Source organism: Apium graveolens, chromosome 5, assembly GCF_009905375.1.
Source record: "Apium graveolens cultivar Ventura chromosome 5, ASM990537v1, whole genome shotgun sequence".
Lineage (NCBI taxonomy): Eukaryota > Viridiplantae > Streptophyta > Magnoliopsida > Apiales > Apiaceae > Apium > Apium graveolens.
This window is the reverse complement of record NC_133651.1, coordinates 52262459-52334547: the sequence shown is the minus strand read 5'-3', so window position 1 is coordinate 52334547 and position 72089 is coordinate 52262459. Positions and strand designations below refer to the sequence as shown.

The 72089-nt window shown below is 35.1% G+C and overlaps 2 protein-coding genes across 2 annotated transcripts; both read right to left on the bottom strand.

Moving 5' to 3' along the window:
- Positions 1–54806: 54806 nt before the first annotated feature.
- LOC141660058 (uncharacterized) lies at positions 54807–55562 on the bottom strand. Its single transcript, XM_074467018.1, has one exon. It carries the CDS (start codon positions 55560–55562, stop codon positions 54807–54809), a length of 756 nt encoding a protein of 251 aa, XP_074323119.1.
- Positions 55563–55564: 2 nt separating this feature from the next.
- LOC141660057 (uncharacterized) lies at positions 55565–56164 on the bottom strand. The gene has a single exon (XM_074467017.1). It carries the CDS (start codon positions 56162–56164, stop codon positions 55565–55567), a length of 600 nt encoding a protein of 199 aa, XP_074323118.1.
- Positions 56165–72089: the final 15925 nt, after the last annotated feature.

Genomic DNA, 72089 nt, shown 5'->3' with positions numbered 1-72089 from the left:
AATTTATTCAACTCCAAGCTTCCTCATAATTCTTCTGAGGCATGATCTTCTTGATCTTCTTCCAGATAGAATTCTTAGGCTTGATATTGTTTATAGAAAAAGACTCCAGTATGCTCTTTGACATTTCTTTAAATGTTACAATACAAAATGCAAACTAAAATAACAATATAACTTACTTAGGGTTGTCAATTTGACTTAGTCTTGTTATTGTACAGGCATGTCTTGCACAACAATCTCCCAAAGTTTGTGAGAAGATTGCTTAACACAAATGCATGCTTGTTAACAAGACTAACCCCAAGCTATAATGGAAAATAAAATTAATACATAAAAATTGACACAATTAAAACTTTTATACATTAGGAGATTTACAGAGTTCAAATAGTTACAAGCATCAGGTAAAGACTATTTTTGCTTCAACTTCTTTTCTAATGAGATCCTTTAAGTAATCAAGAATTTCAAGTTCTTCTATAATAGGTGTCCCACTTAAAGCTTCTGCAAGTTTGATTCCATCTTCCTTCGGATAACCACTATCTAGTAAATCAATCCTAAATCTTGAAAATTTTCCAGCTTTAATATTTAAAAACTTTCCATCCTTGGAGATTATGCTTATTTCATTTTCCTTAAGTTCTTCTGATCTTTTTATGAACATCTCAATCTCTTCATCATATTTCCTTACCCTCTCCTCATATTCAGCTTCATTTCTTTTTCTTCTTTCCTCCCTTATAATCAACCACTCAGCCAAAACTGACCTCCATGCTCTTGTAGCAGTATCTTTATCTTTTAGCAAGCTTATCACTCTCTTGATTTCTGTGGGAGAGAGAGAGTCCATTAAAGCACAACCAAGAAATGTGAAGGACCCATCTTCATAGTAAATTCTAACTTCCCTTAGAGATACAACCCAGACTCTAACTATTTTCTCAGCTAGTTGTTGAAAATAATCTTCATCTGAGATGCACCAATTTAAAGATAGAAAGTCACTTTGCTTGAAACAGTTCCAGATGGCCCTTTTAGTAACTTGTACTTTTTCAGCATCCTTAGCCTTCTTAGGTTTCCTCCCAACAGTTTTGTAGTGAATTTTGAGTGAAGGTTTGTCTAAAGGTAAGTTTGTGATTTTCTTGAGAGATGTTTGGTTTGAGGTGATTGGTGTTTTTAGGAAAGTGTTTGTAGTTTTTTTGTATAGAAATTTTGGCTTAGAGGTTAGAGTTGGTTTGATGATTGAGGTTGTTGGTTTTGAAGGTTGAGCTAGAGTTGTTTGGATTTTTAGGGTTTGTTGTGGTTCTAATCCATCATGTCTTTGTTTGCTCCTCCTTTCTCCTCTCTTTTTATTTTCACCATCCTTCTTTTTATCCTCCTTCTTCTCCTCTTGACTTTTGTCCATGCTGCCAGTTGCTTTAGAAGCTTGACTTGGATTTGAGCCAGAAGGCTTTTGTTTGTCACCCTTCTGCTCATCATCATCCTTGTCTTTTCTTATATTATATTGAGTATTTGGAAGCATGGTGTAAGGATTTAAGAGATACCTGTCCAAAATCTTTATCATCTCAACATCCTTTTGTACTTTAAATTAGACTGCAAGGTCATGATCACCCTCATGTTTGATCTGACACAATGTTTAGGAACAAGAAGATGTCTAGCTTGTTTGGTTGTTGGACATACATAAACTATTCCTTGATTTGGATATAGACAGGCTTCTGAAAAAGCTGCTATCTGTGCCTTTTTGAGCTCTTGAAGAAGTTGAGTGTCTTCTGGAATAACTGGATTCACTCTGTCAATCATTACATCCAGTTCAGATGCTCTTAAAGTTTAAAGATTTGTGAGAGTCACTTGAAGACACCTGTCCACACCACCATCATTGATGTTCATGGCAATCATTTTCTCCAAAAAGTCATCAATTTTCGCCACCACTACCCTTATGAAGTTGATGTTCTTGGCCAAAGCTTTCTTGCAGGTTACATAGTTGTTTTGAGGAGACACTCTTAGTGCTGCAAGAAGGTCATTGAATTCCTGATCATGATTGGGTCCTTCTACAGCCCTCTGAAGTCTTTCCTTTCCAACATCAATTTGAGCACTTGAGCTTTGACCAACCTGAATAGGATCTTTAAATTTTGCCTTAGCATCTCTAGATTGTTGAATCCTAGCCTCAATCTCCCCCTTAGTCTTGGTGACAGGCATGAGGAGGGGAGTTGGTAACTCTGTCCTTATTTGTTCAGGTAAAGAGGGCAGTGGTATGTTGAGCTTCCCCAAGATTGCCCCCAAAGATCCAAAATTCTGTATTTGAAGATGCTTGTGAGAGTCCACCAGGGTCTGGATATCTGATTGTTGACTCTTGACTAGAGAAGTCAAGGCTTGGACTTGTGCATTGAGAGAAGCATTAGAGGTCTGCAAGTCTGAGACTTCTTGTTGAAGAGATTGGATTTAAAGATTTGTAGAGGTTGAGTTAGGCTGATGAGAGTTTCTAGATGATGAGGAGCCAAAAGTTGCTTCCACAGCCTGTTTGATACCATCCATAAGCAAAGTAAAAGGCTCAAATCTGCTCTGGTAAAGCTGTTCCAATTTGACCTTTGAGTCACTTGCATTGGTGATTTGCTTTTGGACTACTTCATGAAGAGCAATGAAGGATTGTTTTAGATTTTTGACCTCTTTTTCGATGGTAGTCAGATCCATCCTAGACATTTGATCAGCAAAATGCTTGAACTTGGAGGTGATATGAACTTGAGATGGTATGATCTCATCCATTTTCTCCTTTACCAGCTTCTTTATTTTGTCTTCATGACCAGTCAACTTGAGTTCTAGAGCTTTACCAAATAGGTGAAAAGCCTTGAGTAGAGCTTTGTAGACCTCAGTGACTGCATCATAGACATCCCGTAGAGTCAAGACCTTGGCATTGCTTCCAAGAATAGTGACATATTCATCCCTAAACCTAGCCAAGACTTTATCCATCTCCAATACAAAGTCTTGAGATAGACATGCATCTACATTCCCATCTTTTTCTGCATCATTCACAATCTTCTCCTTCTATTTTCAACATCTTCATTGTAAGTTAGCATAATAGCTTGGTAGTCTTGACTGCTCATGTCTGAAGTGAGTAGATGCTGTGAGATGTTTGCTAACCCAGAAATCTGCTCAACAAGAAGATCATCCACAGATGTAGGTTGAGAGTCAGATGCTTGCAACCATTGAGAGAGAAGGTGTTGTTGTTGAGGTTGTGAGGTTGAAGGTTGATCAGAACCACCTGTGACAGAAGTCACAGTTTTACTCACAGATTGCTCTATGGTTATGACAAGTTATTGTTCCTCACATGTAGTGGGAACCTTCAATTGAATTGAAGGGGAGTTACTGGGTTACTGTCATGTGCACCAGTCTCAAACCCTTGTGCTTCTTGCAAAGCACTGTCATATGAATATGATAAACTTGTCTCTCCTATAGCAGGGTCATTGACAATTATACTCCTAGCATCAACTGCTAATGCAATTTCTGCTAGGGTTTTGAGGGGAGTTGTTCCTACATGATGAACCTCCAATTGAATTGGAGAGGATTTAGATATATCCCCCTCAGGAGTACTACCCTCAAACCTAACAGTCCGTGAAGACTGATTTGCACATGAAGGTGTATTTGTGACATCCATGGGGTCTTCCGTAAAAACTGATAAACCCCCCATGGTTTTGATGGTGTCATCAAGGTCTACCCCAGCTAGTAGCCTCTCACCATCTGATTGTAGTGTCTGGGTGGTGAGCAAGGTTTTCTGAACCAAGTCACTTGATTCAGCTTGCACTTGAGAAATGGATTCAAGTGCTGTAGGAGAGGAAAAAATTTTTGAGTTTAAGATTTGTTGCTCAGAATTGAGTGTTGGCAGCTCCCCCTGAATGGATGAGGGAGCTTCAATAGATGTGCTCTCAGAATGTTTGCCATCCTTATTTCTCCTACCATATACTTGAATTTCTTTAGGTGTTGGCTGTGCAGACTCTATACAGGGTGCATTGGGGTGAATGCTCTTTTCAATAGACACATCCTGTTGAGAATGTATCTAGAGTCTGTTTAGTCCCCATTTGCAACTGCATCCTTTTGGGAGAATACAGAGGTGGTTTGAGTGGTCAGCTCAGATTTTTAACTCTTCTTTGTTTTCTTGACCAAGGGTGACTCAGCTTGTGTTTGATACTCACCACTCTCATCTAGAACATTCAAGGTTATCTCCTTTCTCTTCTTTTTACTCACTTAACCCTTTTGAGAGGATGAAGTGGTGGGTTTCCTAGATGCTATTGGTTGTAAAGGAATAGGCTCAACATGGGTAGGTTACTGTAGGTGTGCCTATATTTGTGCTTCCACAGGCTCAGGAACCATTGTTGCACTAGGTTGACTTGCACTGGTTCTCATGTCTGGCATAGAATAAGGGTAGGTCTTAAATCTTTTAATCTTGAAATGTGTTAACTTAAGACCCACTGGAACCTTATTCTTAGTAAGAAGTGATCCAAATAGAATTTTGGATACTTGCTTACAGTTGCCAATTAGTGACCTATTTACTCCTTCAAGCATATATATGTCATTAACTTTATGGTTTAAAGCTGACATAATAAATCTAGGTAGAAAAATTTCCTTACCTCTTGACTCCAATGACATTGTTAGCCTGGTGTTCAATTCCTCCGTATGTAGTGTCCTACATTGATCTGTTTGTTGTGGGCCATTGAGTAGACCATACTCTGGACAACACTTGATATGTTGTCAAACCCTGATTTCCTGCATGTGAAGGCCCTTATCACTGAGTCAAAAAGAAAGGACCATTCCCTCCTTAGATGCATTTTGTTCATGCTGGCCAGGTTAATCTTCTCAGAATAATTGAGGAAGTCCATGAATTCATACAGCTCATCCTGAGTTGGAGCCTCCACCAGCTTGTCAGTAGGAATGTCCAATGCCAGATTGACATCATTTTCAGAGATCTCCACCTGTTATCCCTTGATTGTGCAGTTTATCACAATTGTTGCAGCTTGGTTCTCATGCACAATTGTCCTTGTTGTAGTTGTGTTCCAAAAGTCCCTTAACACATCCAAGTACAACACATGATTAGCAGTGAGAGCCCTTACAAAGTAGGTCTTAGATAGAAACTTGACAAAACATTGGAAGATTTCAGGTGCTTGGTTTGCATCTAAAAATGCAAGAAAGTTAGTCTCCTTGGGGATGAAGGGAACAATATTGCTGGCTGCCATTGTTATGAGTATGAAGTTTAGTAGGTAAGAAAAATTAGTGAGAAATGAGTGAAAACAAGAGAGAAATTGGTTTTGGATTGAAAAGCTAGGTCACTTGAGTTCTTGAAAGATGTAAGTATGTATATGTATCGAGATGTCGGGGTATTTATAGTAAAAAGAAATGACTTATTGAGAAGTCAAAAATGGATGTTTGGGTTATACTTATCGAGAAGTCAATTTGAAAATGAATTACATATCAAGAAGTCATTTTAAATTACTCTTTTAGAGAACTATAAAATAACTTATCGAGATGTCAAATAAATACCCAGTGTCCAGAAATGGACTGAATAAATTCCAATTTTTATTTGAATAAATCAAAATAAAATCAGAATAATTTTTCCAAAATTATTTGACTAAAATAATTTATTAAATTAAATTATTTTAGTTCTGAGTTATTTATAAGTCTAAAGCATATACTTGTAGAGAACTATGTGAATTAACATTACTAGAGAACTTTACAATGACTTATCGATAAGTCATAATAAAGCTTATCGAGAAGTCACTCGAGAAGTCAGTAAATTGATTTATCGAGAACTCACTCGAGAAGTCTTAAAATGACTTGTCGATAAGTCAGTTAGACTTATCGAGAACTCAGTTTTCTATATACTTTTGATCAATTTGATCCTGCCTTATGTTAATTTTACATACTAAAGATGTAAATTTATAGCTAGACAGTTTTTTAGAGTTCGAAAAATTTCAAGCTGAATTTTTTTTTTGTTTTTGAAAAATAAATATGCAGAGATTCTGAAATATTTATAATTCATATTTCAGTTAATTTCCAATTAAATCAAATTAATTTTGATTTACTAGAAATTAATCTGCTGTAACATATTAGCTAAGTTCTTGCCTTAGGATGAAGAATTAAGCATTCCAATTTCACCTACAAGTCTAGTGAAAGTTGCTTCATCCAAAGGTTTAGTAAAAATGTCAACTAATTATTTTTCCGTTGGAACAAAAATGAGCTCAATAGTACCATTTGTAGCATGTTCTCTAATAAAATGGTACCTTACATCAATGTGCTTTGTTCTAGAACGATTAACTGGATTAACCACTATAGATATAGCACTAGTATTGTCACACATAATTGGAATTTTGTGTAACACTAGGCCATAGTCCGTTAGCTGATTTCTAATCCAAGACACTTGAGCACAATAACTTCCTGCAGCTATGCATTCGGCCTCTTTTGTAAAAGTTAACACATATTGTTATTTCTTGCTATACCAGGATACAAGTCTTTGTCCAAGAAACTGACAACTTATACTAGTGCTCTTTCTGTCAACCCTGCATCCTGAAATCTACATTTGTGTAACCAACAGCTTCAAAACCAGTTCCCTTAAGATACCATAATCCCAAGTTTGAAGTCCCCTTCAAGTATCATCAAATCCTCTTTACAGCCATCAAATGTGATTCTTTTGGATTGGCTTAAAATCTTGCACAAAAACATGTAGCAAACATGATGTCTTGTCTATTTGCAGTTAAGTAAAGCAAAGATCCGATCATCCCTCTATAGCTTGAAATATATACACTTTTGCCCTTTTTATCTTCATCCAACTTTGTTGATGTAGACATATGTGTAGATGCAAGTGAACAATCAACCATACCAAACTTCTTCAATAAATCTTTGACATACTTAGTTTGGCTGATGAAGATTCAATCACTTATTTGACTTACTTGAAGTCCAATAAAGTAACTTAATTCCCCCATCATACTCATTTCATATTCACCCTGCATAAGCCTGGAGAATCTTTGGTAAAGGTTTTCATTTGTAGAACCAAAGATGATATCATCCACATAAATTTGAACTAGGATCATATCATCACCATGTTTCTTGTAGAAGAGAGTTTTGTCTATAGTCCCTCTAGTAAAACCATGCTTAAGTAGGAATTCTGACAATGTATCATACCAAGCTCTAGGTGCCTGCTTTAGTCCATATAGAGCCTTGAGTAGCTTGTACACAAAATCTGGAAATTCTAGATCTTCAAAGTCATGTGGCTGTTGCACATAAACCTCTTCTTCTAGCTTACCATTTAGGAATGCACTTTTGACATCCATTTGATACAGTTTAAAATTTGAATGTGCAGCAAATGCTAGAAAATCCTTATTGCTTCAAGTCTTGTAACTAGAGCAAAAGTTTCATGATAATCAATTCCTTCTTCCTGTGAGTAGCCTTTAGCAACCAACCTTGCATTGTTTCATCCATCTTGTTCCTGAACACCAATTTTGTTCCAATTATACTTCTGTTGTTTTGTGCAGGAACTAACTCCTAAACTTTGTTCCTTTTAAACTGATTCAACTCTTCCTGCATGGCAGATATCCAATTAGGACCCATTAGAGCTTCTTCAGTTTTCTTAGGCTCTACTTGAGACAGAAAGCATGCATGTAGGCACTCATTAACAGTTGCACTTCTAGTTCTCACACCAGCAGTAGGATCACTAATAATTGCTTCTCTAGTGTGACTTCTATCCCACTTCCTTGTGTGAGTTAGTTGACTTGTGCCTTCATCATTTTTTCATCATTGATATGATTTGTAGATCTTTCTTCTCTTTCCCCCCTGAGTTTGTGCCAAATTCAGGTGTTTGAGATGAGCTTCCATTCCCATGATTTTCCTGTTCAGTAGTCTCTTCATTCATCATCTGTTATGCAGTAGCTTCAACTTCTTCATCAGAATCATTGTTAATGTTGAGGTTTTCAAATGCAAGGGCTTCAGCTTCATGATCATCAAGGCATTCCAAGCATGTACACTTGTCATCGTCAAAAGTCACATCTGTGCTTTCCATAATCTTCTTTTTATCAATCACATAGACCTTCTAGGCAGTTCTCTCCAATGAATATCCCAAAAAAATTGCTTCAAAAACCTTTGAGTCAAATTTTTCCACATATTCATAGTTGTCTTTTAAAATGTAACACTTGCTTCCAAACACATGAAGATGCTTTACAGGTAGGCTTTCTCTTAGACATGATTAAGTAAGGTGATTTGCCATGGGCCTTGTTAATAAGATATCTGTTTTGAGTATAGCTTGTAGTGTTAACAACTTCCTCCCAGAAACTTGTTGGCAACTTGGCATCTTGCAACATTGTTCTAGCAGCTTCAACTAATGTTCTGTTCTTTCTTTCAACTACTCCATTTTGTTGAGGTGTTCTAACAGCTGAGAATTCTTGAACAATGCCTTTGCTTTTGCAGAATTCACTCAATGTTGCGTTTAAGAATTCTATTCCATTATCACTTCTCAATCTCTTTATACAATTATGATCTTCAGCCTATTTTTCTATCTTCTTGATGTACTCAATTATGATGTGTGGAGTCTCATCTTTAGAGTGCATAAACTCTACCCAAGTGTATCTTGAGAAATCATCCACCATCACAAGTGCATATTTGTTCCTTGAAATTGATAAGACAATTACTGGCCCAAACAAGTCCATGTGAATAAATTGCAATGGTGCACTTATAGAATTCACAGTTTTTGACTTGTGACTTGATCTTTTCATTTTTCCTTTCTGACAGGCTTCACAAATTTCAACTTGAGTAAACTCCAGATTAGGCATGTCTCTTACTAACTCCTTTTTGACCAAGGTGTTAATTGCCTTGAAATTCAAGTGAGACAACCTTTTATGCCATAGCTTACTTTGTTCTTCTGATGCCTTGGTGTAAAAAGCAACAAATACCATCCTTATTTGTTGATTCCAAATCTGCAATAAACAAGCTTTCTTTTCTTTCTCCTTTCAGAGCAACTTTATTATTTTCTTGCTGATGAAAATACATTCTTCTTTGTCAAATAGAACTTTAAAACCTTTGTCTGCAAATTGACTGATACTGAGAAGATTTACTTCAAGACCAGCTACCAATGCTACATCATCAATGACAACATTTCCAGAAATAATCTTGCCATATCCCATTGTGAATCCTTTGTTGTTGTCTCCAAAGGTCACCAAGGGGCCAGCCTTCTCCTCAAACTGTAATAGAAGGGCCTTATCTCCTTTTATATATCTGGAGCATCCACTGTCTATGATCCATATGACCTTCTTCAATTTTCCCCGCACACAATGAGTTTTAAGTGTGCTTAGCAACCCAACCAGTGTTGGGCACTTTCTTCTTGTTAACTGATTTAGCAGAAGTAGAATGAGTTGTTTCAGATAAAATAGAATTCATTGAATGTTGTGCATTTAACCTATCTGTTGTAGACCCAATTTTTGTTTCTCTGAGGTCTACTCTTAGCTTGTGATAACTTTTCATCACTTTCAAGTTGCAAGGGATGCAGTCAAACTTGTCACAGAATGAGTAGGGATCATTTGCATTTGCTTTATTATATTTGCAAACTCCTTCAACTTGCTTGCTAACAACCATTTTACAAAGGTGAGTTAGGTGATTCACAAAGCCACTTTTCTCACATTTTTTTCTTGGAGCATCTGCAACATAAGCAAAATTTTCAACCTGTAACGCCCCCAAATCCGGGGTCAAGGGATTTGGTCGTCACTATAAAACCTCAATCCAAAATAACCTGTAATTCCTTATACCACACATTATCAGTGAGCTACACTCCGCATTATTGTTCCTTCCACCTACCTTTTGACCAATTCTTCGCTTTTGTTTATCCCAATTTTCCCATTTCTATTTTTCTTCTTCTTTCTTGCATCTTCAGTTTTGGTCTCTTTGACAGGTGTCTTGGAACCTTGGTTGTCCATGAGATTCTCTTCAGCTTTGAAAGATTGAGTTTCTTCTCATTGTCTTCATCATCAATTTCTTGCTTGATAATCAACTCTTCTTCACTGATGTTAACTTCACATGCCTTGAACATAGGTGAAACAACCTTTTTCAGCATTGCTGGAATATTTTCATTTTCTGTTGCTTTTCCTTTGTCACCTATATTTTTCTTTTTGTTGTTCAAGGCATCATAATCAATACCAATAGCAATATTTGCACATGATTTATTTTTTCATGGTATTGTCCAACCAACTCAGGTGCATTTTTGAAGGACTTCAACTTCACTTCATTTTTTTCCAGTTTCTTTCTTAACACTGATTCAATTTCACTTGCACACTTGAGCTTATTCTTCAGATATGCATTCTCTTGTCTTACAGCTTCAAGCTCTACCAACAACAATTCAGCTTCTTGTTTCTCATTCTCAAGATTCTCATTGATCTTTGTAAGTCTGCTAACTTCTTCATTAACAGCAACCATACTTGTATGAAAGAGAAACATTTTTGTGCTCATCTTCTCTACAGTTTCCTTATATTGACTCACATTTAAATCAATGGTAGTGAGAGTTGGTACCTGTGATTTTGATGAGGATAATTCTCCTTTCTCCAAGGCCATTAGAGCATAATTTCCAACTTCCTCATCTTCATCATTATTAGAGTCATCCCAACTTTTTCCCTCTGCAATATAAGTTTTGCTTTGTTGTTTCTTCAGAAGAGCTTCATACTTTGCTTCCAGTTCAAGATAAGCTTTGTCTTTCTTTGCTTTCTTATGTTTCCTGCATTTTGTAGCAAAATGACCTAGTTCATCACAGTTGTAGCACCTTAACTTTGATCTGTCAACGGATCCAATTTTGTAACCATTTTTGCTATCAGATGTGTACTTCCCTGTTTCCTTTCCAGCTGTTGTCTTTGTTGAATAATTGTCCTTTACCCTTGAAGAATCTTGGCTTCTTTACTCTAATGTTAGAGAAATTTCTTTCCAGATATGCCATTGACTGATCAAGCTCATCAAGTTCATCTAGGGTGTAGAGCTCATCTTCTTCCAATTCCAGAATGAATTGTTGCTGTGAATCATTTGTTCTTTGCTCACTTGTTGAGGCAACTGGAGTCTGGGATCTTGGCTCATCATTAGAGGTCTGGCTTTCATTGATAATTAGAGCACTTGAACCATCTACAACATGCCCTTGACCAGCTCTTAATGATTTTCTTTGAATCGTTTCTAATTCATATGTTTTTAAGATTCCATACAGAACTTCCAAAGTTATTCTGCTCAAGTCTCTCCCTTCTCTGATTGCTGAAATTTTATGTTCCAAATGATCAGGAAGTGTAAGCAAAAATTTCAGGTTCACTTCTTCAGCTTCATAATATTTGTCATGGAGCTGCAAGTCATTTATCAGCTTATTAAACATTTCAAACACATCAATGATACTTTCTTTTGGCTTAGCCATGAAATCCTCACAATGTGAAATCAATATCCTTCTTTGATTAGATCTAACTTCCTCAGTTCCTTCATATAGTATTTCAATCTTTTCCCAGATATGCTTAGCAGTGTCACAGTTTATAATGTTGTTGTACATTACATTGTCAAGTGACTCTATCAATATCAGCTGTAAGCCACAATTCAGGGAAACTTTCTCTTTCTCAGGCTCAGTGTACTCAGAAGGGTCTTTAGGAGCATAATGTGCTGGGATGACCATGTCTTCATCTGTAGATTCCTCAACTCTAGCCATAGGAGTGAAAGGCCCATTTTTGAGAATCTGAATGTATAGTGAATTGGCCATCCTGACAAACAACAACATATAATTTTTCCATAGAGTGTAGTTAGCTTTGTCAAAAGTAGGGATTTTGATGCTACTGATTTTCTGTGTATTCATTCTTCCAAGATCTTGAATCTGTTTGCTTTCAGATTTTGCTCTTATACCCCTTGTTAGGTAATGAATTACACACCGGGGGGGGGGGGGGTGAATGTGTTTTTATGTTTTTTTGCTTTTCTTGAAATATTTATGGTTGTGAACAAAGTAAATTGAATCTTGTAGTAAGATGTGTTAAGACTGAAATTAAACATGTAATAATGAATAACACAGATCTTTCAAAACTCACTTAATTTTATATTAAAATTAAGAATGTTTTGCTACAAAATTTTTAGGCTCTTTCTTGATAAAGAGCTTAACTTCAATCTTGAGATAATACAAGAATGTTCCTTATCTTATTGTTACAACTAACAAAGGACCAGTGTTAACTTAATATGATAGTTAACTACAGGTTTACACATTGTATAATAAGAGATACTATTCACTTTAGTAAACTATCACTTATCATTCCATATTAGGAAAAGTATATCTTCCATTTCTGGATTAGCATATCTTTGCATACTGTGTTAACTTTGATCTTCCTTTGTCAGTTAATCTTCACCCTTGATCTTGCACACTCTTCAAGCTGATTTTTGTAGACTTGTCAATCCAACTGGTTAGATTGTTTGTTGATTGTTAATTTGGATATTTAACTGGTCTAAAATTTGTACTTTGAGATTTTACCTCGAGATCTCCAGTTAGGCATATAGAGATCTTGACATCTCGATAAGTATATTGACTTATCGAGATCTCTAATACTCCATAGTTGATTTGACTTGTAGAGGTCTCTGAGTTCTCTATAAGAGAATTTAGCTTGTCGAGATCTCTCATCTTCATATCTTCACTTTGGCTTATCGATATCTCTGAGTTCTCTAGTGACTTATTGATTTGTCAATAACTCAGAGTTCTCTAGTGAAATTTGACTTGTTGATAACTCAGAGTTCTCTAGTAAATTTTGACTTATCGATATCTCTTAGTTCTCTAGTGAATTTTGACTTGTCGATAAAGTGAAATTTGACTTGTCAATAACTCAAAGTTCTTTAGTGAATTTTGACTTGTCGATAACTCTGAGTTCTCTAGTGAAGAAATGACTTGTCGATATCTCCAATCTTCATGTCTTTAATTTGGCTTGTCATATCTCTGAGTTCTCTAGTAGCTTTCCTGAGTTCTCTATAAGTCATTCTGGAGTTCTCGAATGACTTCCCTATAACACTAAATCTGTGACTTGTAGAGATCTTGATTTAAAATATTTTCTCAAAACAAATTTATTCAACTCCAAGCTTCCTCATAATTCTTCTGAGGCATGATCTTCTTGATCTTCTTCCAGATAGAATTCTTAGGCTTGATACTGTTTACAGAAAAAGACTCCAGTCTGCTCCTTGACATTTTTACAGACTTTAAATGTTACAATACAAAATTTAAACTAAGATAACAGTACAACTTACTTAGGGTTGTCAATTTGACTTAGTCTTGTTATTGTACAGGCATGTCTTGCACAACACTGGAGAAAGGAAGAAAGAAAGGAGGATCCATTGCATTGGTTTCTGAGCAAGAAAAGGATAAGGAGATAAAGGTTGAAGCTGTTGAATCTGCACCAAACCCTAGAGTCTGTGAAAGCAAGGGAAAAGGGCTAGTAGCTAAACATGAAGAACATCTCAATCAAGATGATATGGATGACATAGACGAGCATCTGGATTTTCTATCCAGGAGGTTTGCCTCAAATTTAAGAAGAATTTTGGAGCATCCATGTCAAACAGAAACATGGTTGACAAGTCTAAATTCAAGTGTTTCAAGTGTGGCTTGGCAGGTCATTTTGCTAGTGATGCAGAAAGTCTGTTTCTGGCAAAAAGAAGCAGAAATTACTAGGCTACTCAAGCAGAAATATTTTGAGTTGCTCAAACAAAAGGAAAGGGCTTTCATCACATAGGAAAATAACTGGGCTGCAGATGGACTAGAAGAGGATGATGATGCAAACTATGATAATCTAGCACTTATGGCCAAATCAGATGAAATAGAAGTAAGTTCATCAAGTAATCAGGTAATCACCACTAATATAACACATTTATCTAAAGCTGAGTGTAATGATGCTATAAATGACATGTCTATTGAGTTATATCATCTGTGTGTCACACTCAAATCTCTCACTAAAGAAAACACTAAAATTAAAGAGAGCAATTTATTTTTAAGTGAAAGAAACAATGTGTTAGAGACTCAATTTGTTAAGTTTGAAAAATTGAAGATAGAGTGCAATATTGCCAAAAATGAACTAACGGAATCCTTAAAGAAAGAGGAGATTTTAAGAAAGCAACTTGAACGAGAACATAAGGTAATTAAGGCATGGAAATCATCTAGAGATGTCCATGCTCAAATTACTAAAGTTCAAGGTATAGAATCCTTCTGTGATAAAGCCTGGAAAAAGAGCAAGGAGAAACTTGATTCCAATTTGGTTGAAGGACTTTCAACGGATGATGAACGTTATTCGTCGAATGATCAAAAGAATCATCCGTTGAAAGACAAGGAACCACATCCGTTGAGTGAAAGTAAGCCAGTTAGCAAAGTTAAACTAGCTAAATTAAATGAGAAATATGATCAGTTTATAAAAACTTTGTTCCAAGAGAAGTCAAGTGAAAAAGGACAAGAGAGTCAATGTAGGGCATCTGTCAATCAAGAAATTGAATGAAAGATTGGAGAAAATTTAGGTTAAAACAAAATCTAAAAGGAAAAATAATAGGAATGGGAAAGTAGGGATTAACAGACATACCAACTACACACCTGATAAATATGCACCTAGAAAAATCTGTGTGAAGTTTGGTAGTGTTAATCACTTGTCTATTAATTGAAAACTTGCTATGCCTGCTCCCAGGTCTGCACCTCCCTCATTTCCTAGTATGCCTATATTGCCTGTGAATGTTAGGCATGCACATAATTTGAATGCACAGTTTGCTAATATGCCATTTGTACAAAATCCTTACTATGCTGCATTTAGTATGCCACAAATGCCATTTAATATGCCATATTGGAATAACATGTTTGTACCGAATATGCCTTTCCATGTTAACCAGTATGTGCATGATAATTCTGCAATGATGAATGGTTTTAAGGGTTCTACTCAATTGACTAAGGATGAATTTCAAATGCCTAAGTCAAACGAGGACAAGCCTAAGAAACCTAATAAAAGGATAAGAAAATAGGACCCAAGGAAACTTGGGTACCAAAATCAACTTGATTAAATTTTTTTGTGTGCAGGGAAATAAAAAGAATCTTTGGTATTTGGATAGTGGGTGCTCAAGGCACATGACGGGAGATTTTACCCTGCTAACTGAGTTCAAGGAGAGAGCTGGCCCAAGTATCACTTTTGGAGATGACAACAAGGGTTATACTGTGGGATATGGCTTGATTTCAAAGGATAATATCATCATTGAGGAATGTTAGGTCCCAATATGTTTGTAGAAGGGGGGGTTGAATGCAAACAATACCGTTTAGTCGAATAAAATGCGGAATAAAATTATGAAACAAAATTCAAGTTAAATAAAACTTTTATTAAACTTGAAAGGTGTTACAACTACGGTATCGGTTACAAGGGATTAATCTCAAATCAATTATTACAAATCTAGAATAAATTCGACATGAACTTATTCTATTTTTGTAATTAAAAGATCAACTGCTAAATGCGATTTGAGATTAAGTTCTAGGGATTTTAATCCGCTAGATTGATACACAAGAACAAGATAAGTATTTCTAGTTGATTGGATTTAACTTTACAATCTAGAAATTGATCTTGAAATTGCAGATGAGATGAAATATTTTTCTGCTCCTTTTTCTTTTGTTCTTGAGTTTTTGTTCTGTTTTTTTTTGATTGATTGATTGTGAGATAATAGACTTCTGCTCCTTTTTATCAAACAGCCGAATGTAAACATGTACTGGCATGACAATCTCTTTGGCCAGCAAGACTTTCGGTATGACAAAATTTACAACTAGCAAGACAATTAAAATGAGCTAGCAAGACTTTCGGTATGACTATTGATTGTCATACCGATTGTCATATTAGTTTAAATAAATTGTCTTGCTGAATTAATAACAGATTTTAATCTAAACAGAAATTCTAATAAGACAATTAAATGTATTGGCATGACTTTCGGTATGACTATCAATTGTCATACCGATTGTCATACTAGTTCAAATGAATTATCTTGCTGAATTTAAGCAGATTTTAAACCAATTAAAATCTTGTAAATCCTTAATATTAATTCTAAATTAATTAATCAATTTAATTCAATTAATCAATAAATTAATCTTTGCAGATATAATTTATTTTCTTAATTAAATTATATGACTTAATTAATTAATAGAGAATTAATACTAACCCTGAGCAGCATCCATTCTTCTGACAATCTTCTGAAAGTCACTGAGACTTATGAATCAATTCCGCCACTTCAATGCTGACACTCGATGTACTGTCTGGTTCATGAGTGACTAACTTCCGTGACGTTTCTTCATGTCTTGACTTTGATATTCTGATTGAATCCTTGTAATAAATGATACCCTGACGAGATCTCTGTCACTTGATTAAATCCACGATCTTGATTTATATCACTGAGGCATGATCAAATTCTTGAACTTCTTCCAGTGAATCTTCAAGTCTGCAGATGAACAATGTTTCTTTATTCTTTGACAGATGTTACTTTGTGAGATCTCTCTGATGATAGATCCACTATTTACTTATTACATTCTTATTTGAGTTGAGTTAAATACTCGAATAAACGAGTAGGCTATGACATATGCCTTTCAATCTCCCCATATTTGCTTGTTAGACAATAACAACAAATACCTAGAGGATAACTCAACTAACAAATAAGAAAAAGATATAAACAGTAATGTAAAGTAAATAGCAGAAAAGTTCTGGATTATATTTAACATTTTCCAGATTCCAAATGAAATTTACAAGTGAATACAAGATAGATGTTCCTCTAGCCTGAACATATAACTACATTAGACTATCTTGATTCATAAAGCTCTAATCATATTACATTGAGTTTTGAGCTAATTGACTTCAGTTGTCTTCTCTTCTGACTTCACCTTCTTCTAAATCTTGAAGCAATTCCTTGTCAAAGACACGATCCTTTTCTGAAGTGAAGCTTGCTGGTCTGACTGGTTGAACTCCAACTGACTTCAACTTATTCTTGAGTTGATTGTACCTTTTAACATTCTTTTCACAATAAGCTTGAATCAAGTCAGCAGCTTGAGTCTTCAACATGGATGAATATCCAGCAGTTCTCAAATGATGTTCCATCCAGACCAGATGCTTAGCTGAGTAGTCTTTAAGAGATTGTACATCTAGCTGACAGATTTGAAGACAATCAGACTTAAAGAATCTCACCTGATGAGGATTGTTAACCACTTGAGGACTAGCCCTGCTGGCAAACTCTTTAAGCCTTTCTCGAAGAACTTCATTCAATTCTGAGCTTCTTTTGACTTTGTTTAAAAGAACCCAAATCTCTGACAAAGAACGATTCTCAAATAGATGAAGTGACACCTTGAATGATCCTTCACTCTGACAATATACAAAAATGCTCATCTCATTTAGGGATCTATCAAAAGCAGCTGTGATCCTTGAGACTTCAGTCTTGATAGCATTCATGTACATGTCATTGTTAGGATTTGAGATTTCCAGCTTGTCAAGAAGATGTAAGAACTGCCTATCATTGTTAGTGCTCAGCTGAGGCATATCAAGTACTCTCCTAGCTTTATCCCATTTTTCACCAATCTTTAGTCTGACATCTCTTCTCCTTTCTTGAGCCTTAATGTCATGAAGACGTTGCTTTTGAAGAGTTTCTGTTCTTTGAATGTCTTTTCTCATGTCAATGATCTGAGAGACCTTCTTGAGTTCAGCTTCTTTTCTTTTCATCTCTGACTGCTCCTTCTGAAATTCTTTCTCAAACATAGGATCCACTTGAGCTTCTTCTTCCCATTCTCCAAAATCACTTTCCTCTTCAGCTTCAAATAACCCATCTTTATCTTCCTGAACTGGTTCAGTGGGAATGTCAAAAATATCAAAGTCATCCTGTTCTCCACTGTAGTAGACATCATCAGCCTTTCCTTTGTTTCCAGCAGAGGTATCTTTTTCTTTCCCTTTGGCACTACTCCCTTTCTTCTCCCCCTTAGTTGAGGGATCCTCTTCTGATCTTCCTTTGGAACCTCCATCACCTCCAGAGCCTGATCCTCCACCAGACGGTCCTTCAAAATAAGCTCTTTGTTCTTCATTAGGGCAATGAGAATTCTTGATCATGTAATATAGGTGCTTCATCCCTTCATTGAGATGTTCCATGCCCGTCTCTATCTTTAGAAATCTTGAGGAGTCCAGTGAATGGTTCATCTCAACGAGGTCTTCAAGAGAAGTCATTCTTGTATGTAGAGAGCAGAAGTTGGATATGTCATCAGCTGATAAAGTTGGAGTGTCCTGAATAGAATTGAGCTTTGGTATTACAGTGGTCTTTAGATCTGAGATGTCATTCCTTATGATTGCAAGCTGATTGTTGACAGAGGTGGAAGAAGAAGACCGTTCAACCACTTGTGCTTTGAATGCTTGAGCTTCAGCTTGGCTTTTAGCAAGTTCTTCTTTTAGGGCAGCAATCTGAGCTAACAGGTTTACAGTATCAGTGTCTGTGTGTGCTCTCACCTGAATTTCACTCGTGTTTGGCTCCCTCACCTCACGTGCATGTGTTTCTCTCAATATAATTGCTCGTGAGGAGTCTTCATGTTGCTGTTCTTCTGTACCTGCATTAAAAATCACCCTAGCCTCTTCAAGAGAGGTCAGTGGTGGTGCAATGGGAATTCGCGAGTCCCGATCCTCAGTCAATACTATCAAATCTTTTGGAATAGATGTCTGAATTGCTTCAGGGATAGATTGACCGAGTTGCCCTCCACTTTCTCCAGATAAATCTGCGAGTGGAGAATCCCATAAGGGAGCCAGAGGTGTTTGATCTGGGAGGGGAGAAAATGACTCTATTAAGGATGCCGGAGAGTCAGATTTTCCCTCTGAAGCATGTGACTGCTCTTCTGCCGTAACTATGGCAGGCACTGTAACCGACTCTACGTGCACTCCTCGCTCTGTGTCCTGAGTATGATCTGGGGAAGTGTATGGTTCCATTGTGAGTAATGGAATTGTGCTTGACTCAGTACAAGATGCCATGGCCCTATGGCGAATTTCAATAGATGCATCCTGTTGAGAGAATGCCTCTAGTAACTGTTCATTGGCCATTTCAAAGTCCATGTCCTGTTTGGAGGACAAGGATGGGCTTTCAGATGCCTCAGAATATATTCTTCTTTTCTTAGGAGGAGGCAGAGCTGAGGGTTCACTCATATTTAACAATGTACTACTTCCTAGTAATCTTCTGGGTAACATTTTAGACAGTGGGGGAGAGGTTGAGATAGAATGTGACTCTGTGTTTGGCTCTATGACCTGGGATTGAAGCTGTGGTTCTACAACTTCATGGTCAGCCCTATCAACCACTGGGGGTCTTTCAACAGAAGTAGGAAGGGAGTGAGAGTGAGGAATTACTACCTGTAATGGAAGAGCATCTGATATTGGAGGAGCCTGGGTGGCTTGAACCACTGGAGGTTGAGGTTGCTGTTCATGGCCGGGAAGATTGAAAATAGGTAAAGGAATATAAGTGGCCATGAAAGCAGATACAAGTACTGGAACTTGCATGAATTTGAAGGTTGTGTCTTGGCGAGTGTAAATCTTTTTGCTAACTGGAGGGGGTTCGGTTACTGCAGAGTTAGCAAAAGGGGCTTTGTGTTCAGGTGTGAGAAGATGATCTGCTATAAGCATGAGAAAACGAGCATAGTAACATGATACCCTACGATTTGTAGAATGATCACGTAAAGCAGAAGTTAGACGTCTCAAGAAAATGGGAAAAAGTAGTTTGCCAAAATTGATCCTTTGATTGTAAACAACCGCAAGACCAATATACTGCAGAGTGGAAGTGATGTTATGAAAATTAGATTTTGTGCAGTTGGCAAACACTTTGGAAAGTGTATCGAAGAAAATATCCCATTCAGACACCAAATTGGATTTAGAAAGTTTGGTTAAATTGATCACCCCCTGATAGTGAATAGCATGGAAAAAATTTGTGATATCATTTTCAGAGGGTAAATTACAGAAATTGTCTAGTGGAAAATTTAACGCATGATTGACGACTGTTTCATCAACTACATACTGTGTGTTTGCGACGGTGAATGAAAAAGATTTTGAATCATCGGCCACAGTAGAGGTTGTGCAAATCAGTCTAAGTAGATCGACGTTTAAAATCACATTTGATTTAATAGCAGAGCTAACAATCGAATGGTCATTTAAAAATCTAATCCATGGCTTAAATTTTTCCACATCACATTTTTCTGGATTAAAATAACCAACCTGATTATGCGCGACAATTTGGAAATTGAGAGCCATTTAAAATAATAATAAGACACACACTTTCAGAATTTTAAGAATAATATTAAGAAAATTCGAATTAATTAAATTAATTTAATAATTCGAATTAAATTAATTATAATCGAAAAATTTAGACAGAAATGTATCTCGTTAAAATTCTTAACTCACAAACACAGTTTTGAAAAACCAAAAGACACAAATCAGAAATTAAAAATAAAAATAAAAAAATAAAAAAAATACCCAAAATAAGCAAAACAGAAAATGATTTTGATTTGTTTGATTCCTTTTAACAAAAATCCAACAGCACCTCTGTATATATATACTTGTATGTATATATCACAAAGTGATGAATTTGTATGCTGAGTAAAAAACTCGAGCAATTAAGATCAACAATGGCAGTTGGGGTTTGATTTAGATCGAGTAGAGAGAGAGAGAGAGGAGAAAAACTGTTCGAATTGTTTTGAAAGAAAATAAAACTGTTGTGATTTGAAGGAAAAGTGAACTGTACGCCTTTATATTACAGCTGGTATGACAATCCTGGATTGTCATACCGATTGTCATACCAGGCAAAAGAAAGAAAACAAATAATAGAATAAATACTAAAATTATAACTGGTATGACAATCTGATAGTCATACCGATTGTCATACCAGTATAATAATAAAAGGAAAATAATTATATACCTGGTTTATAACTGGCAAGACAATTGATAGTCATACCGATTGTCTTGCCATTATAAAACTGTACTGAATAATATAATAAACAAAATTTAAACTGAAATGACTTTCAGCAAGACAATTTCAATTGTCTTGCCGATTGTCATATCAGCTTTAAACACAGAAACACACACATATATAAATTTATAAAGACTTATATAACTTAGTAAAAATATCAGAAAATATTTACAAAATAGTAAAACTGAAATACAGACTTAAAATATTTACAGAAACAAAGACAATATATCAGAATTTATTATTTTTATTCTAAAAATAGATTTCTATTGAATTTTAGCAAATAAAATTCATAGTAAAATATTTTTAGAGGAAACAAAATATTCTGAGATATTTTAAATTAACAAGTAGGGAAAATAAAAATAGATAAGATAATATATATTACATAGAAATAAGCAAGAAATATGATAAAATGATAAAATAAATTTGCAAATGAATTTTTTTCATTTATGAAAAATTCATTTGGAAATTTATTCAAGAACAGATCACAGATATTAACTAAATTAATCACTAAAACTATTCAACATGCCCAATTTACCAACTAATCTGGTAAATGTGGATTCGTCAAGTGGTTTAGTGAAAATATCTGCTATTTGTTCTTCTGTTGGAACAAAAAATAGTTCAACAGTACCATTCATGACGTGCTCTCTAATAAAATGATACCTGATGTCAATGTGCTTTGTCCTCGAGTCCTGCACAGGGTTGTTGGTGATGGCTATTGCACTTGTATTGTCACATAAAATAGGAATCTTGTTCAATACAGAGCCATAGTCTCGGAGTTGGTTCCTAATCCACAAGATCTGAGCACAGCAGCTTCCAGCAGCAATATATTCAGCCTCGGCCGTTGAGTTGGAAACTGTTTGCTGTTTCTTGCTGTACCATGAGACTAGCCTGCTTCCTAGGAATTGACAACTTCCTGAGGTGCTTTTCCTATCAACAACACTTCCTGCGTAATCTGAATCTGTATATCCAACAAGGTTAAAACCAGATTCTTTAGGGTACCAAATACCTAGATTTGGTGTTCCCTTAAGATATCTTAAGATTCGTTTAACAGCAACGAGATGAATATCTCTAGGATCCGCTTGGAACCTTGCACATAAACATGTAGCATACATAATATCTGGTCTACTTGCAGTAAGATAGAGTAACGAGCCAATCATACCTCTATAGCTTGTGACATCTACCTTAATGGAGTTTTCACATGGTCCAAGCTTGACAGCTGTAGTTGATGGAGTCCTTGCTGATGCAGAATCCTCTAGATTGTACTTTTTGAGGAGTTCCTTGAGATACTTGGATTGACAAATAAATGTTCCATCTAACCTTTGATTTACTTGTAATCCAAGAAAGAACTTCAGCTCTCCCATCATGCTCATTTCAAACTTGCTGTGCATTAACTTAGCAAATCTCTTACAGAGATTATCATTAGTAGAACCAAATATTATATCATCCACATAGACTTGGACTAATATAGTATCCTTCTTATGTGTTTTAGAAAAGAGAGTTTTGTCTATGACACCTCTAATAAAGCTATTTTCAATAAGAAATTCAGAGAGAGTGTCATACAATTTTCTTGGAGACTGTTTTAGCCCATAGATAGCCTTGAAAAGAAAGAAGACAAAATCCAAATGATCTAGATCTTCAAAACCAGGAGGTTGCTCTACATATACCTCTTCATCCAGCTTTCCATTCAGAAAGGCGCTCTTGACATCCATTTGATAAACTTTAAAGTTTGAAAATGCTGCGAATGCCAGAAATATCCTGATGGCCTCAAGTCTAGCCACTGGAGCATAGGTTTCATCATAATCAATGCCTTCAGCTTGAGAATATCCTTTAGCTACCAGTCTTGCCTTGTTTCTTGTAACCACACCATCTTCATCTAGTTTATTCCTGAATACCCACCTAGTACCAACAGCTTTCTTGTGTACAGGCCTAGGTACCAGTTTCCAGACTTGTTGACTTTCAAACTGATTGAGTTCGTCTTGCATAGCAATCACCCAATCTGGATCAGTCAGTGCTTCTTCAATTTTCTTAGGTTCCATCTCAGAAAGAAATCCTGAGAACAGACACTCATTTTGAGTAGCACGTCTAGTTCTGACTCCAACATCTGGATCACCAATAATCAACTCAAAAGGGTGAGCTTTATTCCAGACAGTCTGTCTTGGAAGATTTGATCTTGATGATTCGCCTTGAAATTCATTGTGATGTTGTGTCCTACTAGATGATCCTTCAGCATCTCCCCCTGAGTTGTTGCCATGTTGACTTGAAGATTCTCCGTCAGTAGCAGTGGTATCTCCATTGTTGCCAAAGTTTCCATCACTATTACCTTGAGTATCATCAGGATTAACAGGTTCTTCACCAGCAACAACCTCAGGTTCTTGACCATGTTCTGATTCTGAATCTAACGTATCATCAAACTTCAGTTTCTCAGAAGGATCTTCAGTTTGGATACTAGGGAGTTTAGTGTCATCAAATGTAACATTGACACTTTCAGTTACTTTGTGTTGATCAATGATATACACTCTATATGATCTTCTTCCATATCCAACAAAAATACCCTCATATGCCTTTGCCTCGAACTTACCACGACGATCATCTCCATCCTTGAGCACGAAACATCTGGAACCAAATACATGAAAGTATTTGATAGAAGGTTTCTGTTCATTCAAAATCTCATAAGGAGTTTTAATGAAGTCTTTGTTGATTAGAGTTCGATTCTGAGTATAACATGCAGTATTGACAGCTTCAGCCCAAAAGTACATTGGAAGACCTGATTCACTTAACATCGTTCTTGCAGCTTCAATCAATGTACGATTCTTCCTTTCTACCACTCCATTTTGCTGAGGGGTTCTAGGAGCTGAAAATTGTCTGGTAATCCCTTTGTCTGTACAGAATCCATTGAGAAGTGCATTCCTGAATTCTGTCCCATTATCTGACCTTATTGCTCTAACAGGGACGTTAGAATCTAACTCAATCATCTTGATATGATCAATCACAACTTGTGGTGTTTCATCCTTAGAGTGAAGAAATAAAACCTACGTATACTTGGAATAGTCATCAACTATCACAAGACAGTAACACTTCTTTGACATAGAAAGGATATTAACTGGACCAAATAAATCCATGTGCAATAATTGCAGAACATCAGTTATGGAAGATGTGTCAGTGCCTTTGTGACTTGCTTTCTTTGACTTTCATTTCTGGCAAGCCTCACATAGTCTTTCTGGAGAGAATTCCAGCTGAGGCAGACCTCTTACCAATTCTCTTTTGACAAGAGAATTCATTGTTTTGAAATTGAGATGAGAAAGTCTCTTGTGCCATAGCCAACTCTCATCTGACGATGCCTTTGCATAGAAACAATTGACTTCAAGATTGCTTCCAGAGTTCATGTCAGCTACGAACAGATTTCCTTTCCGGATTCCCATTAAGGAGGGTTTTTCACTTTTCTTGTGCAGAATCTGACACTTCAGCTTGTCGAACAAAACATTGTAGCCGTTGTCACAAAACTGACTAATGCTAAGCAGATTGTGTTCAAGTCCTTGCACAACATATACATTTTCAATGATAACATTTCCAGCTAGCAAACAGCCATATCCCTCCGTTAAACCTTTGCTGTTATTTCCAAAGGTAACCACTGGGCCAGCTTTCTCAATCACATTTGATAGCAGGGCTCTATCTCCGGTCATATGTCTTGACGATCCGCTGTCAAGAATCCACATTACCGGTTGTAACTGTTTAATGCCCTGCAATACAAATGGATTAGACCTTCTTCGGAACCCAAGCTTGGCTGGGTCTGGCATACTTGTAAAATTGGCCTTTATCAGGCAAAACAACATTCTTAATTTCAATATTCTCAACGTTCTCAATGACTGAACATTTGACCTTGTGAACAGCCTTGACAAATTTCTGTTTAGGCTTAGGCACAAATGTCTCCTTTCTAGCTTTAGGAGGACTAGCAGTCTTAGACCTATCATGCTTTCTATTATTCACATGCTGACGAGGAGTAGTCTTATCATTAGAAACATGCTTACCATTAAAATAAGCAAACAACAGATTAAGAGCACAAGACATACAATCAGGAACACCACATGCTTTATGAGAAGGATTAACAATAGGCAACTTATGCATGGTAGACATGGCATTTGTGTTATCCAACTCATGTGTGTCTGAGTTAGTCTCAGTTGCTTTCACAACCTTGACTGGAACTTTTGACACACTTGACTTGGAGACAGCTTTCCCATTAGCATTATCTTCAGCACGGATTTCTTCTTGAATAATAAAAGAGGTCTCATCAAATGGTTCAGCAATTGATTCTTTATAGAGGGGTTCATCAACACCCTTAAGCACATGTGGTACTTCCCTGCCTTTAGCACATACATGAGGAGGGGAGTTTATGCCTAATTTTCCAATAGCAGCATTGTAATCATAACCTATTCCATGTGTTTGATTAACAACTTGCTTATTGTAAAACTCTTTGGACTTCGAACAAGAATTAAAGTAAGCTTTAACCTTAGCCTCAAGACCGGTGATCTTGTCTTTGAGAATAGTTTCGAGTTGTCTATAACAGTCAACTCTATTCTCTAGAAAAGATACTTGTTCTTTTAGTTTATCTTGATTAATGTGCACAAGTCTTAATTCATTGACCTCTTTCTCAAGGTCTTTGATTTGTTGATTTAACAATTCATTATCACGACGAGCACAATCTAAGGAACCTCTTAGATGATAAACTAATTTAGCATCAGTAAATTTTACCTCTTTTCTTGACGATGAGGTGCTTACATTACTAGCCATGAGATCAAGATTCCCAACTTCTTCATCTTCACTGTCAGTATCATCCCAGCTTCTTCCCTTTGCCAGGTACGCCCTTTCAGATTTACTCTTCTGATTAGAATCGTAAGAGTTCTTCCTAGCTTGTTTTGGCTTCCTGCATTCTGTGGCAAAGTGTCCCAACTCATTACAGTTGAAGCATCGAATGGTGCTTCGATCAACCATCCCTGTTTTATACCCACCACTGCTGGTGTTAGAGGATGAAGATCCACCTTTCAGGAATCTGTTGTAGTTGGACTTGTACTTGAACTTGGGATTCCTTTTGAATCTGACATTTGAGAATCTCTTGACAATCAGGGCCATTGACTCATCCTCCAATTGCTCCAGTTCTTCCAAGGAATAATAATCATCTCCTGATTGATTTGTAGTAGGAGAATCAAATTCTGCTACTATCACATTATCTTCAACCTTGGAAGACTGTACCATTCTTTCTGACTGTTGAGATTGTTGTTGATATTGTGGTTGTTGTTGTTGTTCATCAGCTACTAGAGCAGTAGACGTGCTGACCACTCTTCCTTTCCCGTAAACTTCCTTCTGCTGAATCTGCTCCAACTCATAAGTCTTTAACACACCATAGAGCCTTTCCAAAGAAATCTCACTCAGATCTCTTGCTTCTCTTATGGCAGTGATTCTATGTTCGAGATGAGTTGGCAGTGTTAAAAGGAACTTTTTGTTGACCTCCCTGATGGAATAGTATTTACCATTAATGTTCAGGTTGTTGATCAATGCATTGTACCTCTCAAACACTTCAGTGATTCCTTCTCCTGGATTGGATTTAAAGTATTCATACTCAGAGGTTAGGATTTCTAGTTTGTTCTCCCTAACTTCCTCTGTGCCTTCATTAATAATCTCAATAGTTTCCCAGATATGTTTGGAATCTTTACAATTCATCACATGTCTATTCATCAGGGGATTAAGGGAATCTACTAAGATTAATTGAAGGCTAGCATCCAGGGAAGCTTCTTCTATTTCAGCAGGAGAGAAGTCCTCAGGATCCTTCACATAAGTTCTCGCTTTGGTGATCACCACATCATTTTCTATTACCTCTGGTTCCATAACCATAGGAATTTTTGGACCCTTCTTCAACACTTGCAAATATTTGGGATTAGCAACCTGTAAAAACAGTAGCATCTTCTTCTTCCACATAACATAATTTTCTTTATCGAAAAGTGGAATTTTAACGGTTCCAACTTTTTGTGTAGTCATTATGAATTTTTTGAGTGAATAAAAAATTCAAGAAGTGAAAGAAACACAAAAGTCTAGGATCTAGATTTGTACGTTAATCAGAAGGCTCTGATACCAATTGTTAGGTCCCAATATATTTGTAGAAGGGGGGTTGAATGCAAACAATACCGTTTAGTCGAATAAAATGCGGAATAAAATTGTGAAACAAAATTCAAGTTAAATAAAACTTTTATTAAACTTGAAAGGTGTTACAACTACGGTATCGGTTACAAGGGATTAATCTCAAATCAATTATTACAAATCTAGAATAAATTCGACATGAACTTATTCTATCTTGAACCACGATACTGTCAATGACAGGAATTGGAAAAAGGATCTCTTTTTTTTGAAGCAAGAAATCACTTGGAGAAGGAGGTGCATACCTGTTGGAACGTTGGGATAACACTGGTAACAATCACCCTAGACTTATTTTGTTTATATTTTTCTATTTATTTCATATGTTATAGTCATTATCTTTCTATTTACTCAACTTGTCGTCTTGTTTTTGCATCATCACTGTGTTCTTGTATTTACGTTATACTCTTGTTTCTTTTCACACATGTCATGCTTTATACGTCTTTTATCGTTCTTGTAGTTTTCAAGACCCGCCCCTTTTTTTCTATTTGTTCCCCAAACAGATTGTGAATTTGAGGCTGATGAAGGCAACTTCATCGCTGAAGAAATTGTTGCGAAGATTCATGCTCTTCCGGTAGGCGACAGACTTTGGCCCAACTGTCTCGATCGTCCTATCCGTAACGCCAGTAGAGTGAACGTTGAAGAATTCATTACTAAAATAAAGAAGAACACGAACAAAGCTGAGGGAGGTACTCCTGAAGTCACTGGAAGTAAAGAAGTGGATGGAAGGACTAGAAGTTTGTTATCTACTCCTATTCCTAAGCCTTCCATGTCTATCCACAGTGTTTCATCAGGATCCATGGAAAGTCCCAAAACTAAGAACAAGAATGAAATGAGCTCATGACTCAAGTATGCTAGAGGTATACATCGAATGTCTTTCTATTTGACGTGTCTTCTTTTCTCATGTTGTTCCTTTTTAGTTTTTTTAACTTATCTTGACCCCTGTTTCCTAATTATAAAATTTAAACCCCCTGTCATCAAGCCACTGATGATTTGTAGCAAGGATTTATTCAAAAGATCCCGTGAGTACAAACCTTCTGAGACCGAGTCTTCTAAGGTCCCAGTGCTATCAAGCCCTTTGCTAAGTCCCACTATGAGCCCTATGGCTAAAAAGGTTAGAGTGACCCCTTGTGTCACCACCACTGGTTCTGACATTCCTTCACCACTCCTGATCCGAAATTATGCCATTCATGCTAGCCCCTTTACTTTCGCTCATATGCTTGACGACATGATCCTCCCACAATCTATGGAAGACCTTTCTGCCAAGGAACTTGAGGATATACTTGATAACAGTGCTGATTATACATTTCAAGTAAGTTACTTCTATAAAGGCTTCGTTTGTTCTCTTATTATATTCACCGCCTGTTACAATTTTTCCTTGACATTTATTGTTACAATGTAGGCTTTACAAAGTGTTCTGGTGGCCCGTGAAGTTTATAACCATAAGATGCAGATGAGCAAAGAACTTGAGTCCGAGCATAAAAGTTGCGTCAAGAAGTTGAAGGCTGCAGAAACCCTGGCTAAAGAGAGATAAGTTGCCCTGAACAATTCTCGGAAAGAATTTGATGATTTTTCTAACAAGGTGCAGTCCATGGAGCAGGATATGTGTTCTGAGGCTGAAAATGTAATATCCCATATTTTCAAATATTATTATTATAATTATTTGGAATTAATATGTGATTTTTATGTGAATTTTTGTGAATTATATGATAAGTGGAATTGATGTTTGGGTGTTTATATGTGATATTCCTTGAGTGTTCTAATTTTTATATGTTCAGAATAAAATATTGATAATTGTGATATTTTTCTGGTAATTTTTGGAGTGTTATATGATTTTATAATGATTTATGTATTATTAATTATTTTCTGAATAATTACCAAAATTATTTTATAAAGCCGGGAATCGTCCGACTTCAACCGTTTTTACGTTTTTACAACCCGAAACTCTTCCGAAAACTCCTTCCTAACCTAATCTGGTAATTCCGGACATTTTCCGTGTTTTGACTTTTTCAATTCGGATTACGGTTTGACCCGTGCGCGGCCCGGCGCAAGATTTTCGATACGATAGTTATTTCGGTAATCAATAAAACCCGTATTTTCGAGAGACGGGATATTTTTATATTATTCCCGTATATAATGTTTTATAAAAAGCTCGGTTTTGATAATTATCCAATTTTGGTATTGAATCGGATCGTTATTGCAGTTACTTAGCGGCTAAGCAACTAATTTAACGATCCAAAACGATCCAGAACGATCCAATATTCCATAAATATAAATAGCCTATTTCTTATTTCGTTTATTCCGTTTATTCATTTGCAACCAGTTAAAACACCGTAAATACAGAGAAAAACCCGAGAAACCGATACGTTCCCGAGAATCAAACACACGAACGAAGGCGTTATCGAACTCCGATTCGGGCGTGCAGCATATCAAAACGAAGCTCTCGAAATCTCCTTTCTGAATCAATCATCAGTTTCTTTCCAGAAATCATGGTAATTTTCTTATTTAATTATTTATATTCGAATTATTTGATAATTAAATTATGAATTTTTGTCTTTGATGTTGTTGATGTGAATTGATGCTTCCATGTTGTAGAGCCTGTTTTTCTGGTCAATTTGGTATATTATACGTCAAAAACTGAGTTCAATATCATATAGAAATTGAGTTTTAATTTTCTGAAAATTTCTTGAATATGTGTTCTTGGTGTTCTTGAAAAATTCTGAAAATCAAAGTCAATTTTGGAGGTGTTATTGAACACCAAATCACAAGTATTTGTAACCGTTGTGAAGCCCTTGATGAGAGCTATCTGTTCATCCTGTATCATCAACAGAGGTTGATTATCTAATAATTTTGATTTTTTCAACATTATTAGTTAAATTCGGTTTTTTTATTTTGAATACTTGTTTGATGATTGTGATGACTGAATATGATTGTACGTATTCTGAGGATTATTTTCATATATAGATTGTTAAATTTGGTTTAGTATTTAGTAAAAAACGGGATTTTCACCGGAAAACCTTGAATATTCGCCGGCTTTAATGGAAGCTTGCCGGCGAACGGGTTCTGGGTTCGGGTGGACGATATTTCCGTCATTTTTGGACTGTATGAGTCGTTTGGAATCAATTAGGATGATAATCCAGATCGTCCTGGTTGTTACAAAGTTGGTCGGGGTTCATCGGAGTTCTACCGGGATTTTCAGCCGGCCGGAATCTGGGTTAAAATTCCGGCGGTTCTTGACGTTCTTCATCGACCCGGTTCCGACCCGTTTTCAGATTTAGACTGACCCGGGTTTGATCTTCAGTTTCCCAAAATCTTATTTTAGAACCTGTTTCTGTGTTTTAGTTTTAAAAATAATTCAAAATTCTTTTTCTTGTTTACAAAATTCATTATTTTGTTTTTGAAAATTATTATTTTAATTCTAAATATTTATTTTTAATTCAAAAATAAATCCAAATTATTTAGTTAATTAATTTTAGTTGATAATTAATTATTTAATTAGTCAATTAATTTAAATAATAATTGATTAATTAATTTAACTAGTTATTAATTAATTTTAATTGATTATTTAATTAGATTTAATTATTTAGTATTGATTTAAAAATTCCGAAAAATAATTTCAAGCTTTAAAATATTATTTTAAATTATTTTCCAGGCTCGATAATTTTTATAAAATTATTTTCGAGTGTTCGAGCCTTATTATTTATTTATTAAATGATTCTGAGATTGTTTTTATTCCGAAAAATGTTCAAAAATTCATATTAAATAAACCGTTCGTCTGTTTAATACGAAACGAACGCGTACAGACTCAGAAAAATATTCCGCTTTCATTAAAAATACTTTCGAGACCCAAATCCTTTTTGTTTCGAAAGGTCGTTTGTTTTACAAGTTATTCTGAGTCGATTATTGATCGAAAAATCATACTTTTGACCTGATTTCAGTTTTAAACATATCGAGTCGACCCTTTTGACGAACTGAGTCATACGTGATATGAATTAAGTGATACATGAGTTATGTGCTTATGTGCTATGTGAATTATGTGTGTGTGTGGATTAAGAGTCCTGTGTTTGTCTGTTATATTTATATGTGGGCTATCGTATGGGTAGACGATAGGGTTTTGACGCGCCGTTCGTCAAGTAATTATCATTTAGACAATTAAAGTTGTATCTTTTAATTATAGATGCGGATCATTCGAGTTGATCAGGACAAGACGTTGGATAAAGAATGAGATGGAATGGTATTGGGTATCTGGCTTCTAGCAATCGCAGGAGCAGCATATCAGTCAAGTGTTGAAAAGAAGGACGGTGATGTTTTAAGACAGAATTTCAGAATAGATGCGTGTTTGCGAGTGTGACTAACTGCTAAAAACCCAAAGGCAAGTACATTAACCTCACTTATCATTCAAGTGACGTTTATTTCGATTCATATTATGCAAGTACCCCTGATTTCACTTATTGTTCAAGTGATGTTTATTTCGAATCACAGTATGCAAGTATCCCTATCATCACTTATTGTTCAAGTGATATTTATTTTAAATCTTTTGATGCAAGTATTGCTTTCCCTATTCTCAGTTTAGAATCGATAAATGTTTTACATATCGCTGAATTAAATAATTCTGTTTATGCAAGTATTCTTCCGCTATTCTATATTCAAAGTAGCTAAGTGATTTTACTTATCCAATTATCGGATTTACAAATATTTTGGATTTTGAGAAAAGTGATTTGGTTGCGAATATTCCTACCCAAAAATTGGGGGAATAAAATTATTTCGGGTGTCGAGTATCATGACCCCATTTCAATAAAAGGTTTTAAGATTGGATCATAATTGCGTAAGTGACCGGGACGGACGGTCCAGCGGAGGGCTATTTCTAAGTGCCATATGAATATTATGACACCATTTTGCCACAGGCTAGTTATGCCTTTTTGTTTGAGTACTCGTGTTTTTGGGGTCACGTTTCTATGAATCATGACCTTGTGCTATCACACGGGCTGATCAGCATGTGATAGTACGTCCGTCGGAGAATGATCCTAATCTAAATTATCATATCATTTTTGATATTCATAGAATAAATGATTTATCGACTGATTCTGTTTTGGATTAAAAGTGAATTGTGGCTTTGATTCAGTTTCTGATTTTGTGGATACTTACGTTGTTGTTAAATATCAAAGGTGGTATTAGTATAGATGATTGATGTTGACTTCAGTATGGGTGTTGTGAGCATCAAAGTTCGTATTGATATCTAATTTGATATGACAACAAAATAAGTATTAATATCAAGAGTTGAGTTTTGGGTAAAGTTTATGATTCATTCCATGATCATTGTTTCATGTTATTGTGGTTTACGATATTTCCGTAAACACTGTTTTTACGAGTTTTATTCTCGTCAAGATTCAAAGTATTGCTGAAGCATGTCGCTCAAGAATATCAAAATGGTTTTGAATACAATTAAGGAATCAATTCTGGGGTTCCTCAACTAAAATTTTATGATTCAGCAACTACAATTTTTAAAAATGTTCTGCTCTAATGCAGATGTCGGTTTTATATCAAACGATCCTATATTTACTATAATGATCTTGCTGAGCATTTCTTCCGCTCATACTTGCCTGTTTTTAAATTTAACCTCCAGTGAGGATTAGCTTGCGCTGTTTAGCTGCGTAATTCGAGGAAGCAAAGAAGAAGCTTTTGGAAGGTGGTTGATCCAGGGTTTGCGGGCTAGTGTAAGTTTTCTTGTGTAAAGTTGTTTATATTATATTAGATTATATTACAGTTGTATGTTTTATTTGGGCCTAGTATACTTCATTTCGAAGTTATACTAGTGGGTTTAATTGTGAGTTGGAATTTATTGAAAAGAGTTTTAAAAGAAAGTGAGAAAAATTTATTTGTGGAATTTGGATATCTTGTTTCTAGAACTGTAACCTTAAAAGATCTTGGATTAGTTTGGGGTCATTTATGCTAAATATCTTCCGCTGGCATTTATTTATTGATTAAAAGGTTAATTTGGATTGAGGTTTCATAGTGACGACCAAATCCCCTGACCCCGGATTTGGGGGCGTTACAGGTTGGTATCAGAGCTGAGGTTATAGTAAACTAGAAATGAGAGTGTGTAGGAGTGTGTATAGCTATGTGAGGACGCTTGAGCTCATATCGAGTTCCTGTTGGACTATCGGATATAGTACCAACGAGTAAGTTAAGATAAGGCGTATTCGTTTGAGATGATTGTGCTGAGCTGGATGGAACTCCGGAAAGCTGCAAACTTCTATGATGGAATCTTTCGAGACTACTACGGTTCGATGACGATGAAGATTATCGATATCCTTGGAACGTGAAGAAGTGTCTAGAATTGGGTGATGAGTCAACAGAAGAATTCAAATAGAAGATAAATATTAAGACCTTGGTAATACCTTCTCTTTTATAATTCCTTTTGACATCTCGCAAAAAGAAGTAATTGTTAGAGGATATATTCCCTAACACTCATTTTCAATCATATATGTGTTTTAATTGTGCCAGAGGCTGTCGTGAAACCTATTTTTCAGGTTTTGATAGCTCTGTCAAGTTATGATAATAAATTCCACTTTTCTAATTTGGTGGATAGTTTCTTGGTGATGTGACACCAGTTGCTCATTTGGTGTCAGAATTTTGTTCTCTGGATTTCATTTCCTTCAGAAATATCATCTTTGAAACATTTTCAGTTTAATTCATCTGAGTTTGAATTCTTTTTATATTCTTTTATTCTGACTGAGATGAACAACCCTAACTGTAGGGGACACAAGGTATACCTGTCTCTGTGATAGGAGTTGGATGGGACGCCATCACTTGTGTGTATTGTGAATACATGAAGGTTAATAACCTTTAGTAGTGTCTTAATTTGGGCACGCAATACCAAGTTCATTTGATCATATTGATCTCTCAGTTATTCTTTTATTTCAACAATACTTTTTCTCAAATTCAGATTTTGGTTCCATTATGGTATCAAATTCTTTTCTTTTTGAAATTTCATAATTTTTATCATCTCAAATATTCGAAGGTATGCCAATCAAGTTAAGTTGAGTATCCTGGTCAAGTCAAAGTAAGGCGGTGTGACGGAAAGTTGGTTAGAAAACCCTTAGTGCTTTCTTCTGCTGATTCCGAGGACGGAATCCTTATAAGGTGGGTAGATTGTAATATCCCATATTTTCAAATATTATTATTATAATTATTTGGAATTAATATGTGATTTTTATGTGAATTTTTGTGAATTATATGATAAGTGGAATTGATGTTTGGGTGTTTATATGTGATATTCCTTGAGTGTTCTAATTTTTATATGTTCAGAATAAAATATTGATAATTGTGATATTTTTCTGGTAATTTTTGGAGTGTTATATGATTTTATAATGATTTATGTATTATTAATTATTTTCTGAATAATTACCAAAATTATTTTATAAAGCCGGGAATCGTCCGACTTCAACCGTTTTTACGTTTTTACAACCCGAAACTCTTCCGAAAACTCATTCCTAACCTAATCTGGTAATTCCGGACATTTTCCGTGTTTTGACTTTTTCAATTCGGATTACGGTTTGACCCGTGCGCGGCCCGGCGCAAGATTTTCGATACGATAGTTATTTCGGTAATCAATAAAACCCGTATTTTCGAGAGACGGGATATTTTTATATTATTCCCGTATATAATGTTTTATAAAAATCTCGGTTTTGATAATTATCCAATTTTGGTATTGAATCGGATCGTTATTGCAGTTACTTAGCGGCTAAGCAACTAATTTAACGATCCAAAACGATCCAGAACGATCCAATATTCCATAAATATAAATAGCCTATTTCTTATTTCGTTTATTCCGTTTATTCATTTGCAACCAGTTAAAACACCGTAAATACAGAGAAAAACCCGAGAAACCGATACGTTCCCGAGAATCAAACACACGAACGAAGGCGTTATCGAACTCCGATTCGGGCGTGCAGCATATCAAAACGAAGCTCTCGAAATCTCCTTTCTGAATCAATCATCAGTTTCTTTCCAGAAATCATGGTAATTTTCTTATTTAATTATTTATATTCGAATTATTTGATAATTAAATTATGAATTTTTGTCTTTGATGTTGTTGATGTGAATTGATGCTTCCATGTTGTAGAGCCTGTTTTTCTGGTCAATTTGGTATATTATACGTCAAAAACTGAGTTCAATATCATATAGAAATTGAGTTTTAATTTTCTGAAAATTTCTTGAATATGTGTTCTTGGTGTTCTTGAAAAATTCTGAAAATCAAAGTCAATTTTGGAGGTGTTATTGAACACCAAATCACAAGTATTTGTAACCGTTGTGAAGCCCTTGATGAGAGCTATCTGTTCATACCTGTATCATCAACAGAGGTTGATTATCTAATAATTTTGATTTTTTCAACATTATTAGTTAAATTCGGTTTTTTTATTTTGAATACTTGTTTGATGATTGTGATGACTGAATATGATTGTACGTATTCTGAGGATTATTTTCATATATAGATTGTTAAATTTGGTTTAGTATTTAGTAAAAAACGGGATTTTCACCGGAAAACCTTGAATATTCGCCGGCTTTAATGGAAGCTTGCCGGCGAACGGGTTCTGGGTTCGGGTGGACGATATTTCCGTCATTTTTGGACTGTATGAGTCGTTTGGAATCAATTAGGATGATAATCCAGATCGTCCTGGTTGTTACAAAGTTGGTCGGGGTTCATCGGAGTTCTACCGGGATTTTCAGCCGGCCGGAATCTGGGTTAAAATTCCGGCGGTTCTTGACGTTCTTCATCGACCCGGTTCCGACCCGTTTTCAGATTTAGACTGACCCGGGTTTGATCTTCAGTTTCCCAAAATCTTATTTTAGAACCTGTTTCTGTATTTTAGTTTTAAAAATAATTCAAAATTCTTTTTCTTGTTTACAAAATTCATTATTTTGTTTTTGAAAATTATTATTTTAATTCTAAATATTTATTTTTAATTCAAAAATAAATCCAAATTATTTAGTTAATTAATTTTAGTTGATAATTAATTATTTAATTAGTCAATTAATTTAAATAATAATTGATTAATTAATTTAATTAGTTATTAATTAATTTTAATTGATTATTTAATTAGATTTAATTATTTAGTATTGATTTAAAAATTCCGAAAAATAATTTCAAGCTTTAAAATATTATTTTAAATTATTTTCCAGGCTCGATAATTTTTATAAAATTATTTTCGAGTGTTCGAGCCTTATTATTTATTTATTAAATGATTCTGAGATTGTTTTTATTCCGAAAAATGTTCAAAAATTCATATTAAATAAACCGTTCGTCTGTTTAATACGAAACGAACGCGTACAGACTCAGAAAAATATTCCGCTTTCATTAAAAATACTTTCGAGACCCAAATCCTTTTTGTTTCGAAAGGTCGTTTGTTTTACAAGTTATTCTGAGTCGATTATTGATCGAAAAATCATACTTTTGACCTGATTTCAGTTTTAAACATATCGAGTCGACCCTTTTGACGAACTGAGTCATACGTGATATGAATTAAGTGATACATGAGTTATGTGCTTATGTGCTATGTGAATTATGTGTGTGTGTGGATTAAGAGTCCTGTGTTTGTCTGTTATATTTATATGTGGGCTATCGTATGGGTAGACGATAGGGTTTTGACGCGCCGTTCGTCAAGTAATTATCATTTAGACAATTAAAGTTGTATCTTTTAATTATAGATGCGGATCATTCGAGTTGATCAGGACAAGACGTTGGATAAAGAATGAGATGGAATGGTATTGGGTATCTGGCTTCTAGCAATCGCAGGAGCAGCATATCAGTCAAGTGTTGAAAAGAAGGACGGTGATGTTTTAAGACAGAATTTCAGAATAGATGCGTGTTTGCGAGTGTGACTAACTGCTAAAAACCCAAAGGCAAGTACATTAACCTCACTTATCATTCAAGTGACGTTTATTTCGATTCATATTATGCAAGTACCCCTGATTTCACTTATTGTTCAAGTGATGTTTATTTCGAATCACAGTATGCAAGTATCCCTATCATCACTTATTGTTCAAGTGATATTTATTTTAAATCTTTTGATGCAAGTATTGCTTTCCCTATTCTCAGTTTAGAATCGATAAATGTTTTACATATCGCTGAATTAAATAATTCTGTTTATGCAAGTATTCTTCCGCTATTCTATATTCAAAGTAGCTAAGTGATTTTACTTATCCAATTATCGGATTTACAAATATTTTGGATTTTGAGAAAAGTGATTTGGTTGCGAATATTCCTACCCAAAAATTGGGGGAATAAAATTATTTCGGGTGTCGAGTATCATGACCCCATTTCAATAAAAGGTTTTAAGATTGGATCATAATTGCGTAAGTGACCGGGACGGACGGTCCAGCGGAGGGCTATTTCTAAGTGCCATATGAATATTATGACACCATTTTGCCACAGGCTAGTTATGCCTTTTTGTTTGAGTACTCGTGTTTTTGGGGTCACGTTTCTATGAATCATGACCTTGTGCTATCACACGGGCTGATCAGCATGTGATAGTACGTCCGTCGGAGAATGATCCTAATCTAAATTATCATATCATTTTTGATATTCATAGAATAAATGATTTATCGACTGATTCTGTTTTGGATTAAAAGTGAATTGTGGCTTTGATTCAGTTTCTGATTTTGTGGATACTTACGTTGTTGTTAAATATCAAAGGTGGTATTAGTATAGATGATTGATGTTGACTTCAGTATGGGTGTTGTGAGCATCAAAGTTCGTATTGATATCTAATTTGATATGACAACAAAATAAGTATTAATATCAAGAGTTGAGTTTTGGGTAAAGTTTATGATTCATTCCATGATCATTGTTTCATGTTATTGTGGTTTACGATATTTCCGTAAACACTGTTTTTACGAGTTTTATTCTCGTCAAGATTCAAAGTATTGCTGAAGCATGTCGCTCAAGAATATCAAAATGGTTTTGAATACAATTAAGGAATCAATTCTGGGGTTCCTCAACTAAAATTTTATGATTCAGCAACTACAATTTTTAAAAATGTTCTGCTCTAATGCAGATGTCGGTTTTATATCAAACGATCCTATATTTACTATAATGATCTTGCTGAGCATTTCTTCCGCTCATACTTGCCTGTTTTTAAATTTAACCTCCAGTGAGGATTAGCTTGCGCTGTTTAGCTGCGTAATTCGAGGAAGCAAAGAAGAAGCTTTTGGAAGGTGGTTGATCCAGGGTTTGCGGGCTAGTGTAAGTTTTCTTGTGTAAAGTTGTTTATATTATATTAGATTATATTACAGTTGTATGTTTTATTTGGGCCTAGTATACTTCATTTCGAAGTTATACTAGTGGGTTTAATTGTGAGTTGGAATTTATTGAAAAGAGTTTTAAAAGAAAGTGAGAAAAATTTATTTGTGGAATTTGGATATCTTGTTTCTAGAACTGTAACCTTAAAAGATCTTGGATTAGTTTGGGGTCATTTATGCTAAATATCTTCCGCTGGCATTTATTTATTGATTAAAAGGTTAATTTGGATTGAGGTTTCATAGTGACGACCAAATCCCCTGACCCCGGATTTGGGGGCGTTACAGAAAAGGTTATTCACCAATATATCATGAGGATACACGTTGACATGATGCTTGAATATCACAGGGCTGAATGGAGGTCGTAGGATGCACTTGAAACTGTGAAGATCTACAATAAAGCTTCCCAGATGATGCTTTTTCTTTAGATGAATTCAACAATCATGGCGATGATAATACATAAATGAAGTCTCCAAAGGATGATGATCCTGATAACTCATGATAATTTATTTCTGTTTTGATTATGAACTTATTTCTTTTTGCTAGCAGTTTGTCGATTCTGGAATTTTTGAAATTTAGTCCCTGTTTTGCATTGTTGCGGGGGACTTATGGTTTTATTTGGTTATTTTGCAACGCAAACTCATGACATAACTTTATGTATGTCGTTTATGAATTTAAATTTTGTTGTTATCTTATTTTAAGTCTTCATTTACGTGTTTTGATCATATTTTTGACTTATTGCTCTTTGTCAATTGTAATTGTTACTTGTGTATGATGTTGTATATATAGTGTATAACACCCCCAAATCCGGGGTCGGGGATCCGGGTTGTCATGAGATCCATTTCCCTTAATAACACCCAATCTTAATACAAAATCAACTACTCTGTACTGTGACCCCACAATAAACACACACACCACAAGTTATAGTCTCAGAGATGAATATTCAAAAATAATCATAAGTCGTTTTATTCCACAATTATATGTCAATACACCTTAAAAGGTTTTCTGGATAAATTTACATTTCTTTGCCATTATTACAATTCATAATATACATAAGTCTGGTACATTATTAGTTGAAAACTTAGCCTATTGGTAATTTCTACCTCAGCTACAGCGGCCTCAACGCTTCCAGAAAGCTGCGGAACGTTTCCTATCCGCTTGCGAATTGGGAGCTTGGTCCTGTTCATCTTATCTATCTGATGTTGTGTGATGAAAGAAGAAAGCAAGGGTGAGCAGCAAGCCCACCAAAATAATATGTATAATGATTAACAATATATGAGTCTTCTCATAGTACTCATGAAAGTCTTGGTCAAAAGAAATGAACCAAGTTGATATCTTAATGCGATGAAGTCGCAAAATATTCAGTATATATATATACATATATACTTTTCAAAATATTGGAAGTCCTCTTCCATGCATAATATACACAAAGTCCCAGTGTATAACTGTATAAAAAAATATCGTTGCAAGGTGATCTCATATATCTAACCTCGTCTCAACGTTTTTCTGAAAATCTTTGTCATTCATAAGACAATTATTAATTAGATATAAGTTTAAAAGACGAAGTTACAAGATACCCCAATATACTTATATCTTTCCCAAATACTACTTGAACTACCACCGTTCAAGTTATAATCAGTTTCAGAAGTTCATCACATAGATGAGACTACAAGGCAAGATTTGAATAGATTCAACCTTTGAAATATTATTAAAGGAAATGAAGTTATGATATACTTCATTTAGTTCTGATATATATATATATATATAAATATATATCCACATATACATCTTCTTTATACATTTCCTGAAAACCTCTGTCATGTAAAGTATGAACAGAATTGCAATATCCAATAAATTTGGAAAGGAAAAGAATTTTGGCATAAACCAGATATCTTGCTGATCAGGCAAAGATACCAATAAGTAACCTTTTCTACTAGTAGATGGACGAATTCCCCACTGGTCATCACCCTGGTCTCAATAGGACCTTATGCTGGACTGCCACTCAGCCACTTATGCATTTGATGGACTCCCACTGAGCCACTTACACTATCATGGACGCCCACTGAGCCCATGTTGCTTATGCCGACTCAATAGATGGACTTACTTCCCGAACGTTGGGTAAGTAATCAATTCATTTACCAAAACTGCAACCTTGTTGCGAATATAAAATACACCACAGAGCCGGATCCCTCAGGTTTTGAGCGAGTATTTAAATCCCCTTAAAAAGGAAGATCTTAAATATAAAAATGAGTTTTGGGATCCGCTCTGACTTATAAAAATCATTTTGAAGACTCGAAAACACTTTAAAGAGTGTTTGGAGTAAAGCTGATTTAATGAAGTAAATCAGTCCCCAGTATATTTAGAAAATGTCTGAATATTATTATTTAAATAATATTCCCATAAAGAATAATCTTTAAAAAAATAATTGAAGTAGAAGTATTAAAACTTATACTTGAAACGAGTATTAAATAACCAAAGATATACTTATACGAAAGTATTATCTTTATTTGAATAATCGAAAATAAGTTTGATTATTGACACCTTATTCTTTAATAAAATAAAGAATATATTGCAGTAATAAGCGGAGTCATAATACCTCGAATGAATATTATAAATAATATTCATAAAATAAAGGAGTCATACATCCTCAAATGAATATCCAAGTAATATCCAATAATAATATAAAAGAGTCATAAGCCCTCAAATAATATTCAAAATAATATTCAATAAATAATATAAAGAGTCATAAGCCCTCGAATGAATATTCAAATAATATTCATTTAATAAAATAAAGAAGTCATAAGCCCTCGAATGAATATTCATAATAATATTCATTAAATAAAATAAAGAAGTCATAAGCCCTCGAATGAATATTCATAATAATATTCATTAAATAAAATAAAGTTATCGAATAAACCTTATTCGATTAATAGTTTTGAAAACTATAACCATATATATATATATATAAATATATATGTATATATATACATATATACAAAATCTACTCGGGATCCTCGACTCCCGGTTTTAGAAAATGTTTTCACCTTTTGGGTCCTTATAATAAGGGTATATGCAAAATACTGCTATCCTCTAGCATAGGTATTATCAACTGAACCAACAGATATATATATGGCAAGAATACGAAACAGGTATGCATATGTACCATATAACATGCTACAATATATCGCAAGAATCTGCTATAATAAATATGCATTTAACGCAAGATCATGCATATACACAAATACATCACAACAACAGTATAACGGATAGAAAACTTGCCCGAGCGACTGGGGGTTACGAATGGCTCGGGACGAGTCTGGTAACCTATAAGCAACAAGTAAGTTGGAATTAAACCAAAGTCACTTGTAAATCTATACTCTAACCAACTCAGACTCTAACGCTCGTTTTGCGCTTACTAATTCTCTTAAGTCACTCGAGTACCCTCGGCTCCACCATTTTTAGTAATTTAACCTTTACGAGTTTTAAGGCGATTCCTTCGCGAGTGTCTTACCAACTGCTTAACACACTTACCATAAATGTTTCATACATTAATTAACCCTTTTTGGTCTTTAACCTATGTTTCAAAGTAAGGCGAGGGGAAATGTTTCGTTCGCGAAACGCCGTTACTTAAAACGGTCGTTTCTCCTAAACCGTGCATCGGAATCGAACGAACTACATATCAAAACGAAGCTCGTAACACGAGCTATCTAGACATGGCAATGGTCATAATCTAGCAGGGGGTTTTCGGGTCCTAATGTTATGCACAAAAGCAGTCCAAAGAAAATCGGACATTACGACGACTATGTTTACGCGATTTCCCAATTTAAAACCATTCAAAACCAACCCAATTCAACCTCAAATCAAACATACAACCAACATCCATCCTTATCACATCATATCAGCCCCAACCAATTCAATTTTAACATTCATACTTATGCCTAAGCTTGAATTTAACCATACTACAATCTTTTAACTAAAACAACAACATTTACCATTCCATTTCAATACCATTTCAATCCCAAACTCTAAATCACAAACATTAAGCTACAATATCACCCTACTAATCAAAATCATCTTATAATACATAGGAATCTAGGGTTTGGAGATGATATACCTTCCTCAAAGTGGTGGGAGGAGCTAGGAAGCCTTAAGAAGCCTTGAGAAGTCTTAGGAATGCTTGGATCTTCAAGGAAATCAAGAAAAATTTCAAGTTAAAAACTTGAAAACACTATTCATTGTCTTCTTCATTGATTAAATGAAGAAGATTGAGAAGGAATTGATGGCTTAAACTCATGATATAGCCCTAACTAAGCATAAGGATGATTAGGGAATTAACTCACCAATTTAGGAAGCTTGGATCTTGAGTTTTGAATTTCTCTCCCTTTGCAATAGTAAAAAGCCGAGAGCTATGAAGAACAATGCCTTGGTTTCTTTTTGATTTTTTTGATGGAAATGATTTGCTTGGCTTGGTTGGTTTGATTTTGTGTTTGTTTTAGTTAATTACCTATTTGCCCTTGATTTTGTGTGGTTAAAAAGCCACCACATCTCCTTCCTTCCCATGTCATGCCTATGTCATGTTGTGATGTCATCCTTCCCTCTTTGTCCTCCTCTCATTGGTTGGGTGACATCACTCTCTCTAATCCCTTTTGATTAACTTCCTAATGACCGTTGATCTGTTATACGGTTCGCTTAACTTTCGTTCTCGTTTATCGTTTGAAGGATCATACCCGGGATCTTATTACTTAGGTTCCCTTAACCTTTCTCAATACATTATATTCCTTTTTATGATCCTCTATTATAATCCTTTAATTTAAATCCTTTTTATCCTGTTACCTTATACTCAATTCTCTCCGTATCTAGTGGATTTCCGGGAAAAATCAAAGTGTTCGGATTTGGATTCTGACGATCTTTACATACACTTATATCCCATATAAAGTACTAATAAAATCTCAGAATATCCATATCAGAACCCCTACATAGTGTGGCATGAAAAGTTTTCTCATTCAGCAAAAACACTATTCACAAGGGTTTAAAAAATTTCCAAAAATTGGGGTTATTACAGTCTCCCCTCCTTAAAAGGATTCCGTCCCGGAATCAGATAGAAAATGAATAGGGATACTCTCTTAGCATTGCACTTTCTAACTCTCGAGTAAATTTTCCCATATTGTGGTTCTACCATCAAACTCTTACTAGTTTGATAACCCTTCTCCTAAGCACTCGTTCCTTCTTAATCTATACCCTTCCTGGTTGCTCCATATAGGTTACGTCTGGTTGCATGTCTATGCGCTCATATGCCCCTATTTGTCTGGCTTCCGAATTACAATTCCTTAACATTGATACGTGGAACACGTTATGAACTTGCTACAGGTTCGGGGGTAGGGCTAGCTCATATGCTAACTTCCCAAACGTCTTAATATATCCAAGGGTCCAACAAATTGTAGACTTAGCTTTCCTTTCTTTCCGAACTTCATCAATCCTTTCCAAGGGTTTCCAAGGGGATACCTATAACATTACTAGGCCCTCTATTTCATACTCCTTGCCCTTTTTGAGTCAAATCAGCATACCTCTTATGTCCATCTTGGGTTACTACCAGCCGTCCTCTGATTAGATCTATTATATCCCTGGTCCTTTGGACTACTGCGGTTCCGAGCATCTTGCGCTCTACAACTTCATCCTAACATAAGGGAGATCGACATTGTCTTCCCTCAAGGATCTCATAAGGCGACATCTCGATAATGACATATGATCTATTGTCGTAAGATAACTTAATCCGCGTTAAGTGATCATTCCAAATTCTTTCAAGTCTATTGCACAGACTCTCATCATAGCTTCTAACATTATAGCTTTTGCTTCTCAATACCCATTCTTTTCCAGTTCGTAATCGCTATCACCTTCCGTTCCTAATCTTATACTGGTTATACCTTTGGCTCGTTAGCGTTCTATAACCTTTTAATAACCACGTCAACCTTAGTATCACGAATGTGTTTCCATTCCGAATACCACCAAAACTTTATTACTCCTTTTTCAGCTGTTTCTATTTTCGAAAGCTTAATCCTTCATATAAAAGTAAAGGAATTTGTTGAGAGATCACTATGATCATGAACACTTGTTATATCGTATAGTTAGTACAGAAGGTGGCCAGCCTTTAGTACTTGACAAGCAATTAAACAATAGATGGTATCCTACTAGGCTTCTATCACACAGATAGATAGTCATTCGGCAATACCTCCCCTTTCTGGAAGGGTTGTTCTTCTCAGCTTACATGAAATGAAAAGAAGAGAAAAGAACGAATTGAAGAGAATTGTATATATGAAAAAAAATATACTGCCACAAAATATCTGGCTTGGAACCTACCTCTGAACTATAGAGGTTTGTCATAGGAGAACGAAACATATGAGTATTTATATCAACATCAAGTATTATAGCATCGTATTTCACATGCCTAAATATTTGCTATTCCGTCCATCATTCTATGGACCCATGCTCTTCCTCGAGCTTATACACAATTACCTTTGAAACTCCCTCGACATCGAAAATCGAATCTGGGATCTCATTCTATATATCACCGTTACTAGGATTCTATGCTCGCACCGCAACCTTCCTCATATAGTAATACGACTCTCTATTGCTAAGAAGGAGTAAATATTCAATAGGTAGATACTCTACTTACTTAGTCTATCAATAATAACTTATACACTACCACGACCCGATTAGTGGTACTCAATCGCAACACCCATTCCAATACAACTCTCACGGTTGTAATCAGCTCATTACTCACAGAATCATTGCTGCCTTACTATGGTCCACCACTGACCTACTGTAGTCATTCATTTTCCATGAAGTCTTAATATCTAACCATACGGAGTCCATACATGTCGTATCGAATCCTTCTAAGGAGGTAACATAATCACCATTCATGATTTATGAAGAACACTCCTGATCCTGACATACATACATGACATGCAACAAATAAAATTGCAGAAGAGTTTCCATCAAAGCAACGATAGCAGGTTAATACCATTCTTAATCATATGCCTTAAATAGAAGACTTAACTCAAAGGTTCGTCTAGTCCTTTTTGAAACATGGTCCTGACTTATCTCAAGATAGTATCTTCTGAGATAGATAGCCTGCTCATGGCGATTACATGAATTAAACCTTTACCATCTACTATTATGGTTGGGTATTGCACAGTCATCAGAAGGAATGTCAATCTTCCAAACCATAATACAACCTTCATAGCTTTAACCATCATCACTGCATTCCTCTGGCACGAGCGCCTATAATTATTCTCTTACCTTTAAAGTGTCGGCCACCTCTTTGGCCTTTCCTAATAGTAAAATTTCCTTACAATCAATGTCATTTTAACCACCTCCAAATAAATTCTCTACCTTATTTCAATCACTGCTTATGTGAAAATGTCTTCCTTAGAATCTGATGAGTAAGAAAAGAAATCACCATTTTTCCATAAGTTATTGCCTCAGTCTTTAGAGGTTAATCACTGTCGCGACTGACTCTCGATCGTACTTAGAACATCTTTTGTCTTAGGTCCTAATTGCCCTGAACAATTTCGACCTTTACTGGTTCGATCCATACTTTCTCGTGGTTTAACACGTGCCCCACTTGGCATCATTATAATCACGTCATATTTCCTTTATCAAAATTTCTATTCTTGAGAATTTTGAATATTACCTTTCTCCTTGTAAAACCTCTAAGGTTATCCTTCAATCGTTCCTCCTGTATCCTTAGATACAAGGCATATCAAAATACCATTTACTAATACTAGAACCATTGTCTATATACTTCTGAAAAATTTCTCCATTAATTCTTAAAGGTTGTTGTTACCTTAACCCTTTCCCAATCATACTGTCAAATTCATGATGTCCCTATTAAGGGTGAAATGCCGACCTTTATGCATTCCCCTAGGATTCATTTTAAGTTACCGATGTTCTATCCTTAATTCCACCTTTAAAAGGTACCTGCATCCTTCCATGGATAAATCAAGTCATATATCCTTGATAAGGGTGTCTTATTCAATCATTTCCACCTCGATAGTATATGCCTAATTTCACAATAACATTTGTTTTCAAAATGGGGTTAATCAATATGGCCTCCAAAAGATAACAACGGTTATCCGCTTGTCTTGCCTAATTTGGTAACGATAACAAGGATGTTCTGGAAGATATTGGTCGTGTTCAACGTGAACTTCTTCTTAATAATTCCTTATTTACTTTTGTTGTTTATCTCAACAGTCACCTCAATGTTGGGATATCTTTCATATCTGGCGTCTCCCTTTCTGGGTATCATGCCACCGGTCTTACACTTCACCTTCTTGAAGGTCACTTCCTTCATCCAATTTTCTTAATTTCTTACTTTCTTGTCTCCTCAGTCTATCCGCGTCTCAATATTTATCCTTCGAACTATCTCAAGGTTTCCTCAAATCCTCCCAACTTACAGGGGATAAAATATATGTATCTCTTATTCCTTCAATCATCAACTTTAACTCATGGTGAATCACCCTCATCCTGACAATTACATACTTTTCTATGTCTATTGCTACGAGTCTTTAGGGTTTCCTCATACCCAACTCCCTTATCATTCCTCAAACTCTCTTGCCTTTATATTCCTTTCTTTTATCATTATTTCATGAACCAACACAACATAAGCATTGATTTCAAACATCCCGTCATTCTGGATTCGTGTCTTCAGAACGAATCTTGATAACTTTTACAACTTAGATTCATAATTCATCATACTCATCTGCCTTTGTTCTGGCTCTAAAGCTTTTACACTATCTCCTTATCTTTGGGAATTACTTTCCCGAAAACAATTGACTGAACCTAAATCAGTTTATTATAATCTCTTGCTCCGTGCCTTCCTTGGCCTTTCACCAGCGGGTGGTCTCTCTCTTAGGAGGGTAAGTGACAAAAACAGTCTTTTGTGGTTCATCAATCATTTTGAATCTCAAATGATTCCTATATTTTCTTTAGCCAGGCTCTTGCCTTGGCTGGGTCAGCTTGTTCCTTGGAACTCTGAGAGCTTAGCGACTTAAAGGTCATGAAAGAATTTCCTACCGCATTGTTTCCTCAAGGTGGTAGTTGGGGATAATAGTCTAAGTTCTTTTTAGACAGGTCCATGAATTGCCGTAAAGGAGTACCGTCTCGGTCTCCTTTCCTTACTCGACTTTCTGTTTCCTTAGTATGAAATGTTTCATCCTTCTCCCATACTTGGGGTTATCTTATACGTTAAAATCCTCATTTTCCACTTCATTATGTTATGGGTTCCTTCTATCTTGATGGCGTCCTCCCTGACTATCACATTCAGGGTTTGCCCTTAATCTTATTCCTTGAACTATGACTTTCATCTAAGATCTCATCTTTAAGCTCTTGAACATTTGGAACCCAAATTCTATAGGGATACCTCATTATTCCCTTATCATCTTTCTCGGTATTATCTCATATCTATTTGTTGGCTCTCTGCCTTCATTCTTCACTTTTTCTCGCACAATATGTTCTTTTCCGATAATTCGGACTGTATTGCAATCTCAAACAGCTTTTCGGTACCGGCTCCGGTTACCTTCACTTCTATTTCCATTTTCTCAAAATCTCTTATAAACTCTCTCAAAGACATTATCATCTTGAGTCTCTCCTTTTTACTAAGGGCATCAGCCACCACATTGGCTTTCCCCGAATGATAAAGAATCTCATAATCGTAATCCTTGATTAGCTCTAACCACCTCATTTGGCACATGTTGAGCTCTTTTCTGCGTGAAAATGTACTAGAGCACTTATGGCTTAGGTAAATCTCGCACTTCTCTCCATACAAATATTGCCTCCAATCTTTAGACGAGCCCAAGCTCATGGGTGGGGATATCGAATTTTTTTATTCCCTTAATTATATTGACGCAGACGCGATTATCTTGCTGTGCTATATAAGAAGCACCCTAATTCCTTATGCGAAGCGTCACTTACAAATCACAAAATCTCCTTTTCCATCCGGCAACGCCAGCATAGGGGCCGTCACCAACCTTTGCTTCAGTTCTTGAAAGCTGTTCTCGCATTTCTCTGTACATTCGAACTTCTCAGTCTTACGAGTAAGCCACGTTAAAGGGGGCTACTATCTTTACAAACTTGAACGAACCTCCGGTAGTGATCGACCAATCCTACCTCTGGTAGTCGACCTAACCATGGTCATCAATTCATCAGTGGTCCTTTATTCATTCTTGTCAGGATCCTCCATGGGATCCTCCTCAGCAACTATCCCTTCTAGGACAACATCCTCAATATCAACATCATCCGGTCCTGCGTTAGGACGCTCTATCGGATCCACAATCCGATCTCCAATTAGTAATAAAACATCATCGCGTTGTTGCTCCTCAACCTCAGGGTTCGGAGTCCCGCTACCATATACGATAACGAACTACGCTTCTATCACGATATTTATAAGGGTTCCCATAAGGGTTTTAACTGTCAGTACTACATTAGGTAGTCCGACTATGAACTTGGCAAGAGTTCTTATTTATCTTAGTGAACTTATTATCTTAACGTCACTTCATCTCTGAGGTTTATAACGCTTAGCTCTGATACCATTTCTGTAACACCCCCAAATCCGGGGTCGGGGATCCGGGTTGTCACGAGATCCATTTCCCTTAATAACACCCAATCTTAATACACAATCAACTACTCTGTACTGTGACCCCACAATACACACACACACCACAAGTTATAGTCTCAGAGATGAATATTCAAAAATAATCACAAGTCGTTTTATTCCACAATTATATGTCAATACACCTTAAAAGGTTTTCTGGATAAACTTACATTTCTTTGCCATTATTACAATTCATAATATACATAAGTCTGGTACATTATTAGTCGAAAACTTAGCCTATTGGTAATTTCTACCTCAGCTACAGCGGCCTCAACGCTTCCAGAAAGCTGCAGAACGTTTCCTATCCGCTTGCGAATTGGGAGCTTGGTCCTGTTCATCTTATCTATCTGATGTTGTGTGATGAAAGAAGAAAGCAAGGGTGAGCAGCAAGCCCACCAAAATAATATGTATAATGATTAACAATATATGAGTCTTCTCATAGTACTCATGAAAGTCTTGGTCAAAAGAAATGAACCAAGTTGATATCTTAATGCGATGAAGTCGCAAAATATTCAGTATATATATATACATATATACTTTTCAAAATATTGGAAGTCCTCTTCCATGCATAATATACACAAAGTCCCAGTGTATAACTGTATAAAAAAATATCGTTGCAAGGTGATCTCATATATCTAACCTCGTCTCAACGTTTTTCTGAAAATCTTTGTCATTCATAAGACAATTATTAATTAGATATAAGTTTAAAAGACGAAGTTATAAGATACCCCAATATACTTATATCTTTCCCAAATACTACTTGAACTACCACCGTTCAAGTTATAATCAGTTTCAAAAGTTCATCACATAGATGAGACTACAAGGCAAGATTTGAATAGATTCAACCTTTGAAATATTATTAAAGGAAATGAAGTTATGATATACTTCATTTAGTTATGATATATATATATATATCCACATATACATCTTCTTTATACATTTCCTGAAAACCTCTGTCATGTAAAGTATGAACAGAATTGCAATATCCAATAAATTTGGAAAGGAAAAGAATTTTGGCATAAACCAGATATCTTGCTGATCAGGCAAAGATACCAATAAGTAACCTTTTCTACTAGTAGATGGACGAATTCCCCACTGGTCATCACCCTGGTCTCATTAGGACCTTATGCTGGACTGCCACTCAGCCACTTATGCATTTGATGGACTCCCACTGAGCCACTTACACTATCATGGACGCCCACTGAGCCCATGTTGCTTATGCCGACTCAATAGATGGACTTACTTCCCGAACGTTGGGTAAGTAATCAATTCATTTACCAAAACTGCAACCTTGTTGCGAATATAAAATACACCACAGAGCCGGATCCCTCAGGTTTTGAGCGAGTATTTAAATCCCCTTAAAAAGGAAGATCTTAAATATAAAAATGAGTTTTGGGATTCGCTCTAACTTATAAAAATCATTTTGAAGACTCGAAAACACTTTAAAGAGTGTTTGGAGTAAAGCTGATTTAATGAAGTAAATCAGTCCCCAGTATATTTAGAAAATGTCTGAATATTATTATTTAAATAATATTCCCTTAAAGAATAATCTTTATAAAAATAATTGAAGTAGAAGTATTAAAACTTATACTTGAAACGAGTATTAAATAACCAAAGATATACTTATACGAAAGTACTATCTTTATTTGAATAATCGAAAATAAGTTTGATTATTGACACCTTATTCTTTAATAAAATAAAGAATATATTGCAGTAATAAGCGGAGTCATAATACCTCGAATGAATATTATAAATAATATTCATAAAATAAAGGAGTCATACATCCTCAAATGAATATCCAAGTAATATCCAATAATAATATAAAAGAGTCATAAGCCCTCAAATAATATTCAAAATAATATTCAATAAATAATATAAAGAGTCATAAGCCCTCGAATGAATATTCAAATAATATTCATTTAATAAAATAAAGAAGTCATAAGCCCTCGAATGAATATTCATAATAATATTCATTAAATAAAATAAAGAAGTCATAAGCCCTCGAATGAATATTCATAATAATATTCATTAAATAAAATAAAGTTATCGAATAAACCTTATTCGATTAATAGTTTTGAAAACTATAACCATATATATATATAAATATATATGTATATATATACATATATACAAAATCTACTCGGGATCCTCGACTCCCGGTTTTAGAAAATGTTTTCACCTTTTGGGTCCTTATAATAAGGGTATATGCAAAATACTGCTATCCTCTAGCATAGGTATTATCAACTGAACCAACAGATATATATATGACAAGAATACGAAACAGGTATGCATATGTACCATATAACATGCTACAATATATCGCAAGAATCTGCTATAACAAATATGCATTTAACGCAAGATCATGCATATACACAAATACATCACAACAACAGTATAACGGATAGAAAACTTGCCTGAGCGACTGGGGGTTACGAATGGCTCGGGACGAGTCTGGTAACCTATAAGCAACAAGTAAGTTGGAATTAAACCAAAGTCACTTGTAAATCTATACTCTAACCAACTCAGACTCTAACGCTCGTTTTGCGCTTACTAATTCTCTTAAGTCACTCGAGTACCCTCGGCTCCACCATTTTTAGTAATTTAACCTTTACGAGTTTTAAGGCGATTCCTTTGCGAGTGTCTTACCAACTGCTTAACACACTTACCATAAATGTTTCATACATTAATTAACCCTTTTTGGTCTTTAACCTATGTTTCAAAGTAAGGCGAGGGGAAATGTTTCGTTCGCGAAAGGCCGTTACTTAAAACGGTCGTTTCTCCTAAACCGTGCATCGGAATCGAACGAACTACATATCAAAACGAAGCTCGTAACACGAGCTATCTAGAAATGGCAATGGTCATAATCTAGCAGGGGGTTCTCGGGTCCTAATGTTATGCACAAAAGCAGTCCAAAGAAAATCGGACGTTACGACGGCTATGTTTACGCGATTTCCCAATTTAAAACCATTCAAAACCAACCCAATTCAACCTCAAATCAAACATACAACCAACATTCATCCTTATCACATCATATCAGCCCCAACCAATTCAATTTTAACATTCATACTTATGCCTAAGCTTGAATTTAACCATACTACAATCTTTTAACCAAAACAACAACATTTACCATTCCATTTCAATACCATTTCAATCCCAAACTCTAAATCACAAACATTAAGCTACAATATCACCCTACTAATCAAAATCATCTTATAATACATAGGAATCTAGGGTTTGGAGATGATATACCTTCCTCGAAGTGGTGGGAGGAGCTAGGAAGCCTTAAGAAGTCTTAGGAATGCTTGGATCTTCAAGGAAATCAAGAAAAATTTCAAGTTAAAAACTTGAAAACACTATTCATTGTCTTCTTCATTGATTAAACGAAGAAGATTGAGAAGGAATTGATGGCTTAAACTCATGATATAGCCCTAACTAAGCATAAGGATGATTAGGGAATTAACTCACCAATTTAGGAAGCTTGGATCTTGAGTTTTGAATTTCTCTCCCTTTGCAATAGTAAAAAGCCGAGAGCTATGAAGAACAATGCCTTGGTTTCTTTTTGATTTTTTTGATGAAAATGATTTTCTTGGCTTGGTTGGTTTTATTTTGTGTTTGTTTTAGTTAATTACCTATTTGCCCTTGATTTTGTGTGGTTAAAAAGCCACCACATCTCCTTCCTTCCCCTGTCATGCCTATGTCATGTTGTGATGTCATCCTTCCCTCTTTGTCCTCCTCTCATTGGTTGGGTGACATCACTCTCTCTAATCCCTTTTGATTAACTTCCTAATGACCGCTGATCTGTTATACGGTTCGTTTAACTTTCGTTCTCGTTTATCGTTTGAAGGATCATACCCGGGATCTTATTACTTAGGTTCCCTTAACCTTTCTCAATACATTATATTCCTTTTTATGATCCTCTATTATAATCCTTTAATTTAAATCCTTTTTATCCTGTTACCTTATACTCAATTCTCTCCGTATCTAGTGGATTTCCGGGAAAAATCAAAGTGTTCGGATTTGGATTCTGACGATCTTTACATACACTTATATCCCATATAAAGTACTAATAAAATCTCAGAATATCCATATCAGAACCCCTACATAGTGTGGCATGAAAAGTTTTCTCATTCAGCAAAAACACTATTCATAAGGGTTTCAAAAATTTCCAAAAATTGGGGTTATTACATAGTGTTTGTTAAAGTGTCGAGCGTCGCGTAATTGTTTAATCTTGTGATTTGAAAATCTTTCCAGTTAGTTCTCAAAAGGTGAGAACGTCGTTATTGTCGTCATTATGTAATTTATTGACTTAATTTGTTGTAATCGTAATCGTTATTATTCTTTTGTTTGATTTGTCAACATACGTCGGTACATGCATTCGTAGAGTGGTTAAAAGGCCTTATCCCCTCTTGAAACTCACCAAGTTTTTATATCACTTAGTGGAATAACGTGAATGTGTATAAATGTCACCTGTCGTTGTAATAAACATGATATCACTTTCATGTCAACTATATTTGAAAAATGCTTATAGCATTTTTATTTGAAGTAGCACAATTGTAGTCGGGTGATCAACCCTTATGTTCGTAATTCGCATACTTCTTTAGCATGTATTAGCTTATAATTATATAATTGAGATAATTCTAACAAAGTGAACTTGCGTAAACAAATCTAGTAAGCAAACATAATTGATAAAAATTTATTTGCATAGTAATGTAATTCATGATGCAAATCACAAGGGGTTGAGAATATAAGTATGAAATCAAGCTTTCTCAAATTAAATGTCATAAGTAAAATGTCACATCAAACATAAGCGAACAACGACAATTAACTATGTCCTCGCGACTTATTGATCAAGGATTCCTAAGAACTGAATTTTAAAAGATAGGATAAGAAACTTTACACATGATAAAGATTAAAGTGCAAAGAATTCCATCTTCTTGGTACTTGTGTGTCGTCCATGCTTGACAACCGGTAAGCCCCATGTCTAACGACAACATCAATAAAGTAAGGACCTTCCCATGTGTCAGTGAATTTCCCTGCAGTCACGTCCATAGTGTTTTGTAACGTCTTCTTTAACACCAAGTCACCAACATGGAAAGCTCTTACATGGACATGTTTGTTATATGTGTTGGCCACCCTTTGCTGATAAGAAACCATACGAATCCTCACCATCTTTCTAAGTTCATCCATAATATCCTGGTCATGTGCCAATTCTATATTGTTCATGTCAGTCGTCAATAGTCCGTACCTGGATGTTGGTATCAAGATTTCTGTTGGTAAGACAACTTTAGTGCCATAGACTAGGATATATGGCGTATGTCCCGTTGACGTCTTAGGAGTCGTCCCGTCTGACCATAACACCCAAGGCAATTCTCCAGCCCACTTTCCTTTTCATGATGTCAGTCTCCATTTAAGAATGTTGATTATGATCTTGTTGCTCGATTTAGCCTGTCCATTGGCTTGAGGGTATCTTGGTGTCGACTTAATCAAGTTGATGTTCCAACGTTTGCAAAATGCTTCTGTCTTGTCACTTATAAATTATGACCTATTGTCACAAATAATTTCAGACGGAACACCAAACTAGCAAAGAATGTTTCTCTTGATAAACGATATCACTTCTTTTGACGTAACCTGCTTGAATCCTTCTGCCTCGATTCATTTTGAAAAGTAATCTGTCATGTAGCATGAACACCTTTTTCCCAGGTGCAGGTGGCATCTTCCCCACAATGTCCATCCCCTATTTCATGAAAGGCCAAGAGGGAATAGACATGTTAAGGTACTCAGATGGTTGGTGTATGATAGGTGCATATCTCTGACATGCGTCACATCTCCTTGTGTAATCTAGAGTATCATGTCTTAGCGTCAGCCAGTAATAACCCAAACATAGAATATTTAATGAGAGATTTCTTCCATTGGTATAATTTTCACACTCTCCTTCATGTGCATCTCTTAATACTATGTCGGCCTCGTGCTTTCTCAAGCATCTTTGAAGCAGCCTCGTAGAAGATTTTTTGAATAGCTCGTCATCTATGACTGTAAACCTTGAAGCTTTCATCCTAAGGGTCCTAGCTTCATTGTTGTTGTTTGGTTTTACATCAAGCTGTAAGTAATATTTGTATACTTTAATCCAGCTGTCCACGTCTTCACTGATACTATAAACATGTCGATCAAGAGCTATCATTTCTATGTCATGAACTAATTTTTCACTAGCAGGCTTCATGATATGGACCATTGGGATGTTTTTCAAGTCAATATCCTTAGAAACAGCTCCTAAACCGGCTAATTCTTCGGCTTGTACATTATTCTCTCTTGGAATCTGCTGTATGCTGAAGTTGTCAAAGCAATTCGTTAACTTTTTGGTGATGTACAAGTATGTGATCATCTTTGGATCTTTGGCTTCGTAGGATCCCTTGATATAATTAACGATTAACAGTGATTCATAGTTGATGTCAATGCTTCTAATCTTCATGTCTTTAGCAATCGTGAGTCCCATAATCAGTGCTCGTACTTGGCCTCATTGTTCATAGCTTTGAAGTCGCAGCATATTGATTGTGCAATCATATCCCCCTGTGGCAATTTGAGGACAAACCCCAATCCTGTTCCGTTTAAATTTGAGGCTCCATTAGTATACAGCGTCCATGGCTTCATGTCTACCCTTGAAAAGGATTGTTGGAATTCCTTCTCAGCTGTTGACATCTGGCTTGGACTGAAATCAGCCACAAAATCAGCTAGGGCTTGTGATTTTATAGCCGTCCTGGTGTCATATGTGATGTCATAGGTGCTTAAACGTATTACCCACTTTGCCATCCTTCCCGTCAAGTCGGGTTTACTCAAAACATTTCTCAAAGGAAAGTTCGTCATGACATGTATTTTGTGTGATTCAAAATAATGCCTTAATTTAGTTGAAGTCATGGCTAATGTGAGTACTAACTTTTCAAGAGATATGTACCTTGTTTCCGCATCTACCAAGCTTTTGCTGACATAGTAGACATGTGACTGGACACCTTCACTTTCCTTCACCAGCACTCCACTTACTGCATGATCTGTTACAGACAAGTAAACAAAAAGGTCTTCACCTTGAAGGGGCTTAGACATGAGTGTAGGCGTAGTGATATAACTTTTCAAGTCATTTAGAGCAGCTTCCTGTTTATCTGACCATAAAAACCCTTTGTTCTTTCTTAGCACATCGTAAAAAAACTTGCATCTGTCAGACGATCATGAGATAAACCTATTCAAAGTCGCGGCTCTTCCCATCAACTTTTGGACATCTTTGACATTTGAAGGGCTTTTTAGTTCAATGATCGCCTTGATTTGTTCTGGACTGGCCTCAATGCCTCTCCTTGTCACCATGTGTCTGAGAAGCTTTCCTGATGATATAGTAAAATTGCATTTAATGGGGTTCAGTTTCATGTTGTATGACCTTAATATGTCAAACACCTCTTGAAGGTAACATACATGATTTTCAGCATCAACAGACTTGACAACCATGTCATCTATGTAGACTTCCATTGTGTGACCTATTAGGTCATTGAACATCTTGTTGACGAGGCTCTGAAATGTTGCCCCAACATTTCGTAATCCAAAGGGCATGGCCAAGTAGCAATATATCCCCCTGTTCGTCATGAATGTTGTCTTTCCGCAATCAGACGACTCCATTTATATCTAATTAAAACTACTTGAGGCATCCAAAAATGTTAATAATTCATGTGCAGCCGTTGAGTCCACCATAGTGTCAATATGAGATAATGGATACGAGTCCTTAGGGAAAGCTTTGTTCAATTCCGTGTAGTCAACACAAACTCTCCATTTCCCATTCTTCTTATGTACTATGATGACATTTACTAGCCACTATGGGTAGTCAACTCCCTTTATCATCCCATCCTTCATAAATCTATCAACTTCATCATTAATTATCTTGTTTCTTTCCGCCATAAATTTCCTTCTTTTCTGTTAAACGGGGGGATAGCTAGGATTAACATTTAACTTGTGCGTGATGAAATTTGGTTATATTCATGTTATGTCATCATGTTCCCACGCAAATGCATCCAATCTCGTAGTCAAAAAAATTCACCAAATTTGCCTCGATTGTTGGTGACAGGTCCTCTCCTATTAGCACTTTTTTGTCTCCTATCTTTAGGTCGATTTCATCTAATTTCTCAGGTCTTGTTACTATAGCCACGGGCATATCATTCCCATGATGTTGTATAACTGGTTTCAGACACGTTTTGTAACATTCACGTGCCATATCTTGGTCCCCTCGTATCTCCGGAGCTCCCCATGGTGTTGGGAATTTGAGAATTTGATGGTATGTCGACGGTACAACTTTCAAATTGTGAATCTAAGGCCTTTCCATGATTATGTTGTATGTCGAATCGACGTCTATTATGCAAAAATTTTCTAAAAGATTTACTCATTATGTATACGTAGGCAATGTAATTTCACCTAATGTAGGTTTGGTTTCTCCACTAAATCCGACCAATGTTGTCGATTTCTTAATTATGTCACTTTCTTCCATACCCATTTGTTTCAGCGTGCTCAATATCATGATGTTGGCAGCGCTCCCGTTGTCAACTAGTATTCTCTTGATCAAGCAATTTTCATGAGGAGTGAGATGACAAGCCCATCTTGTTGTGGTTCTCGTATGCTTCTTTTTTCTGATTCGTCGAACATCAGAGATGGTAAAGTACTGCTACCGACTCCTACTTGGGTAACTCGTACATCTGTTTCTCTAGATGCCCTTTTAGCTTATGAATATGTTGATCCACACACTTCGGAACCACCCATAATAAAGTTAATTACTTTGTGATGTGGTGATGGTGGTGGTTGCCTCATTTATGTCACATTGTCTCTCTTGGGCGACCCGTCCCTCCTGACGTAAGCTGCCTTCTTTGATGTCATGAACTCTGTTAGGTATCCTTTCTTGGTTAAAAATTATAATTCCTTTCATAAAGCTACACATTTATAAGCTTTATGTCCGTAATCTCCATGATAGTCACACCATAGCTTGGAATCCATATTTGCCTTAGGCTTGTTGCCCTTTACTGGCCATTTGACTACATCTCCCAACTTGGTGAACTCTTTCATTATGGCTGGAGGTGTTATCATGAAGCCGTAGCTGTCATAAGTTGGTGGCAGATTAGGGTCCTTCCTCCAGTCACCATTCCTCCTTTTTCCAATAGTTGTGTTCCCGTGTCGAGTTGACATAAACTTAATCCTTGGAAGGCCTTGCATAGGGTTAGTATTGCCTAGATCTTGGTGTCGTAATATTTCTCGAAGGCTTATAATACTTCTTGTCGTCCTCCATCCTGTTTTCTTCCAACCTAACATGTGCCATAGCTTTGACTTGCACATCATCCATTGTTCTACAAGGATACTTTGTCAATTCTTTTTAAAGTGGAGATTCCCGTTCTAATTCCCTTCTGAACGCTTCAATAGCTGTGGGCACATCACAGCTGGTAATAGTTACTTTCTCTCTGTCGAATTACGTCAAGTAATCACGCAATGGCTCTCTATATCGTCGTACAACCTTATATAAGTCACTGGTAGTTTTTCAAACACTCTACTACTAGCAAATTGCATGTTGAACGCATCTACCAGGTCGGCAAACATCTTGATGCTCCCATATGGAAGATTCACGAACCATTACAAGGCTGATCCTGATAGAGTAGAACCAAAGCCCTTGCACATACAAGCTTCCTTCAGGTCATGTGTAATTGACACTGTGAACATTCGTTGTTTATACTGTGCAATATGTTCCAGCGGGTCGCTAGTGTCGTCGTATGGCCTCATTTGTGGTACTGTGAGTTATTTTGGTATTTTTACCAGAGCGATGTGTCATGAAAGGGTGAGTCGGCATACCTTGTGGGGGTCACCTTCTCCAATGGCTTTGGAACTCCAGGGATTCTTTCAATTAAATTCCTCACTTCTTTTAGTTCTTTTTTGAATTCCTCCACAATTTGGTTTCGAGATCTCGCACTTCTGTGGCGTGACCTTCTTCTATCAGTATCTCCTTCTCGAGCTTCACGATCATCATATCGTTGCTCATCACGTTGTTTGTCTACGTCATCCTCATTATTTGGTACGTTCTCTATGTCCTCTATCTCGATAACATCATCATTACCGTTTCTTGGGCCTTCTTATTGATCCCATTCCTCAACATCATCCATGTCTAGACGTCTAATTACACTTAGGATTATCTTCTTTGTTGTCATCTTGGTTCTGGATTTAGTCATGGTTAATTCTTTCTTCAACGTCTCATTTTCAGAACGTATCTTCTCCATATCCTCTTGTAGTTTCTTCAACGTTGCTGCCATCTCTCTGTTGCTCTCAACCTCAGCTCCTTGATTGGTAACATGTTCATCCAAGTTATCTCCTGCCATCATAATGTAACAACCAAATCCTTAGCAAGTTTCCCACAGACGATGCCCATTGTTTTTACCAAAATTTGCAGGTTAAATGCTAAGTTCAGTTGATTCAATTAATTATGCAATGGAACTAAACTAAGAACAATGTAAATAAAAATGACACAAATAATTATTGACGCGGAAAACCCGTGAATGGGAAAAACCGCAGGTGGGATTGATTACCCAACCTGAATATGTATCACTAGATCTTTGAGGATGATTACAAGGTGTTTTTACATGATGCATACTAAATGTATTGTTATATGTGTGTTTGATACTTGGGTTTTTGATGATAATATTTTTAAGATAGTTCTCCTCAAATGAAGAAGTGGAATTAGTGTTGTTATTTTTCGTCCGTTGCTTGGCTGTTGTGTGCCTCCCCCTTCTATGCTTGCTTCCCCTTTCTTCTCCTCCTTTCTCGTTATTTTCCAATTCCAGGCTTATCTTCTCTCCCATGTTGTTGAAGAACCAGTCTTGATAACCAACCACTACTCCTACAAACTCGTTTGTTGTTAGACTAAGTCTTTCTCCTTCATCATGTTCAGTCGATATTTATGATGTCGTCCATGATGCCTGCTTATCCTTCCTGTCAGGTTCTGTCATCTAGTTTTTCTACTCGTCCATTCTTCAAACTCATCGCGTCATGACTAAAAATCTAGATATAACATTTAACACTTCTTATAAACCAAAAACTTGAATGCGTCTACCATTTTGTTATTTTTGTAAATTTAACATGCTACTTCAATTCATGTTTTTATGTCAAAACGAAGTCTCATTTTTTGTTTTGGAAGGAAAACCTAAAATGAATTTTTATTTTGTAATTTTTTTAATTGTTTTACCAAAAATACTAGATAATATTATATTACCAAGCTTAACACGTTATTTTAAGGGGTGTTTTGTTCGAATTTTATTCATATTTATAAATATTTTAATATTTTTAAAATCATGTTATGAATTAGTGAACCCAAAAATATTAAATAAGGCCAAATTTAGGTCATAAATTCTAGATTAAATTAGGGTTTGGACTTTAGAATTTAGGGCTAACCTAAATAATAAATCTTAAATTAGTATACCTTTTATTAATGGGATTTTTTCAAAAATAACCAAGTTTTACAAAACTTTTGCAAAAATACAATCAGTTTTTTAAAATATTTGCAAAAATAAGTGCAACCATTTTTGCAATCATGTTTGCAACTTGAAATTATAAAAAATTACAAAAATATGTTCTGTAAATTGCAATCATATTTGCACCCTAAGATGTAACATAAAATGCAAACCGAAATGAAACCTAAAACGCTGCACAATTTACACTAAATTGCAACCTATTGTGTAACATCGTATTTTTGCAAATATTTTTAGAGTAAAATAGTATTTTTGCAAATCTTTTCAGAAGATAGTAAAATCACAAATAATTTTACAAAAAGTAGTATTTTTGGTAAATTTTCTTTACTAAATTATTTATTAATATTTATAAATTCAAAAGGGGGATTGGTGAACCCTAAAATCTTAAAAATTGTTAATTCAAATGTATTTTTATTCAATTTTTTAAATATTTTTCAAACCTATAAAGGAATTATTGGACCCTAAAGAATTAAAAATTATTTAATTAGGGTCTGCGCTTGAATTTAAAAAAAATGAATTTAAATTTTAATGTTTTTGAAACCCAATAAAAATGTATAAAAATATAAAATTTTTAATTAAAAACGACTGAGAATGTATTTTTAAGTTGTGTTTTATTGTTAAAAAAATAATATTAAAAATTATTTAGAGTCTCCAACCATGATTTAAAGTAATATAATAAATAAAAGGAAAAAATGAAATGGTTGAAAAACATTAAACAAAATCACATTTTTTTGTTAAAAATACAAAACGAGACTAGGTTATAAAGTGATATTGAAGGTCATAATTTAATAAAATGACAATGATGACCATTTATCCGAATATAGTAATATTTAGAGCCTTTTTCATATCACAGTACATATATTTGAGTTCTTTTTTTAAAGTAGTTAACCCGCAACTGCTACCCTGGTGCGCACCAGGTAAACCGTACGGGCTCACGCAATTGCCTGCCAACCACGTGAACCGAGGTAAACCGCATTTAAGTGACATGCTCTGACTCAGGAGGTATAATCATAAATTCTCCTCCCGTGGGATTCGAACCTGTGATCAAATGGACAGTTATCCCCTCTTTAACCAACTGAGTCAACCCTTACGGGCTTATTTGATTTCTTTTTGCAGTGCAGTAATAATAATAATCATTTCGTTATAATTTTACTCTCTCTTTTATCCAACATAAAAAGGTCTAACTTTTTTTTTGGTCGGTTCAAAAACTTCAAAAATTGAAGTATTTAAATATAAAAATAGACATAAGAAAATGTCAGAGGTATAAATTTTATCTTATCTTTAAGAGGAAATAATTTCATTGATTTCAATTAAGAATACAATCCAGAGGAACGTATTATTTCATTCATGAAGGTACATTATCTAATAAAATAGTAAGCAAAAACTCCCAGAAATTTAGATAATACCGTTTTGATGTTCGAAAAAATAATGCACAGAATATTGAACTAGGTAGATAAAAATTTAACTAAAAAATTTCATTTTAACCCCTCAAGAGTAAACCCTATAGGAAAAAAACTCAGGGGAAAAGAGTGACCTCTAAAAATATATGTAATACAAAATAACTAAAAATAAAACTAGTGTCTCTAAATCGTTATAAGAAACTAGTTTTGTACCCGTGTAATGCACGAGAAACTTAATTCCTATTAATTATGTTTTTTATTTAAAATAATTTTTACATAAACTTTTTTGTAAGAATTTTAAAATAATATTTATATACAATTTTTTTATTAAACTTTTGTTATTATAATTAATATTGTATTTTTTCATAAAATATCATATTTTTCTAAATTTAAAATCTTAAAATTTTATATATTCTATTTTAGGCAATGTAACTATATTTTATTATATGCATATAATTTTTCATTTTTCTTGTTAAAATTGTAAAATAACATATTGAAATATCATTCATATTTTTTCGTAAATAATTTCTGAATTAATAATATATTTTTTTATCGTAGGGAACCCGCAGCCGCTACCCTTCGGGTGCGCACTGGGTAAACCCCACGGGATCATGCAATAGCCTGCAAAATTCTCCTCCCGTGGGATTCGAACCTGTGACCAAGATGATAATTATCCCCTTTTTAACCAACTGAGCCAACCCTTGCGGGCACCGAATTAATAATATTTTTAATTTCTTTTAATACAATTATAAGGAATAATTTATAATTTTACTTTGAAAAGAAAAACCAATGTATACTTTTTTATGAAAATTTTGAATATTGTATTAGTTTGTTTTTCAAAGTGATTTTTGAACTAATAACTTTTTTAATTGTATTTGATACAATTTCTAAAAATACTTACTAATCATAAATTTAAAAGAAGACTTTTAATAATTATTACTTGTTCTTAAGTAATTTTAATGTCTAGAAATATATAAACTATATAGATATTATATATGTTGTGCAAGACATGCCTGTACATAACAAGACTAAGTCTTCACAACCCTAAGGATAAGTTGTATAATAATCTAATTTTGTATTATGTAATTGTATTTCTTGATTCTGTAAAAATGTTAAGTAGATTAGACTTGAGAATTTTTCTATGAACATTCATCAAGCTAATGAATAAACTCTGAAAGAAGATAAAATCCTGATCATGGCTCAGAGTGAAGTGTACCGGTTTGGAGTTGAATAATGTTATTCTAGAAAATATGGTCTAAGTCAGATATGGACTAATTATAGATCAAGGAATATCGAGAAGTCAAAAATGACTTATAGACAAGTCCCAAGAGATATCAACAAGTCAATCTGCATGTAGAGTACTGAGATATCGACAAGTCAAAAAGTCTATGTAGAGAACTGGAGATATCAACAAGTCAATTTTTCATGTAAAGATCTAAAGATACCGATAAGTCAAATCCTCATGTAGAGAACTCAAGATATGGACAAATTAAAAGCTTATGTAGAGAACTGAAGATATCGATAAGTCATTCTACTTGTAGAGAACCGGAGACCTCAACAAGTCAAAAACACATTCTAGAAACTCAAGATATCGATAAGTAATTTTACTTATCGATATATGACATCTCTACAAGACAAAAGAGATCTCAACAAACTACTTCATAATTCAGAATATAGACAATTTGAAGATTCAAGATTATCAGTCAACAAACAATTATATCACTGAATTGGAAAGACTACAAAAGTAGCTCGTAGAATATAAGATCAAGGGTCAAGATTTATTGGACAAAGGAAGGTCACGGACCTAATAGATTCTACACAGATTTGTTAACACTCAAAATGAAAAATGTACAAAGTAGTTTTAAAAACTGTGTTAGTCCATTTCAGTGCAAGTTTTGTAAACCCATGCATATTGATCTATAAAACATGTCACGGGTCCTTTGTTTAGAGGTAACAAACAGATCTAGGAAAAATCTTGTATTCTCTCTCAAGAATGGTGGCTGAGTTTTTATCTTTAAGAATACAGATTTGTAACAAGGCAAATTTGATTTAATATAAATTAAGTGAGTTTTTGAAAATCTACTTGTGTGTTTACATTTAATTATTTTATCTACAAGTTCATACATCTGTTTTATTTCAAATAGCCAAACACTTGCATAGTTAATTAAAAACCAAGAAAACACATTAAACCCCCCTTGTGTTGCATTTCATACCTAACAAGTGGTATAAGAGCAAAATCTAAAAGTAAACAGATAAAGATCTTGGAATTATGAGTGCACAGAAAATCTGCAGTATCATGATTCTTGTCTTTGACAAGATAAACTACACCCTATCAAAAAATAAGATGATGTTGTTCGTCAGGATGGAAAATCCAATGTACATTGAAATTCTTAGGCATTGACCCTTTATTCCTATAGAAAAGATTTTTGAATAAATAGAAGGAGACTTGGTAATTCCTGCACACTTTGGTCCTAAAGATCCATCTACCTACACTGAACCTGAGAAGGAGAAGGTTGCTTTTGACAGTGGCTTACAACTCATATTAATCGAGTCTCTTGATAATGTAATGTACAACAACATTATCAATTATGAGTCAGCTAAGAAAATCTGGGAGAAGATAGAGATCTTGTGTGAAGTAGTCACAGTATGAGGGTTTTATGGCTAAACCAAAAGAAGGCATAACTGAAAATTTGGAGAGATTCAACAAACTGATAAATGAGTTGCAGTCTCATAACAAGTACTATGAAGCTAAAGAAGTTACCTAAAATTCTTGCTCACTCTTCCTGACCACTTGGAACAAAAGATCTCTGCAATAAGAGAAGGAAGAGACCTAGGGAGAATAACTTTGGAGGTTTTGTACGGCATTCTTAAAACCTATGAGCTGGAAATGATGCAGAGATCTTCATTAAAAACTAGTCAATGGTATGTTGTGGATGTGTCAAGTGCTTTGATAGAAAATGGCAACAAAATGACTGAAGATGAAATACAACCCCAGACTCAAGTTATTCAAGATGTTGAGAAAAAAATAGGGAACCTCAAAAACAAGTCATTTCAGAGCTGAAAGAGGATGGGTTTTATACTCTTGATGAGTTGGATGAAATGGATCAATCTTTGGCTTATCTGGCAAGAAACTTTTCAAACATCAGAGTCAACAAGCCTAGATATTTCAAGGGTAAAGGCCAAACATCCTACAACAAAAGTGGAAAGGAAAGTCTCAGTTAAATACAATTAAAAAAAATGGCTACAAGTCATGATCTGTGGACATATCAAAGATTAGGTGCTACAACTGTGATAAACTTGGTCACTTTGCCACATAATGCAGGAAGTCAAAGAAGGTGAAGAAGGATAAGGCTTATTTGGAACTAGAATCTAAGTATGGAGCACCTCTGAGAAAGCAACATGGAAAAGTTTATATTATCGAGGGTAAAAGTTTGGATGATATAGATGAGGATGATGATGGTGAAGAATATGTAAACTATGCTCTCATGGCTTTGCAGCAAGGAGAGTCATCGACATCTAAGTCTGAGGTACATATCCTAACTACCATTGATTTAAATGTTGCACAATATAAGGAAACTGTTGAGAATATGAGTGTATAAATGTTTCACATTCATACAAGAATTGTGGCATCTACTGAGGAAGTGAGTAGTGTTAGGTCCCGAATTATTGTAGAAGGGGGGGGTTGAATACGATAATCACTAAATTAAAAATTCTTTCGAATCTTTAGCGGATAAAAAATTTAGTGCTCGGTTAGTGATTTCGTGTTCTTGAAAGGAATAGTGTTTGGAACGATTAAACGAGGAACACAAGATATTCGGGGAAATATATATTCGTATATAAATCCTCGAGGGTGTTGCTACACTCCGGTAAATAAATTAACCGGCTACAATCTAAGAACAACAAAGTTCCTAGCTTCTACAAAGATTTACAAATCAAATCCTATACAGTAATCTAGCTTTTGTTTGTACTAGGATTTAATTAGCGGGTAACGATTATAATGCCCCTAAGAATATACAAGAATTAAATCGGGCATTATAACGTTACTCCGGTGAGAAGTTAAATGGATATTCAAGTAGCTTGAACTCCTCTGTAAATCTCCGCTGCTTGTTTTATCAGCTCTCTTTTTGTTGGAGAAGAAGATAAATAGTACTTATTCAGATCTGCTGCAAAGTGTAGACTTTATACACAATAAAATTATGTGGCTGAGGTTGAGAGTACTTCTGTGGTGACAAGTCCTTTCTGTGGCGACAAGAGTGTGTGGCGACAAGGTCATTTCTGTGGTGACAAGGAGTCTCTGTGGCGACAAAACCTTCTGTGGCGACAGGAGTAACAAAGTTGCCTTGGTGAATTATTTCACTAACTCCTGTGTGGCGACAAGGTGTGTGTGGCGACAAGGTGAAGGGGGATCTCTCTGGCGACAGTACAAGTACATGTAAATGTACTTAAGAAAAACAAAAACCAACTCCTCTTGTGGAGACAACTTTTATTAATTATTTCCTTTTTCTTTTTTTGATTTTCTTTTTTTCTTTTTCTTTTCTTTTGTTTTCCTTTTTCTTTTTGTTTTTATTTGCTTTTACCCTTTTCTATTTTCTTTTTGTATTTTCTTTTTAAGTTTAAATTGTAACTAAATTAATTTATAAAATAAACTTAAATATAACTTATATAAATAAACTAATTTAGATTTATAAAATAAACTTATTTAAAGTTTATAAGATAAATCATTTTAAGTTTATTAAATAAATTATATTAAAGTCCATTAAATAATTTATTTAATTTAAAAATTAAACTTTGAGCTTCGCCAGTCCCCTGAGCTATTTAGCTGTATACCCCGCGCACCTCTTCTCGTACTTTAACAGATAAACGTTCAATCCAAGTACGTTACTCAACTTAACAATCCTTCTATAAATAATACCCAAATTCCTTTCACGAGCTGTTGATGCCTAGTGCAACTGGTCTGGTTCACAGATGACTAACCCCAATTCAGGTCTTCGTATTATAGCCTTGATTACATTGTTAAGCTTGCCTTAACTTTATTGCTTCAAACACTGACTGTCAATAAACAATTGTACTTTCACTGGAATCCTTTCTGGTACTTTAGACAACGTCTTCATTAACCTCTGTCTATACCCTGTCTTCAATTCTTCAGATTCCTATGCTTCAAACACTGTCTATCAACAATCAATGCCAATACACTGAAATCTTCCGGTAGCACTTGTATACTGAATCTTCAACCTTTCTGAAACCCTGAAAGTCTTTAACCTTTGTTATTCACTGAGGCATGATCATATTAATGAACTTCTTTCAGTGACCTGTAGACATACATCAGGCTTTCTTTTAATCTTCTGATTCTTGTATTTGCCTTGTCTTCATTCTTCCTGATTTTTTTGTGTAGACGTAGTATTATTAACCTGTCCTGTTCTAGTGTTGTTATTGTGTTGAGTTATCACGTAACTGTTCATACAGCTACGCAGTCTAACCAATAATAACCCCCTATTTGATTGTTAAACTTAACAAACAAATTAAATAGAGAGGATAACTCAACTAACAACTAAAAAAAGTAAAGTACCAGGACTTGTAAATAATGCTACTGATTTTCTGGATCAAATACTGCATTTCTAGATTTCTTGAGTAATTGAAATGAAAGATGCTTGTTCCTTTAGCACTGAACTGATCTTCACGTAGTTTCATCTTCATTTCCTTGGTTCTTCAAATCTCTGCCAGATAATACTTCTCAGTCTTGAAGTAATCATCGGCAACTTCTTTTGTACAACCATATTTCCTATTGAGAAGCGCATATCTATCTTGCTTCTCCCCCTATGAGAATCAACTGCTTAAAGGAGATCACCTTCGTCTACCACCTCTCCCGTACAATAGGATCCGCAGATAAGAACTAATGGTACTCCCCTTTTGGAAAACAGCTTCTTCCCTTATGAAGAATTGTGATGAACCAAACCACTTCTTCTGATATTGTGTGATGTGCATGTGCTTTACCTTTTTTTTCCTCCCTACTTTTTCTCCCCCTTAGTTGAGGAATCCTCCAAACTATTATATAAGCTTTTATATCCCCCTTAGGGAAGGAATGTATGCTATCGTCTAAAGGAGTTCTCATATTTGACTTGGTTGGAAAAGAAATAACAAGTCAGAGTCTGATCAACCATGTCTCTTTAAATGCTACAAGAATGACTTCACTGTTGATCATCATGTTCACCAATCTTCCCAACTCCTTATTCCTCCCAACTGTGAGATCACCAATTGTTAGCTCCCAAAGGTCCCGAAGTATTCTAATCCAATCTGTAAATGTTAGGTTCCTAAGAGTTAAGTTCCAATCATAAACAGAATCGAGACCCGAAGTATCAAGAACCATGTTTAGGGATAGGGAATGGGATATGGTGTTTCCATCTTTCTTCCTCACTGTGAGTGTGTGATTCTGTTTCATGTACCTCACAAGTGTTTCACTCTTCTCTCCACTCATGTTTACACTCATTCTCACAAGTGTATCACTCCTCTCATAGCTCCAAAATCCAGCTGTACCTGCAAGGAAAATCACCTTAGCCATCCTTAAGGAGGTCACAGGTGGTGCAATGGGAGTTCGCAAATCCCCATCCTTGTTAGACTCGTCAGATGAATCTGAGTCATAATCTACAAGTTGCTAGTTTCCCTTTTAGGGTTCCAGATTTGAACTCTGGGAAGGTAAACAATGATCCAAAGAATTTAGCATAAAGATCAAAGTTTCCTTCTAATGTCTGTGAAGACATTTCCTTGTGACTCATCAGGTAATATCTGAATCATTGTCAACAAGTTGCCGATATGCAACTATGTCAGATCTACTATCCGCAGATACATCCAGGTTTATTAGTCCTGGGGAGGTAGACACTGACCACTGACATATGGCTATTGGATCAGTATCCTCTCCTATCACCTGTAAAGGCAATTGGTCCATTAAAGAACCTTGAACAATCGATTCTGACCGAAAAATGTTCGAAACTCTTGTTTCCGTCAACTCATCCTTTGTGTGTGTAACCTTTCCTTGTGCATCAAGAATTGTTAATGTTTGAGGTGGTGACACTACATCGGATACCCTGGCCGACGGGCGAATTTCAATAGACGCACCATGTTGAGAGGATGAATCTAGTAACTGTTTTGTGCCTTTTCAGCCATTACATCTTTTTGAGAAGATGTATGGGGGCTAGCAGTTGCCTCAGTTTTAATATTACTCAACTTTGTAGGAGACAGAGCTGCTGGGTTGACTTCAGAACCTTCCTTATGTGATGCACTAAGGAACTTTCTCCCTCACGCTCATTCATACTTCATTTTAGTGGTAAGAGAGTGTTGGTTGGTTCTGTTTCTGTGTTTATCTTTACAGTCTGGGATAGAAATTGTGGGTTTTTAACCTCATGACTATCAATGAAAGAATTCCATTAGAGGCTGAACCTGTATCACAGAGCATATGGCAATATAGAGATAAAATGCACTTAAGATCTATAATGAATGAAAATTATACATTTAATACGTTGAGAGAAATGATGTACAATAGTGATTTCCAAAAGATTTTAATGAAATAAGCAATCACCAATATAGAAAGAAGTTTGATTTTCTCTTAAAACTATTCGAGTGCACTAGTCTGTTTTTATGCCTAAAAAGATAAATGATTTGATAAGACACAGACTGATGACCTAGAAGTATTAAGAAGAGAAAGAAGATTTTGTCTTTCAATTTGAATGAGTTTTTGTAAAAACATTGATCACTTAGGGTAAAGTCTAAGCAATTCTCATTCATATCAAAAGTTCCATAATCTATCTTTATAAGATTGACTATGCTGCTAATTTCAAATTGTAGTGAATCTGTTAGATATAGCAACTCATATAAATCCACTAGAACTTAAAATCTCACAATTATCTGCAACAAAATATTAACAATATATCATTGTCTGATACTTGTGAAGTATTTTAGATACAATAATTATGTTGCATCTTATTTTAAATATTAAAATAAGATATCAATGAATTAAATACCAATTATCTATAAAAAGGATATCATCATTCAATTTCATATATCATACAATTGTTAACTCCTAACAACTGTAATATCTCAAATAATATTGGTTCGATAAATAAAGCAACATTAACCAACATTGACTTGTTTGCAATCTTAGAAAAATATTTTAAGTTCCATATACTTTGATCCATTGAGTATTGCATCTATTATCAAAGTGTTTAGGAATTTGCAAATAAGTATAAAAATTATTCTAGGTGAACAACATATGGTTACTTCTAATAAAGCAAAATCTTCATTGACCATAGTTGTACTTCTAGAGATATTTTTACACTTTTTATATTAGTATAAGTGACTTAGGATAAACATTGATTACTTAGAGGAGTTCTACGTAATGTCATAAATACTAATACTCCACAATTTGTTCATAGTTAAAATCTTAACTAAATATCATTAACTGATATAAGTCAAGAAACTACACACAACTAATCATGCTATAATTATGATTCTGATTTAAGTGAATTTTTGAGATGTAAGCATTGCTAAATTCACTAAAACCAAAATCTCATAATTAACTTATAACACATAAGTTACAATCAATATACTAGATATCAATTGTTGACAGTTTTAGTTATAATCAATCATGCTGCTTATTTATTTTAAGTTAGTTTGAATTATGGAGCAAATAAAATCATTGAATTGCTTCAATTTCCATAATCCAAACTACCCAAAATAAATGTTAAATAAATAAATACTAAATATCTATGAGTTAGATACTAGCACCTAAATATTTATAATTATCCTTGAATAATCACCAAAAGGATATATGACTTATATACATGGAAATCACCCTCTGGATAATTAGTAACTTTAGAAATACTTTCTAAGCATATAAAGTATTGAGAGTTTTATACACATAACTTAGAAAATACTTCAACTTTCAATATCAGTGATTTTAGAAATAAGCATTGATTACTTAGAACAAAGATTCTAAATAATATCAATAATATTAAAAGTATCATAATTATTCATACTTGATACAAATAACTATGCTGCATATTATTTTAATATAATTTAAATTATGAGACTAATATGGAATGGAATTGTTTACAATCATAATTTAAATCAATTAAAACAATATTCAAACTTAATGCTATAATACTTAACTACCACAAATGTATATGACATCATAATCATGATAATCAAGATAGTAACATTAAGTACGAGGTACTGGATTATTGATAAATTCACAAGTCCTTTAAATATTGAAGATTTAATACTTGTGAACTTATATTAAGAATTCCTTACAGATGGGATTTCCAACTAATGTGCAATGAATGATATCCCACACTTACGAACCAGTCTTGAAAAATTAACTTTATCAAGTGATTTAATAAATGTTTCATCAAGTGACTCTTTGACTAAAAGACATGCTCTCGAAATAAATGATACCTGGTGTCAAGGTGCCTTGTCATAGAGTGTTCCACGAAGTTGTTGGATTTAAAGTTGTTTCTTATCATAACAAGAAATTAATCTTCTTCCACGAAGTTGACAGCTTCTCGAGATGCTTCTCCTGTCACTTAAGTTGACAGCTTCAGAGATGCTTCTCCTATCTTTCTTACAACTTGCATAATCTGTATCTATATAGCCAAACATGTTAAGCATAATATCTTTAGGGTACTTTAATCCAAGAGTTGATAGTCATTTAAGATATCTAATAATCTTGTTAATAGCTATAAGATTGGATTCTCTAGGATATACTTGGAACCTTGCACTTTGGCATCTTGAGAACATTACATGTTGTCTATTAGCATTTGAGTAAAAGAGTGAGCTCGTCATACCTCTATAGCTTGTCATTATACCTGAGTTGCACTGATCAAGCTTTAGTGGTTTCTGTTGGTAAGTAGTCTTGGCATGTTCAGAATCTTCTAAATTTTACATCTTCAGAAGATCCTTATACTTACTTGTATTGCCATCATCCTTTTGGTTTACTCGTGCTCCTAAAAGAATTGTTCTTTTGGCTTGCTTGAGCTCCTAAAAGAATTATTCTAATGGCCTGCTTGAAGTAATTCTAAAAAGAATTGTTACCTTTCCAACATGCTC

Coding starts and splice junctions, on each gene's coding strand:
- LOC141660058 (XM_074467018.1), bottom strand. CDS start 55,562: ATGGGACTCACGATTGCTAAAGACATGAAGATTAGAAGCATTGACATC.
- LOC141660057 (XM_074467017.1), bottom strand. CDS start 56,164: ATGTCTAAGCCCCTTCAAGGTGAAGACCTTTTTGTTTACTTGTCTGTA.